The sequence below is a fragment of the Beta vulgaris genome, chromosome 1 (genome assembly GCF_026745355.1).
Source record: "Beta vulgaris subsp. vulgaris cultivar EL10 chromosome 1, EL10.2, whole genome shotgun sequence".
Taxonomy (NCBI): domain Eukaryota; kingdom Viridiplantae; phylum Streptophyta; class Magnoliopsida; order Caryophyllales; family Amaranthaceae; genus Beta; species Beta vulgaris.
This window is the reverse complement of record NC_079202.1, coordinates 4,715,744-4,787,832: the sequence shown is the minus strand read 5'-3', so window position 1 is coordinate 4,787,832 and position 72,089 is coordinate 4,715,744. Positions and strand designations below refer to the sequence as shown.

At 35.3% G+C, this 72,089-nt stretch overlaps 3 protein-coding genes and 2 long non-coding RNA genes across 8 annotated transcripts in view; 4 read left to right on the top strand and 1 right to left on the bottom strand.

Moving 5' to 3' along the window:
• The window catches only part of LOC104905780 (uncharacterized), a 6,995-nt gene extending 242 nt beyond the window's left edge, over positions 1–6,753 (top strand). Inside the window, exons 1-5 of one of the 2 annotated variants that reach the window (XR_007275545.2) lie at positions 1–139; positions 632–849; positions 1,101–1,377; positions 5,854–5,933; positions 6,035–6,750. The exon at positions 1–139 is cut by the window's left edge and continues 242 nt beyond it. This is a non-coding gene — a long non-coding RNA (uncharacterized LOC104905780). Of the gene's footprint in view, positions 850–1,100; positions 1,378–5,853; positions 5,934–6,034 lie in introns of both variants that reach the window. The other variant, XR_007275543.2, reaches the window with a different exon arrangement.
• A 9,208-nt stretch (positions 6,754–15,961) lies between these two features.
• On the top strand, positions 15,962–20,733 carry LOC104905781 (hypothetical protein). Of its 2 annotated transcripts, none has more exons than XM_048647298.2 (6): positions 15,962–16,449; positions 16,892–17,046; positions 17,328–17,437; positions 17,536–17,621; positions 20,091–20,195; positions 20,304–20,733. In XM_048647298.2, the coding sequence occupies exons 1-6, from the start codon at positions 16,340–16,342 to the stop codon at positions 20,428–20,430; spliced, it is 693 nt and encodes a 230-aa protein (XP_048503255.1). In that variant the 5' UTR covers positions 15,962–16,339; the 3' UTR covers positions 20,431–20,733. The 2 variants fall into 2 exon arrangements, with proteins under 2 accessions (XP_048503255.1, XP_010692717.1); XM_010694415.4 differs by having other exon boundaries at positions 15,968–16,449; positions 20,298–20,733.
• Positions 20,734–24,538: 3,805 nt separating this feature from the next.
• Positions 24,539–26,134, bottom strand: LOC130592066 (uncharacterized). The gene is made up of 2 exons (XM_057396203.1): positions 25,900–26,134; positions 24,539–25,810 (listed from the first exon to the last, which is right to left on the bottom strand). Exons 1-2 carry the CDS (start codon positions 25,996–25,998, stop codon positions 25,400–25,402), a joined length of 510 nt encoding a protein of 169 aa, XP_057252186.1. The 5' UTR covers positions 25,999–26,134; the 3' UTR covers positions 24,539–25,399.
• Positions 26,135–52,049: 25,915 nt separating this feature from the next.
• Positions 52,050–52,890, top strand: LOC109136285 (uncharacterized mitochondrial protein AtMg00810-like). Its single transcript, XM_019252234.1, has 3 exons — positions 52,050–52,196; positions 52,323–52,469; positions 52,552–52,890. Exons 1-3 carry the CDS (start codon positions 52,050–52,052, stop codon positions 52,888–52,890), a joined length of 633 nt encoding a protein of 210 aa, XP_019107779.1.
• A 5,200-nt stretch (positions 52,891–58,090) lies between these two features.
• LOC104905782 (uncharacterized) lies at positions 58,091–68,888 on the top strand. 2 transcript variants are annotated; one of them, XR_008969519.1, is made up of 5 exons: positions 58,091–58,282; positions 58,375–58,457; positions 58,548–58,616; positions 67,644–67,708; positions 68,727–68,888. It is a non-coding gene; the product is annotated as an uncharacterized LOC104905782 (long non-coding RNA). The 2 variants fall into 2 exon arrangements; XR_791790.4 differs by lacking the exons at positions 67,644–67,708; positions 68,727–68,888 and having other exon boundaries at positions 58,548–60,175.
• The last annotated feature ends 3,201 nt before the right edge of the window (positions 68,889–72,089 follow it).

Here is a 72,089-nt window from a genome sequence, read left to right as displayed (position 1 = left end):
GACAGAGTTACGAATCACAGCGTCATTAATGGAGGTTCAAGCTCTCAACTTACGAATGGATTATTCAAAGATGGATTTACTCGCTTGTCGACTCGGCGTTTGCGAAGCATTTTCTGAAACGAAGTTGCTTTTGATTCCTGTTAAGTTCTTTGATCCATCGATTTTAGTTTTGTGCTCTTTTCAATCTCTTCATGTCGATTTGCTTTTTCTTGTCATAATTGATGGATTCGATTAAGTCTTGTTTGAAAACTGTTATATGATTTGATGTTCATAGACTTTGAACATAGTCAAAATATAACTATGACAGCAACAAAAACTCCAGTTCATATTGCTACGTAATTGTTAGAAAATAGAATCAAAGTTTGCAAACTTTAATCATAAAATTGAAATCTAACATCTAGAATGGGGGATTACTATATTATGATATTCAGAAAAAGTTGTTGAGTTTGTTAACAGATTAATGGTTCATCAAAACTGCCTCTAGGATCTTAAAAGATGATTTATGATCATATATTTAGAGATGTCCCTATTTAGATTGAGTGAAGAGAAAATTTTGGAAACGACCCAGTTATAGATGACATATTTTTTAGAAATTGACGATTAAAGTTTTGTTGTTTTGGTATCAATGTAGGAAAAGACTATTTCATTTGGGCTGGTCCTACACCAATGGTAAACATCTCAAAGCCTGAGTTAAGTAGAGAGGCCTTAACAGATATACAAGACATTCTGAAACCGCGGTGGAACCCAATTGTCGCGAAGCTATTTTTGGGGTTTGTCAACTATGAAGGAGAAAAATGGGCTAAACATCGTAAAATGATAAACCCTGCCTTTCATATGGAGAAGTTGAAGGTCACTCTCTGAACTCTTTCACTAGGAGTATATTATTTTCCACTGATGTTGAACAGGAAACTATAGTATATGGTCGAATAATTTGGTCTAAATCAATTGAGTTACTCGTTTGACTATGATCAATGTTCCTAATGCTAGGGCCTAGGAGTAATAGATGCTACTGTCCAAGTGTCCATAGTATCTTTAATGTTTGTTACAGCTTATGTTGCCTGCATTCTATGATATTTGTGCGAAAATGATTGATAAAATAGGAGAAGATTGCTGCTGAACATGTTGCCGAGCTAGACATGTGGCCAGACCTTAATGCACTCTCTGCTGATGTGATCTCGAGAGCAGCCTTTGGTAGTAGCTATGAAGAAGGACAAAGAATTTTCGAACTTCTTAAGGAGTAGACAAGGATGGCTCTTGCTATGCTGCAAGCAGTATACATTCTAGGACTCCGGTAGGCAACCACGAGCACGAGAAGAAGTTTTGCAGACATTTCAGAACAGTGTACCAGACTTTGAAGGTCTAAGCCATTTGAAGACAGTAAGTTTGCATCTTATTTATCATTTTGATGTTGACGTACTAAATATGAATCCCATGATATTGGTATTAATCTGGGGAATTAAAAATGTAAGTTTTTGTTTTAGATGAGCATGATTTTATATGAGGTTTTTGTTTTAGATGGGCATTGATAACTTTTCCAATACTCGTTCACCGGGATGAGGACTTTGGGGAGATGATGTTGATAATTTTAGGCCAGAAAGGTTCTCTGAACAGAAGTTGACAAGTTATAGCCATATTGTACATTTATAGCTTTATTTTTCAATGGGGATTAATAGTTTCAAACTCCCCTATTATCAAGATTGAGAAATGGAAGGTAGCAACACCAAACTTGCAAAGGCCGTAACTCATAGCTCCAAACTCCGAATCGAGTGATTTTTGGGTCTAAGTTCAATAACTTTTCGAGATCTACAACTTTTATGCTATAAGTTTGGTCAAATTCCGACTCCAGAATGCAAAAATTGAATATGCACAGTACGGGGTATAAAATCAGAGGAGAGAGAAAAATTTTGTTTGGGGTTTTATTTTGGTTTTGGGGTTTCCTTTAATCTTGATGAAGGAAGATGGAAGATTGACAACAAGGTAAAAATGTGGCATATTTTACCTATTGCCACGAGAGAGATGAGAAATTGAATGGCTTTCTTTTTCTTTTTCTTTTTCAAAATATAACTTAAACCCTATATTCTATTTAGACATTAAAATTTACCTTTTCAAAGATGTTATACAATAGTTTAACATACAATTAAGGTAATAAAATATAATTATTTTTTAATGAAACCTGCTTAAAAATATGGGCTATTACATAGCCAGCTTAGATAGGGCATCGGCCACCATGTTCTCTGTTCTTTGTACCAACTTCACTTCAAAGTGTTGAGTTCAGTCGTCATGCTCTTGACCCTACTTAGGTATTTTTGTATGACAGGCTTTCGAGCTTGGTACTTGCCTTCTGTCTGACTTGACACCAGCATGGTTAAATTTGTTTCTGACACCACTACCGAGGAGCCATGTAATGGAGTATTTTCAGTGCACAAATCAGAAAAATTAAACACATCTTTTACAAATTTCACATGTCTTGATGAATAAATGCGATTAGTGGGAGGATGCAAACAATAGTAGGCACTTTGACTCGGGGAATACCCAACAAAGACACAAGGTAAAGATCGAGGGTCGAGTTTGTGAGATGAATATGGTCTAAGCCACGGGTAACATAGACAATTAAAATTCCAAAGTTTATGATAGTGAGGTGAAATACCAAAAAGCTTGAGATAGGGTGAGTGATTATTGAGGGTAGGGGTGGGAAGTCGATTTATGAGATAGGTGGCAGTAGCAAAGGCATGAGGCCAAAAGTGGAGGGGAAGGTTGGCATGAGTGAGCAAAGTCAGGCCGGTTTCAACTATGTGTCGGTGACGTCTTTCTGCATACCCATTATGTTATGGAGTATATGGGGGAGATGTGAGATGAGATATGCCATGGGAGGAGAGATAAGGGGTAAGTTTTTCCTATTCACCACCATTATAAGAGAAAATGGTTAGGATGGACCGCTTAAAAAATTTCTCAACTAGAGCTCGATAACGTAAGAAAATATCATAGGTGTCTGACTTTTTTTTCATGGGATAAAACCATACATACTTGGTAAAGTGATCTAAAAATATGACATAGTATTTGAGCTTATCATGAGAGTAAATAGGTGAAGTCCAAACATCTGAAAAAATAAGTTCAAGTGGAGCAGTAGACGTGAGAGATGTCATAGAAAATGACAATTTGTTGCTTTTATTCATATTGCATGAATTACAATGAGACAGAAAAATCAGAAATTGCTAAATTGAAACTGGAATTTAATGTCCTAACAATAAATAAAGAAGGATGGCGACGGTGATGCCAATCATACTTGGGTAGTTTGAGAGATGTGTAGACTTGAGGTGGACTTGGATGTCATTTATAAACCCCGGCTCTAGTTGGATCCCGGAGGAGGATGGTTCCCTGCGAAAGCTACTTAACACGAAAACAAGATGATAAGAACTCAATACTAGTATTATTTTCGTGACAAAATTGAGAGATGGAAAGGATATTACGATAGATTGAAGGGACATGCAAGACATTAGAAAAATGAAATTGTGTAGAAGATGTAGAGAGAGAAATAACCAGTATGTTGGATGGGAAGAGTGGAGCCATCACCTATGATAAGTTCTTCTGTGCTATCATATGGAGCATGGAGTAATAAATTGGTGAGATCATTAGTAACATGGTGCGAGGCACCACTGTCCAAAAGCCAAGCAGAAGATGAAGGCGTGCTTGCGGTGGCAACATGAGCTTGTGGCGCATGGAAAGTAGCTGGAGAACTTGGAGGCATGGCACGAGCAAGAGTAGGCACTTGAATGGAGGGAAATTGATTCTTGAAGGTTGGACAATGACTGAGTGAGTGGCCTTGTTGACGACACCATTGACATTTTTCGAGATATGGTCGGGGTGGGCGAGGAGCCTCATCATGGCGAGTAGAAAGTGATGGGTTAGGAGTACGGTGGTTGGTGTTAGCTTTACCACGATATTGAGCAGCATTCACGGTGGCAGGGAATAAGGATGATGATGTTTTGGTGGGAGTGGCCATGAGCTCTTTGGTAATAAGTTTCTCGTGGAGTTCTTCGAAGGATATCGGAGTATCTCGGGCATTCACAGCATCAATTACAGATTTGTATTGCTCATAATCGAGGCCAAGTAAGATTTTGTCAATAATATCTTCATGATCCATGGGTTTTCCCATGGATGCAAGACGATCAGTGCATTGTTTGATAGCTTGCATATAGGAGGTAATGGATTGAGTGGTGTGAGTAATGTGACTGAGATGGTTTTTTATTTGCTTAAAGTGGCCTCTAGAAGGGTTTGCATAGGTGGAGCAAAGAACAGACCATGCTTCATGAGCGGTTGCCGTTTGAGACACAAGAGGAACAAGGTCAGGAGAGAGAGTGCCAACAATAGCGCCAAACACCAAGCGATCTTGGCGAAACCAAGTGAGGGCAGCGGGATTAGCCACGAAAACACCATCGGAGGTGATCCAGGTGGGAGGAGAGGGGTAGCTGCCATCAACAAACTTCCATAGATCGTAGCCTCGTAGAGTTGCTTGAAGATGAGTTTTCCAAGCAATGTAATTTGTAGAAGTTAACTTAATGGAGTTATGAACTTAAATTAAAGTAAAAGGTTTGGAGGGATCAGCATGGTTGGGTATGACAGTGTCGTGTACCATGATGGCTGATGGAGTTATTGGTGATGTGCCAGAAAAAGGAGGTGGTGGGATGGGAGGTGGGACAAAGGATTCTACTCCTCTTTCTTGCACTATTGTTTTGTCATGTTTGTATTAGGGTCTGTTTAGTTTGCCTTAAGTTACCTTATTTTTTTAAAACTTATGAAAAATTTCCACGAACTCAAATCAAATCTCTCAAGAAATTTGGAAACTAAGAATCTTTTTTCGACAAATTCAGGTCAGATACAACAAGCTCATTGTAATTGCAACGAACTAAACAGACTCTTACCCTTGTGCAGCTAATCTTATCTTTACTTTTTGTGTTAATTTACATCTGTACAGGAACAAAATGCAGAAGATCTTGAAAATTGGAATAGGGTATCATGTCTCATACATCAACTCGTTCTTCTTTATCTCTTTGAAATGTCCATCCTTCTTGTGCTTAGTGGCTTTCCTGGCGGATCTAGGGTGTACTTTGGGGTACCCCCATTTTGTTTCTTTGAAAATTTCTTATTCAGTTTGCCTTCAAGTTTATATATGCAATTGAAAATTTGTGGTGAATTACAAACTCAATATTTTTTTTTTGTAAAACTACAGTACTCTATCCGTGTGGGATTCAGGATTTGCTGAGAACATGACTCATCTGACGAGACTCTGAAGTCATACTACCTCTGTTTTTTTTTTTTAGTTGCAACGATTTGACATAAAGTAGAGAGGGAAAATGTCTAATCGTTGCAACTAAAAAAAACAGAGATAGTATTACTCAAGTTTGATGGAAAAAGCTGGCTGGTATTACCAATGCTCTGTCAATTTATTAAAAACCCCATAAACACAGGAGTTATGTGATCCCTTCTCGTTGCAAATTGTAGGAATCAACGTGCAAATTGTGAAATGTTATTTTCAAATATGGTTAAGGTTTTTTAACTATCATATAGCACGAAGTACATAGAACTTGGTGTCTTTGATGGTTTTGAGATGATTAGGAACATTAGATTTTGTCCATTTGACTTCAAAGACAGGTTCCTACAAGTTTGTATATCGGTGAGGTTTGTATTGGGACACAATTGTGCGAGAAGATGACACCACTGTGCTCCCAGTGTACGCTTTACCTATATATTGATTTTATATAGTATACCCAAACAATCTTCTATTCCATATTGTTTCTTTCTTTTGTCTATGAGCTTGTTAGGTTATATAATTTTTGTTGGGTTTATCTTTGGCAGTTCTGGATCCCAGATTACTTCATAATTCACATATTACTTCTTTGCAAATCTTACAAATGAGCAAGTGAAGAAGTTGTCAGGTAATACTTTTCACTCTATATTTTTCGAGACAAGACATTTTTTGCTATCTAGTTTATGGGATTTCAGTGTAACGCTATATGATATATTTTTTATTTTTCAGGTGTGGATGATGTGAAACAAGTTAGTCCAGTGCAAATATATGACACTCCAGAATCCATAGCAGCAGCTATGAGATTTCACTCGTAAGCTAGCTGACAGTATGAATCAATCTATGCTGTTAGAGTGGCATGTCTGTGTTTTGATTTGAATTCTTTGATTATTTTTTTTTGGTGAAAAGATTTTTGGTATTTGACTATGATGGTTTCTCTTGTTTTTTAAAGGAAGTCTGTAGGTTTCTTTATTGAAAGAAAATTTTGTAGGTTCATTACTGTTGAATTTCGAGATTGGGTTGCTTTTTGAGTGAATTGTGTCCTGAACTTGCATTAATTCTAGTAGAAGAGAAAGAAGAGTTTGGGTAAGTTTTGGACGAAATAAGTGAAGTGTGGGTAAGGGGTAATTGTAATTAGGAGATTCAAAAGTGAGTAATCTCAATTGTTCATAAAAGTAACTGCATTTATTCAATCAAGTAATCCTTTTCATTCGTAAGAGTAGATTGTTAAGTTTCTCATTTTCTCGATTAGTCAAACAAGTAATGTCGTTTAATCTATGAGTAGTCTCGTTTAATCTTACAAATAACCCATTAATTCGCAATAGTAACCTTATTTATTTATAGGAGTAACCTCATTTTGATCATACGAGTAACCTCACTTGTTCACAAAAGTAACCGTATTTTATCAAACGAGTATCCATTATTAGTAAGGGTGAATTGATTAGTTTTCCCATTGTCGTTTAGTCATACAAGTAATGTCGATCTATGAAAAATCTCTTTGAATCTTATGGGTAACTTCGTTTACATTATGAGTGACCCCATTTATTCATACTAATAACCTCATTTATTTATATTTTATATAAGTAACTTCATTTAATCAAACCTCATTTATTTATAAGAGTAACCTCATTCTATGATACAATGATGTTACTTAATCATACGAGTAACCCCAACTATTCACAAAAGTAACCTCATTTTTTCATTTGAGCAACCTCACTTAATAAATACTACCGTTTTGTGCACGCGATGCGAGCGATAATATTTTTAGGCCTAATACTAAGTAGTAAAGAAACTGAAAATGCAAGTTAGTATTTAAGTTCACCTCCATTTTGTGAATGAGATTCTTCCATATTCTTTTTATGTTGTTATTCATTTTGTGATTTGAATAGTTTTTTTTTTCTCAAGTCTTATATGCGCATGTTCTTTTATAATAAGTATGATGTTACTAAATATCTTCATGTTCTTTTTTTTGGTTTTATTCATTTTTGTAATTTATAATAGTTTTTTATATGGATTTCAGTAATTTCTCTATGATCCCAAAATTGTAACCGAAAAGTATAATACAATTTCAGTTTTTTTTCCTTGTCTAACTTCTAAATTATGATTTCACAAATTAATATTTAAGAATTTTTCATCATTTTAATTTTTCTCCTTTTCTAAATGTTCACACTTTGAGTTTTAATTATATTTGAAAGGAATTTTAAGTTTTTAATACACAATTTGATTTCGCATGAAATGGGCATTTTTATTTTTTCTTCTTTTCTTAATTTGAACACTTTGAGTTTCAATTATAGGTGAAATGAAATTTCAAATCTTGCATACACAATCTGATTTCGCATGAAATGGTTTTCGCAAATTAATGTAATTTTTTTTTTCTGAAAATGAATTTTTGCAAAAGTTGTTTGCAAAAAGGTTTGATATTGTTTTGTTTTTCAAATTTAATTTTTAGTTTTTGTAAAGTTTCCTGATCGTTTGAGTAGTTTGCGTGATTTTTACAATGTGATTTTCTCAATTCTATGAATGATTTGTAAAGTTTGCTCATATAAGTGATTTCTGAGTGATTGTTGAAAATTAATTTCCGGTGGCTTTGTTTAACCCCCATTTTGGTATTGAGATTCCTTTTGTAATTTAGAAAGGGAAGGGGGTAAAATAGTCAGTTCAAAAGAGGACACCGTTGCTCCCCCCTTCCCTTATGTAATAAAGATAGAGATAATGCCACTATTTAACATATGAGTAACCTCATTTATTCATATGAGTTACCTCATTCGTTTATTATGTAACCTTAATTAATCATACAAGTAATCCCAATTGTTTCCAAATGTAACCTCATTTATTCATATGAATAACCTTAATTAATCATACGAGTAATCCCAATTGTTCTTAAAAGTAACCTCATTTATTCGTACTAGTAATCCAAATTGATGACACAAGTAACCTCCATTTATTAATACGAATAACGTCATTCAATCATTAGGAGTAACCCTATTTAATCATATGAGTAACCCCATTTTGTTTATAAGAGTAACCCCTTCTAATTTTTAGGTATAATCTTCAAATATTATATGAGTAACCCCATTTCTTTTTTCTATAGTAACCTCATATAGTTGGAGTAATTCTTATGAGTAACCTAATATAATCATATGAGTACGCTAATTTAATCTTATTAACAACCTCATGTATTCATATCAATAACCTCATTTATTCATACTAGTAACCCCAATTGTTTACAAAAGTAACCTCATTTATCAATTACTAGTAATCTTATCTATTCATACGAGTAACTCCAATTGTTCACAAAACAACCCTCATTTACCTATATTAGTGGCCTTATTTATTCATACAGGTAAATCATTTGTTCATAAGAGTAACCTTATTTAATCATTCGATGATGCTATATAATCATACGAGTAACCCCAACTATTCACAAAAGTAACCTCATTTATTCATACAAGTAACTTCATTTCTTCATACGAGTAACCTCACTCAATCACACGACGATCGTATCCAATCATACGAGTAACCCCAATTATTCACAAAAGTAAACACATTTATTTCATACGAGTTACCTCACTTAATCATATGACCACCCTTAGTCATGCGAATAACCTCAATTGTTCACAAAAGTAACCCTATTTCTTCATTCATGTAACATCACTTAATCATATGACAACCCTATTTAATCATATGAGTAACCCAATTTTTACAAAAGTAACCTTATTTATTCATACGAGTTGTCTCATTCTTTCACATGAGTAACCTCGTTTAATCATATGACAACCATATTAAATTAATCATATGAGTAACCCCAATTATTCACAAAAGTAATCTCATTTTTTCAAACGAGTAACCTCATTCGTTCATAAGAGTAAACACATCAGTATTCTCTTTTATTATAAAAGTAACCACTTTTATTTATAGGAGTGATACTTATTTATTGTTAAGAGTAACCTTACATTCATAAAAGTAACTTCATTTGCTTAAAAGAGTAACTTCATATGTTCATAAATATTTGTGCACAAGGTTCAATTTCACTCAATATCTTTGGAAAATTCAAGTTGTAGATGAAAATTTGGCTCGATATCTTTCCAACGCTTGGTCAAAAGCTCTATTCCGATGAGAAACGAGTAAGATATGACCTTTTTTTCGATATCTACCCTCCACTGTCGTCAATCGTGGTTGAAGGGGTGGACTTGATAAACCACCAATATCTTCAAGATGCGTGCTAGTTTATGATGAATGGAGTGCCCTTTGTTTGAAACATTGAAAGATGTTAGCTCCCCAATCAATTGCGCACCTTGATTGTTTCAAGTTGGCAATCCTAAGAAGGAAAATTGACTCTAAACAAGGACATGAGGGGTATAGAGTGTTATGAATATCAATAATCACCATTTGAAATTTGAGTCTGAATTATCATATAAAAACTTATTGAAATTGATTGATGTAGATGTAAACATATAAATAGAATAGATTAGTTTATGTAAATATAAGAGTTTCACTTTAAAAAATTACAAAATTGGTTATGCAAATATCTCTATTAGATAAGCCAAGGGGCATCTGCAGTGTCTTCTATGAAAAGACTTTTAAGTTTTAAGGGCATGTTTGACAAAACTGGCGGTTCTAGTAGCTGTTAGCGGTTGTAGTAGCTGTAGCTGTTGGGGGGTAGCTACTAGCTATCTACTAATAGCTGTCAGCGGTCAGCGATTGAATTAGTTGTTTAATTAGAAGTGTTTGGCAAAAGTAGCTGTTGGAATTGTAAAAGACAATAAATGACCTTTATTCTAATATGAAATGAACTAAAACAATTTCATATGTTCGTTCAATAGTTAAATTCAATATTTATTTTTTCAAAGAAGTTACACAAAAAAGAGTATACGATTTTTTAGCTGCTCAAAAAAATGTATAAGTCTAAGAAAATATTCAACCCTCAAAAAAATTATGTTACCAGTTTTAACTAAAATACTTGTAAAATATATTATCTTTAAAATAAATATTTAAATTACATCTCTGCTATTGTAAAACAAACATTGAATTGTCATAAAATAAAACAATTAATAAACAATAAAAAGAAAAAAAGAAAAAATATTGGTTAATAATTCTACCTTATGTTATTATATAGTGTTTATTTGTTAGACCGCTACCTCTAAATCTCAAATGTTACTTGTAGTAACGTTCCACAACCGCTACTCATAATCTACTCCAACTGCTACCCGCTACTAAAACCACTACCTCACTAAACACTCATAATTTTCTTAAGTAGCGTTTCAATCTTGTCCAACCGCTAACCGCTACCTCAAACACTAGTGCCAAACAGGGCCTAACCCTTCATCCAATAAAAATACTTATATTACCTATTAAGATTTAGAGATTTTCCTCAATCATATCCCTTTCTAATTTAAAATATGTATATCAAAAGAAGTTCAAAGTAGCTAGAATAAACTTTCATAAAAATATGTGTAGTGAAAGAAAAAGTTTACGATTGGAGAACAAAATTAGCATAACTAAAACAATTTTCAAATCAATTACAAAATCAATAGCATAAAATTTTAATTTTACGTAAACTTTGAAATGCAATAACAATACCAACATCCATTAACAAGTAATAAAAATACCAAGAAAATAACTTCTTCATCAACTAATTTTTATATTTTGTATTTACACCATACGATATTTAATTAGAACTAATAATGATTGTAAACTACATTCTTCAAAATTACATTTAGATGAAATTTAATAATAATCACCAAAATAATCCACGAACACATCGCGTGCAAAAAACGCTAGTAGACAAATATATCAAGAGGTCAATTTAAATGAGACACAATAATTGGAGTTACTTATTGAAAACGTTAATTTATTACAATACATTCTAGATACCAACACTAGTGGAAAAAAGCCCATTTGATGCGGTCAAAATCGAGCTTACTGATGCGGTTTTGGCCCACATCAGATGGGCCCGCATCAGCTAACAAAAAAACGGATGCATTTAAACATTGCATCAATACAGTAAGAAACTGATGCGATTTTCCAGAATGACCGCATCAGCTTTTGTGTGTATTGAAAAAAAAAAGTTACAGCGTTGTAACCAACGAAATCAACGAACGAACGAAATTCAAAATAGTAACCAACGAAACAAACGAAATTCATAACTCCAACAAACAAAACCAACGAAATCCGAAATTACAAAAGACTAAATTAAAACAAACGAAATTAAAACATATGAACTGCAAAATACGAAATAAAAAGGATAGAAAAAATTACATCCAAAAAACATCTAATAAAAACAAACAAAACCCTAATCACAAAAAAAAACCCAAATAACAAATACTAAATTAAATCAAAACTCTTATAGAAAAGGCCAGATTTAATTGAAACCCTAATTACAAAACTACATTTATATCGAAAGAACCTACGGTGGTCGATGATGAATGGAATGAAATCGAGCAATTTAACTCGAGCAAACTCTTCTTCGCATCTTTTCGCTTCACCTAGCTTCATCATTAGCCGGATTTGTTTCAGGTCTTGATGTTTCAAAGTGAGAAGGGCGGATTAAGTGAGATGGGGAAGACGGGTTGAGTGAGATGTTTCGAACTAAGGAGCGGATTCGTTTCAGATCTATAAACATTGGTGGTTGGTTCGTCGCTGAGTTGGGAGGAGGGCGGATGAGAGAGGTAAGGGGAGGGGGCGGATGAGATAGGGAAGAGAAGGGGGTTTAGGGTTTCAATGAGGAGAGGGGCGGAGGAGAGAGGGAAGAGGAGGAGGTTTAGGATTTTAGTGAGGAGAGGGGTTTGAGAGTTGAGGGAAGAGGAGAGTGGTCTAGGGTTTGAGAGTTGAAGAAAGAGGCGGATTTGAGTGGGCTGGGTTATAAGGGAGTGTGCTGGGTTATAAGGGAGGAACATGGGCCATGCACGCAGGTTACATTTTTTTTAGAAAATATGATGCGGTCCACCAAACCGCATCAGTTTTTTTTTTATTTGATGCGGCCCACAAGAGGACCGCATCAGATTATCCTCCCAGCTTTTCCTCCCATTTTTAATGTTGATTTTCGGATGCGGTTTTACAAAAGCCGAATATGTTACTAAGTGATATATAAGGTTTTTTCCGCTAGTGCAAATCAATGCATGAATTTGAATTCAATTTGATCATAAAAAGGTTAGGTTAAAAGCATGTAGGATTTAAAAAGGGTCGAGGAAAAAGCAGATTGGGTCAAACACATGAATTCAAAATGGGTAATTGATTAGATGTTAATTTCTAACCATAAGCTAATGCGTTCAAAATTAGAAGTTTGTTTAAGGCAACTAGTAGATGTGTTCAAAAATACCTTTATTAGTGGTCGTTTTTGCTGATGTCTTCCCATATTTTGTTGCTTCTATTTGAAATAGAGCTTCAAATCTATTTGCAATTTGAGGAGTCCAAATTAATATGCAATTGTAGGTAAGAAATTAATGAAAAAAGGTTGTTTATGAGCAGATGACAAATTTAACAAATAAATATAAGTGATTTACCTTTTCGCGAACCACAAATTCAACAAATTGAGCTTCGAATCTGAACTTTCGCGGACCTTAACTTGAGGTACTTGATTCTTGGTGTTAATCTCGTTCGTTGTAAATCGTTTTCGAATCTTCTGGCTGAAATTGGTTGAATTTCAGCTCATTGTTCTTCGAGAGAGAGTGAGAGAGGAGAAGAGACAGAAAGTTTCAACCGCCTTCATTCAATGTGTAATTTTTGAAAATAGCGTGGGTTTAGATTTTGGGTTTGGGATTTGTTTTGGAGGTTGGAAGGAGAAGAGAAAACTGACATGTGGATTTTGGTATTGGGTAAAGAGGCCATTGGGCCTATTAGGCTATGCCTAATCTTAAGGTTAAAGTTAGATCATCTCTTGGAAGACAAACAATTTTGCAGGAGAGCGGGATTGCTCCTCTAATTAAATAGTATCAATTTTCCATGCATCTATTATATATACATTCAATACCCCTCAAAAATTATTTACATTCAATTAATCCCAACTAAAGTATATAAGAAAATATTCCTAAACTCAATACAATACTCTCAATATTATCCTAACACCTATTGGAAATTAAATAAGTCATAAGATAATATTTTCTAAGAAAAAAATACTATCTTATATTAGGAAACATCATCAGAATCGCAACGACAGTAAAACGAAATATTATGCTCCTGCAATCGCAACGCCAGTAACACGAACGTTATGATTAGAGAAATAAAATAGCATTAAAATCAAGATCAAATAGATGTATTGATGTGAACGCCAGTCTTTTCAGACCCACCAAATATAACGCTCACGGGAACACGATTTTTGTTGAACCTGTTAAATATCTTCTACGAGAAAACACTATTAATGTCTTGTCACATATATCAATTGAACGGGAACGTCATCCTTTTCGATCCCGCCAACTTCTTTTATCCTTTTTTGAGAACATCATTTTTACTAACTCACCAAATATTTTAACAAACAGGATTACCATTCTTTTTGAACTCGTAATGTTTATATTTTTCTTGAGCCAAATCGTGGACACATTAGGTATTGGCTTTTGTTGAGCAAAGTCGGGTTCACATTAGGTACTGGTTTTTCAAAGCAATATCACGCACACATCACATTAAACCCTTGTCGTATGGTACAAAGAGAACCAATTAACCCTATCTCACGACATGAAGAGAGCAGAAATTCAATATTATTTTTTAAATATTATACCGGTGCGCTCTCATGAGCCATATCAATTTCATTACTTCAATGCTAGCTAGATGATATTGTTAATAAACGTGGCATACATATAACGAGAGTTATGCACAATGTGATACCCGATTGTTTACTGTCTTTAACTGACAGCCTGAATTCCATGTAAGTTCTTCTATTAGATCATGATTTAATAAAATACTTGAAATTCGTCACCCTATTAATATCTTAACAGGGACATATTTGTGTAATAAATTATTTTATAATCCATCGTAAGAAAAATCTTTCAAAACGATGCTGACTTCATATATATATGACTTTTTTTTAGAAAACTAATCTTTTGTAACATGAGATAGGATTCATTGTTTACGTTAAGCGAAGCGAACGTCTGAAACTCGTATCCTTTCTACTCTAAAGATCGAGCTCTTACTAATGTGTGATTATTCATTTCTATTAAACATGGCTATTCATAGAAACACATACATAACTTACATAAACCATACACACTCAATAATTTTTTATTTGAGAGGACCAATACATATGATATGTTTGAGCGTTGAAGTTGCACTACATACCCATCGTTGCAGGATTAGAATCTACTCATTATTCATAACCTTTGTAATTCGATAAGAGTCTCATCTTTTAGAGATAGAAGTCACCTATTTCGTTTACCTTAAATATACAATCATAAACTTTAAACTACGAGCACTCAAGCGTGGTTTTGCCCACTTTCAACTACGAACGAGACTCCTCTAGTTCTAATCATATATTATTAATTTGGTAAAATAATTTGTATATAGACATAGTTATGCAACATATTATCAATATCTCAGAATTTCTTGTAATCTTAATCTTAATCTTAATCTTAATCTTAATCTTAATCTTAATCTTAATATCATATAACTAATATATAAAGTAGAGTCCAAAAGATAGTTCATGAGATTGCGACATTTGGCGTCCTCATTGGACACCATTTGTCGCGGTTATTAACTGATATGTCGAGTTACGAAGTAATAAAAATACATGTATAGAGTTAGTTTAAGTAGATTTAGAGTTGGTTTCACAGTGAAATCGATTATAACTTTTAATATATAGTTTTGAGAATTATAATTTTTGTACCATTGGAAAGTGTTTAAAAACTATTTAAAGATAAGATCCATTTATACTAAATTGAAAAATTTACATTAAAGTAAAGTATAAAAATAAAATTGACTATCCAGTAGTATTAAAGTAACACAAATGCAATTAGAATTAGAAATTCAACGGGCTTTTCTACAAAACCAATTCATGTATTAAAATTATAATATTCAAACTTATTACATTATAGCTTTGGTTGCCGTATGTTGGACAAAAATACGTTCAAATAAGGAATGTGAAATTTCAAAAGTGTACCTCTTCTCCATGAAGAGAACGGGTATTTGTCCGAGTCCCGAATAGTAGTAGAACTTTTCGATAACATAGGAGCTGCTCAAGATCTAATGTATCGATGTAAGTCGATAATAAGGTAATTGAACAATACTCAATTTAAGTTATTTGTCTGTATGTGAAGTGTATTTCGAAAATAAACTTATTGAGCTAAAGTACGTTGTAATTCGCATGAGATCAATGCATCAATGTTACTAATAAGCTTATTCAAGATAACAATACTCCATTTAAATCATCATTAAGCTATAGTTTTTTTTATTTTAAATTTCACATAAAAAAGACACAAGAAAACAAAACAACAACAACAACTACAATAATAATAATAATAATAATAATAATAATAATAATAATAATAATAATAATAATAATAATAATAATAATAATAATAATTTTTTAGGATAATTTATCTCCTTAAGCCAAAATCCAAAACCAACTAATATGCAAAATCTAAACCTTTTGATCATTACAATCAAAGGCACAAGAAAAACAACATAGAAGTATAAATCATTAATACAAATCATAATACAATCTGAACCGTTAGATCAAGTGATCTCTCACCTTCTCCCTCGTTTCTCCTTCAAACCCAAAAACCTACTAAAACTCCCACTCTTTTCCTCTCTTTCTCTGGCTGCTCCTTCCCAAAATTCGACCACCACCACGCAGGCCTTCGCCTCGCCGCTGGCACGCCTCCCTTTGTCGCTGCTTCCGTTGCAGCCCTGCATCGCGCCACCGCTACAGCCACAGCCACAGCCACAGCCACAGCCACAGCCACAGCCACAGCCACAGCCACAGCCACAGCCACAGCCACAGCCACAGCCGTGCCGCTACCGTAGCCTTGCTCTTTTATCTTTCTTTCACGCGTAGCTAGGTTTTCTCTGCCCCAATTGTTTCATCGAATTTCTTAGTGAGTTTGAGGTGTCATGGAAGCTTTGAAGGTTTCAGAGGCTAATTTGGTTGTGTATCTTCACCCTTCAAAGACTAAAGCAGTTCCTGAATCAATCAAGCATGAAATTAGCTCTCTATTATTCAAGTACTCTTCTTTCTCTATTTTGTAATTTAAAATTTCATTTTACTAGGGCTTCATTATTTGTTTAATTTCTTACTACACTCTTCTGTGCTCGCTATTGATTTTTATTTTTGAAAGTACGAGATTGATTTGTTAGTGTAGATGATTTTTGTCAAAAAGTTGGGATTTTTATGACGTTGTGAAGCTTTTCAATCTCTTTGTTTTCTGGGTTTGACAGTGATATTGTGAATTTTATGACCAAATGTCTTGTGGGAAAATTTTCTAGTGTATCATTTGATTGTTTAATTGATAGAGTTTCAGCTCTTTCATGCATTCTGTCTTGATTCTTGGCTGGGTTTGTATTACATGATTTGGCAACATAAACATATTGTCTTGATTGATCAACATTGTGCTGGTCCTTCATTGTGATTATGTTTTGAACATCTTTGTATGATTTTCTTAACAGGTTTGTGGACACGTTTGATGGCGTATTATTGGCTTTTGAGATTGTCGATTATCCAAATAAACATGGAAGAATTTTATCTGGGCTCCAACCTTATGTTGCTGTTAGAATAATGGCCAATCTTTTACTCTTTGCTCCAAAGCCAGATACATTTTTAGGTATGCTGTATTGCTATGGCCTTTAAGTTCAGCTGTCCAAGTAATTATCGTGTTAATTTAGTAGTCTCTCGAGTATTCGTCCTTTTGCAGCAGAAATTGCAAAGTGCTTAGATTCATGTAATGTCAATTTGATTTCCCTTTAAGTTTCCTTCTTTGTTCATACTACCTTCCTAGTTTAATGAAAATGACTTCCAACCAAAACTTTGATTAGGTAAAAGTAAGCACCTGAGTTTCTTTTCTATATATCTTCATATCATTATGCTTGTCTCTGTTTCTTCCAGAAGGTAAAGTCGTGAAGGTTGCACAAGAGTCAATACATGTTGTTGTTCTTGGATTTTCAGCAGCCATTATAACACAGGAAGATATTCGTGATGAATTTAAATATAAAATTGTATGTACCTCTTTATTTTTTTTCTACTTGTTTTATTTGACATCTGTAAGATGTGGATAAATTTCGGTCAACTTACTAAGTTGTTTCCTTTGTTATAGAAAAGTGGGGAAGAAGTGTTTCGGAGCACGTCAAATAAGCGACATATAATTAAAGTCGGAGCCATGATACGCTTCTTAGTCAAGAGGTGAGACACATTATTCTTTCGGTGAATCCAACCATCCTCTTGCAAAAAATGCATACTTGCTTTCAAAGCTGTACCTCTTCAAACATTTCAATATTGGATTTGAGGTTGTGTCAGTAGATGAGTTATAGTACTGAAGTGAGGCAGTTATGAGATGAAGTTATTATTACCTTTTAATCTGGTATTCGTAATCTTTTGTTGCTATGTTGGTCAGTGTACTGTCCTCCCATGTGTTATCCCAACACAAAAAAGAAACAGAAAAATCTCTAAGTCTAGGAGAGTTTAAAGTTGAGCTTACTTATTGACATGTTCAGATGGTTCCATGTTTGGAATTTCATTTTAGAGGTTAAGAATGCAGTTGTTCATAAATTTATATCTTTGGTCATGATATTTCTTCGGGCTAACCTTCCTGACTTTTGGTACTTAGTTAATATGGTTTTCTTCCATTGTTGCATGAAAATTGATATGGATGTGTGTAGTGGTGCGGTAGAGATGGGGAACATGACAACTTAATGAATAGACAAGTATACGTATTCTAAATTTATGTTTAATAGATTGTTCAGTTACGCATAAACTTCTTTTGGTGCCTTAGTTTGCTATGAGTTACAAGATTTGCCTTACATGGTCTCCACTTCAGGCTATAACTTCAATAAAATAGTAAAGCAAACTTTCTCAACGCAACAGTGCTAGTCTGCTACATAACTATCCATATGGTTCTAAGATGTGTCCATAGTGTATTGTTATATACAATGTTACTCCGACAACTTCATTTACCTCAAAAACGGGGTGTCGTGTCGGACAAACCGACACGACACTTTACTTGGATACTTCATTTTAAACTAAAAGCTTGATTTTTTCCTACAAAATAGTCGCGTTGGACACTTGGACACCCGTATCCGAGTAGACACTCAATCCGTGTCTTAGTAACATAGGTTATATATGCTCATAGTGTATTGTCTTCTGTTACTACTTACTACTTACTACTATAAGTAAATTATAAGCTGTGTATTGTGACTTAGAGGGCAAAGCCATTTTCTCTCATTGATATTGAAGTAATAGTCATAGGTTGTGTTACTTTCTTGCCTATTGTATTTAGGCAGAATGGCAGATAAATTTTTTGATATTCGTAGCTAAATGCTTTCTTAGTCCTCAAAAGTGAAGCTCACGTTTCTAGTTCATCGGTTTTAAATGTTACTGCCCCTTTAATTTGTAACAGAACTACTTCACACCAACACACTAGCTTAACAAGGAATTTGATGGTAAAAGTGATACTTTCTGATAAAAGGGAAGTGGCTGTTGGAATGAATCAAAGAGTTGAATTTCTCTAAATGCTCCTTTATATTAATGCATAATTCAAATGACAATTATGTCCATTGTTGAGCCATTTGCATAGTTGATGATTATACTAGATGGTATAGTAGATCAATGTTTGCCTCAAATGATCTAGCAAGGAAAATAATGAAGTCGAATTTGTACTGTATTTTCAACTTTTATATCTGTTTAATCCATCTGTTCTGGCAATTTTCAGTTGTAATTTGTTTTTATTGTGATAATAGTAATTTGTCATGATTGTGAATTGTGATAGTGTTCCGGGGTCATACTACATTTTAAGATTGATATGAAGAGGTTAAGGAACCGTTTGTATTGAAAGATTTATTTCAAATCAAAATAGAATTTCTTTTTGCACAGATTCTGATATATAATTATGAATTTGCCAATTGGGTATGGTATCCTGCTCACCACTTTAAATTGTGCATGTCTCTCCTTCATGATAGGATTGTAAGTCCTATATTGGTTCATATCCCATATGTTTTGAGTCCTTGGGATTATAAAATAGTGTATATATACTTTGAATTTTTTCTGCTTGAGTTCTAGTGAATCCTCCTATTGTGTTTAAAACGATGAATTCTACAAGTAATATAAGTGTTTGAATGGTACCAAAATGCTATGAATCCATATTAGGGGGGTGGTTAATTTATATATCATCTTCATTAGTGAGCATCGGGAATAAGTTAGGTAGTTGTGCTAAGGAAATTACTCGATATATAGGGATATTTGAGAGAGGAAATTATGTTGAAAATTGATTAGAAAATTGGGTGAGCTTTTAAGAGTTCAATGGGAGAGAACAAACCTCTCGAAAGCTTGTAATTATCCTTTTTATGGCTGTAATTTCAGTTAAGTAATCATATCTGCTATTTCTTCCTTATTTTCTACCTATAATGGTGTCCAAGCTATGTTAATTTATAGCACAAAGCTGCCATCCGCCACATGATAGCGACCTAACCAAAGGTTTCTTCTATCCAGTTGCAACTCTTTTGATTTTATATTAATTCCACTGAAAAATTGCATGGGTGTTCCAAATCTTGTAGATGAGCCAATTTGTATGAGTGGATTATGTCTCTTTCAGTCCATTTCTTTGGTGACGGTCTAATGGATGAAATCTCATGTTTGACATTACCTTTACGTTTGTAGTTTTGATGAGGAAGTACTGCACTTATCCGGTTCCTTGATTCCACCGAGTACGGGCAGCATATGTTGGTTGACCAAGAATCTACAAGAAGCTTCCTTAGCTAACAGGTATTTTTGGCTACAAATTTCCTCTTAATCGGGGGAGAGAATTAATTCTATCAGGGGTTGTATGTTCTGGTGCACATAGAATTAATTATACCTGACTTCTAGTTCCAGGAAGCGGAGAGAAGTTGAAGGAAGAAAGGAGGAGCATAGTAGTGGAACAGTTGATAGAGGTGCAGTATCTAATGATTATCATGTCTTGAAGAAATCAAAGAATCGAAGCGTCGATCAAGAGTCCTAAAAGATGCTAGAGTTTGGAGTTTCTTACATTCTCATGATTGTAATGTAAGTTACTTTCATATAGGAATTTTGGCAGTATTTAAGTGCATTCATTTTTCATCTTATGTTGTGGTTAGCAAAATATCCCCTACAACCATTGTAAGTCTTTCTTGGTATAACCAAATCCCTATATATCCGTGAAAATAGTGTAAAAGTGAATTTTATATTGCATAATCCCCAAAAGCCCACCCACCTATTGTTCTGGAGATGTATTGCTACGTGGTACAACTATTGTATGAAAATCTTCCATGTTTTGGTGCTCAAATTTTGTTTTCATTGCCTAAGCAAGTACTTGTCAGTCATGGCTTGTTTTGGACTTGGGGACTGGGGTATTCCCAGGTAGTGCAATTTAAGAGAGGGAACTCTTACATTTATGTTTTGAGTTATTTTTCAGGCTTTTTTTTCTTACCCTAAAATTAGGGTTATTTCTAAGTTAAAGGTGGCAAGGAAGGCATAAGATTTAATTTTCTGTTTATCTCTGCACTTTTTTCCTATATCAAGAGTGGGAGCGAACTGGCTACTCTAAATATTAACATCTAGACCCTGTTATAAACAGCAGAAGGTGTATAACATGAGATCTCTCATTGTACAATAATGTTATCGTATTCTCCAAAGTAGTATAGTTTTTCTAGTTTGTAGTATGTTTTAATTTTGACATTCTCTTCAATTGGCCCTAGGGATGGCAGTGGTGTGGGGATGGGTTTAGGTTTGCCGGGAATAGGGATTAAAATCGTACCCCGCAATGGGTGGTGGAGTGGGTATGAATTTTATGTTATATACTCCCCATCTCCACCTTCTCGCCCCACTTGCCCCATACCCCCCACCCCACATTTTTATTATTAAAATCTTATTTATATACGTATATTATTAATAATTTTTGCAAAATATAAATTTGTGGGTATGAAGCGAGTGCGGGTACTTATGTGGGTGGTGGAGCAGGGATGAAGTTGGTACAACACGGGTACAAAGTGGTGCAGGTATCAATACGGGTGGTGGGATGGTAATGAGTTTAAATTTAAATACGTATCCGTTGAGGCAGGGATGTGTCCAAAATTTTTTCTTACATTGGATGGTAGGGTGGGAATGAGAATTTTATGTGGGTGCGGGTGTGGAGAGACCATCCTCTACACTGCTCCGCTCAATTGCCATCTCTAATTGCCCCATGCCAGTTTGATGCAATTTAGTTTGTGTATTTAGTTATTCCTTTTTCTAGTTACTGTGTCCAAGTTATCAAATAATCTCGGGTAATGACTAATGACTTTCTATATTTTTAATTTTCTTTACTTTTTGTAGGTTAGACCATTTCTATATGCCTTTTAGAGGGAAAAATAGTTTCTTGATTTCAGGGGTGCAATATGTCCATATATATAGTCGTGGATTTCGGGGGTGCAATAGTTGCAACACTCTGGTTTGAAAAATGGTTAGTGGACAATTTTGACCATTTTAAAAATATCAATTAGTAAAAATTTTCTGTCTGGGCATCAGCTGCTGGTGTGACATTGATGTAACTGAACTTCGAAGATTTATGGATCAAGTTCCGAGCTGCGGAGTTGTGTTCAACACAATGGCCTTTGTTGGTTTGTTCGAGTCTTCGACTTGGCCTTCAGCCCTTCACACATGGAAGTATGACTGTATGAGCAGTGAGCTAGTCATTCCTGGACAGAGTGGTAGTGCTTGATCCTCAAAGCTACTCCAGGACACCTATTATCCATATAACCAACAATGCGTCGCCAATTAGAAATCGAGGGAATTGCAATTATCTTGAGCAAAACCAAGTCTTTTGTAGGGTTCGATACTGCCATGTTGTTGTTGAGACTCTTCTTCTTTGGTCGTCTCAATTCATAAAAGGCTATTGAAAAACTTCGTTTGGCCTAACACATGAGTCTATATGTTGGAGGAGAGTTTAACCAAATACAATCTTGGTTAGGTTATGTCGTAAAACCAATTGGTGATAGGTGGAGTAAAGACCCGTAGATTTGGGTATGCAAGATGCCTTATTGCACAGGGTCCCCAAATTAAGAAAAATAAAAGGGCCCCCAAAAACGCTACTAACTATATACTAATTCTAATTCAAGGAAAGTTCCATGCCTGAATCCCGTGCAATACCCAATTCTCATGTAGCTATGCCCCTTCCCCAAAAGTCAAAACCTATTTCTCTCTCTTTAATTGTATTGTAGGTTCCTTGTTGATTGCTATTTCGTCTATTCAAATTATACTTTCCATTTTTATTGCTCTTTTTCGATCAAGTCACATTAATATTTTACCAACTTACCATAATAAATCAATTAACCTAATTACTATTGATTCTTCTTATATATCCATGGAAAATTATATCACCTTTTTTCAATGTCAATTTTTTTTTTCCAAAATTTAATTTGTTCTCTATAAACAATGGTGGAGCGTCCTTGTTGATGCCGGAAAAGTCATGGCTTTTAAGGTTGGTAACGAGGTTCGAACTCAACTCGGTTTTCTGGTTCAACGTGTTTTTGTTTCTTCTTTTCTTCGATGCATTTAGACTGCTTCTCACGTTATTATTGCAATATGGTTCTCTCTCTAAAGTCAAAGGTATGTCGTTATTCATGAACAATCATCATGATGCTCACTATTTGGATTCTTTGTTATTAGTATTACAACTAAATTATGGTATGAAGTTAGTTGAAGGAGTGTTTAGAACTTTGTATTATCTAGCATAATTGAATGGCGGAAATGATTGATTAATGTTGAATGTTGGTTATCATAGAATTGATAACTATAGATGATGAACTTTTTCTAATGGCTTATGTTTAAAATTGATTTATAAGTATGATTATATGTTTTGTTTCATATATGAGTAAAGTTTATAGTTATCTAAATAAATGAGTTTGTAAATTATGATTTTGAATAACATGAATATGTGTTTCGTTTTTAGGCGAGACTTTGGACCTTTTCAAAGGAGAGTTTGGATTTATGTGTATTATTTTTTAAGTCAAATGAATGCACATGATTACATGAGTCTTTAGATTGTAATTTTAATAACATGTACAGGATACTTACGTATTGATTTGGCTTTTGTACTTCATCTCGAAATATAATCGACATTTGATACTATTTTGAAATAAGTGTTTATGAACTCAATATTAAGTATTTGAAATTTGTATGATTATTTTAAGAAAATAAAGGGCCCGATTTGAATTTTAGAACAGGGCCCCTAAAATGTCTGAGACGGCCCTGGTGGAGTACCGTACCAACCTTATATGCTAGTCAATCTCTCTCTATATCTTCAATGTAGAACAACTAGTCCCAACTTCCAATTCACATGTGGTTTATACTCTTAATAGCTATACTCTACTAATTTATCTTGCTAAAGAACATCATAAGTCTTGCCCTTGGCACGACCAGACATGAGAGGCCTAATGGTGGGCCATTGCTTACTTATGGACGCCATTCTCAAATATTGGCTCGAGCCCAACTGACTAACTCGCGTACGATACACTCAAATCCAACAAAAGAAGAAAATAAATATGAACTCTAAATGTGGTTTTATCGACTCGACATCACACAATTTGCACAAACCTGGCTTCATATGTTGTCCTTGGTCTATTAGAAAGTCGACCCAATGTGTCATGTGTCGTCATAACTCGACTCTTGCCGTGCTCTTTTGAACCCACACCCACATCACCCATGACTCCATACCCCCACAAAATATCACCTACCTATCTTCGAGAAACTATTGTGTGTGTGAGGGTCCACCAAATCCTTCCCATTGACCCCTACTCAAAGATCCTACACTTGACCAAATATTTGTTAACATTTAATTTATTAAATTGTCCATAATTTCATTAGTGTACAAGTAGTATGAGTTAGTGTGAGTTCTGTTTTGAAAAGCCTTTACTATAATATCTTGTGAAGACGTTTGTTGAACAATCACACTTGGGGAGATTGCAAAGGAAAATTATTCTCTGCTCTAAACCTCACTCCTTGATCTCAATCTCTTTAGATAAATGAGTCGGCGAGTTTGGGATTCTCTTGTAGTAGGTGTACTGCATTTCCATGATAATATACAGTAAATTAGTATTTTGATTTTGGGTGGGTATAAATAATGAGAATGATTGGAAAAGTTTGGTGCATGTTGTTTTCCAAAAGATACTCCGTACTCACCACTCACCACTCACTCCCATGCATATATCTGTTCTTCAGGGCAATCGCCCCTGGTTTTCCAAGCGTTCTGCGTTCACAAACTGAGCTAAGTTTATTACATGACTTATCCTTTTGGTCTATTAGGTACATTTGAAACATATTCTAATGTTATTAAATAAATGTAGCAAAACTATTTGAATTTTTTCCTTCAATAATGCCAAAAAGGGGATTAATTCCCAAAATGTGCCACAAAAAGTTTTATTTCCCAACGTACCGTCCACGTAGGACGGCACGCGAAAAAAAGTTTTTTTTTTTTTTTTAACGGAGGTAAACCGCTACTCAGAGTAGCGGTTTGCTTCAAACAAAACCGCTACTCCGAGTAGCGGTTCATTCACATAAACCGCTACTCAGAGTAGCGGTTTAAATGTATGAACCGCTACTCAGAGTAGCGGTTTCCTCCCTCGGGTAAACCGCTACTCCAGGTAGCGGTTCATTCATTAAAACCGCTACTCTGAGTAGCGGTTTTGTACCCACTACACAACTCACTACATTGTTTCCCACATAATTGGCCAACTGCCAGAAAGCCAAAAAAATTCCAGCAATCCCAAACAAACATCTAACCTGCAATTCCAGCAATTCCAAACAATTATCCAACCTCCAATTTCAACATTATCCAACCTGCAATTCCAGCACCAAATTCCATTCAACAACACCAAATATAAGCCACACATTGATCACTCATCACCAAGTTCATACACATTCAAATGTATGTAAAAAAAATTTAGTTACAAGTTAGAGTGAGAAAATAATGTTAACTAACTACATAAACAATAAATGAAACTTCTAAAACCCTCTCTTCTTCTTTTGTGAAGGTGTAGATGAGCTAGGTGTGGTTTCATGAGTCTCTGCAATGGCATCAAGAGAAGGGGAGTAGTGTCAGAACGTCGTCGATAGGCCCTCTGAGTGACTGGAGGTGAAAGCAAAGCTGACGTGGTAGATATATGGGCAGCAGACGTAGAAGATGTAGAAGTCGATGTATATCCAGCAGAAGTAGGCACGCCCTGTACGATGTGGCCATGTCCAGCTCGGCCAACAGCATCAACACACAGTCCCCTCATAGTCTGCAATGTCTGCGCATACAAGTCACGCACCATATCTGGAGGCAATGACTCAGAAGCCTCTAGCACAGTACCGCACCTATGAGCAATATCAGATAAAGTATGTGCCTGAATAGAAAGAAAAAAATACATATATATATATACATATATAAGTTGTATAAATAAATAAAAGTGCAACTAAAAATCAGTGAACTTACCAGTACTATATCTGCAGACGCAGGCTGATAATGTGTAGAAGGTGGTCGCCTCGATGGATTCGTCAGGCGTAACCTCGTGATGCGACGAAACCATATCATATACTCGTCAAAGGCATGAGTACGACCACTAAAAGGAGTGCCCTGAACTATGTGTCCCTCGCGCTCATCCCAATGTGCAATGTAAGGTCGATGTCTGAGCGGATAGTTCTTGTTCTTCGACCTCCGATCTATGGCATGAAGGTTGTGCTCGTATCAGAAGGTGCGGGAATCGTCTGCTCGAATCCAAACTGGCGCATAACTCGACCAGGGAAATGGAACTCTACAATGTCGAAACAGATAAGTGGGGCCATTGTGCGCCATACATGTCGATCAGCTCGACATATAGCAGGTAACAACGCCAGTCTCGCATCAGTATATGGCTGCCAAGTCATCTACAAAAAATAGAATCTTACAAATATTAGGCAAAAGAAGAGTCTACCAATGTATATAAGTTAGGCAAGTACGAGCCTATGTACCTGCTCGTCCGTCTGATGGTCAAGTGCATCCCTGTAGTAAGGAAGCCCACCTGCTGTGTGGACCTACTGATGTGTACTCGAAGCCAACTGAAAAGAAATATACGTCATTATCCATGAGAAAAATGAAACTAAAGAATGTCAACAAATGTGAGACATTGAATATTACCTGACAGCTAAGGGGTCAATCCCCGGAACATGCTGGGAGCCTAAAATAGGAACGGCCTCGTCAAACTGTGGAGGTGGGTCCCGCACCCTCGAAATCCGAGGTCTGCCAATGTGTATGTGCTCCCATGCCCAAATCTGTAACAACAACACAGGGCCACCTAACTCCCTCGCACCCCTATGTGATGCTCGACATAGCTGCCGATACAGGTATGCAAGGGTCGCACTACCCCAACTATATGTCCCTGCTACGTCGAGATCAGCTAAAAGCGGGAGATAAAGAACCTGGACTGCATCTCCACTCTTGTCGGCAAAAAGAATGGACCCCATCAATGCAAGAATGTAAGCCCGGGCAAATCGCTGTACAGTCACCTCATCAGCATCATTCGGCAACAAGAAAAAATATTGCCGAAGCCATGTCAATCTCAAAGACGAACCCTGGAGAACTTTGGGCTCGTTCTCCGGTGTGTTGGGCCAAATCCCTAACAACTCGAAAACTAATGCAGCCCAGTTACCCTCGCCTCGACCAGTAACAGGTGCCCCGTGCACTCTAAGTCCAAGGATAACAGCGACATCCTCCAAAGTAATCGTCGCCTCCCCAACAGTCAAATGAAATGTATGGGTCTCCTGCCTCCATCGCTCCACTAATGCCGTCAGAAGTGGGAATAGCTGGAATTAGCATCTGTTCCCATAGCAATCAATAATTTGCCTTTGTATTTCCCGTACAAGTGAGTACCATCTATAGTGATAAGAGGCCGACAATGACGGAATCCGGAAATGGAGGGTTTAAAGGCCCAGAAGACCCTCCTAAAGATGTGCGTAGTAGGATCTTGTGTTGGGATCGTACTCCAGTAAACGACAGTGCCTCGATTGGACTCTTTCAAGGCTTGCAAGTACCTCGGTAACTCTTGATACGACTTCTCCCAATCACCAAAAATATTGCTGATTGCCTTTTGTTTTTCTAACCAAGCTCTCTTATATGTTATTGAAAATTGATATTGGTTCTTCACAAAAGTAAGGATGGACTGAACTTTGAATGAAGGATCAGTCCTAATGAAATCCTCGATAAGATCAGCAACGAAATCTGATGAAATGAGAGGATGGTCTCCACATGTTATGTCTCCTAAACAATTGCTTGCATGTGGACCAACATATCGTACAATTTTGAATGAGAACGACTTAGTCATGATTGCACGCAACCTCCATGGACAGTGACACACTTCCTTTCTAGCACATTCAATGACATACTTTGTGGGCTCTGACTCTAACACCCGAAACATCTGGTTTCTAGAGATCGACCATGCTTTCACAAAATTCTTTAATTGCTGCAATGAGGCGAACTCTTGTCCTATCTCAAATTCAGAAGCCACAGTTAATGAACCAGTGACATTCCAGTCATCCATGAATCTATTAACCTTTGATCAACTTCGTCAACTCTAAGCCAATCTTGTGAAGGAACACCAGCCTTTATTGCCTTGTCAGCTAATTCTCTTGCATCATCATCCTCATCCCTATCAGAATCCACATGCTCCTCCTCGTTTCCCAAAAAATCAACATCATTTTGATGTAGAGTGTCAAGATGGAATGTGGATGGTATATGGGGACGAAGCAGGGAGAAATAAACTCATTCATGTGCTGATTTACATAATGTGGGTCTGACAACATGCTAGTAAATGATTCAAATTGCATATTAGGAGCTGATGTCGGTACCTCCATGCTATCCCTAAAGTCCATTGAAGGTACATAACCCACATTACTTTGCACATTTATCTCTTTGGGAACTTGTTCAATGTACACCTCCATTGCCATGGCTGACGTTTGTGTCACTGAAAGCCACATAGCACTCAGTGACTCGTCATCCTCTAGTGCAATTGGCACATATTTTTCCGGCATCGGATATCTCATAAACAATTTCAGTTCCACATACATACGATCACATCCAACAACGTCATATACCCTATTCAGAATCTCTTGAAACATCATACCGGAATTGATGAACAAAAACTTTTTCCTTCCACCTCTATACACAATATCAACATCATTTTGAGATAATTCACCATTCCAATAAAGGTATAGAGGATATTTAGGTTGTTCCATATTCTACATACAAAAAACATAATGTTTAATTAAGTTATTCTTCTTCTACATATTCAAACAATATGAACACTATTTTTCACCTAGACTAGTAGTATTTACAACATAAACACAACAATTCATGCAAAATCATGACCTTCCTCAAGTTGCTCAAATCCATTTTTAACCAACCAACAACTAAATTATACTAATCAAACAACTAAACAATATGCTAATAACCTTCGAATTATACTAATCACCTTCCAATTATACTAACCTTCCAATTCATACAAAATCAACCATCACAATATGCTAAATTTTTAACCATCAACAACTAATTATACTAATCAAACTAAACAATTTCCATCTAATAGTTACAAACCTAAAATACATAACAAATATGGCATGCTAAGCAAATTAAATAAATAAAAAAACAAAAAAAAAACTCACAAAAATCAGGCTAGACGTAGGCTGCCGGTGGTGGTGCGCCGGTGAGGAGCGTCTGTTGAGAGAAAGTGGTGAGAGCTCCGGTGGCTAAGTCCGGTGAGGTGAGGCGAGGTGCGGCGAGGTGCGGTGCGGCGAGGTGAGGTGCGGCGAGGTGCGAGTGTCGTCGGAAGAGAGAGAGGGAGAAGTGAGTTTGAAAGAAAAAATTTCGAACGTTTGAGAAATTGGGGATTTAGGTCTAATTTGGGGATTTTTATAAACCGCTACTCGGAGTAGCGGTTTTCTTTAATGAACCGCTACTCCGAGTAGCGGTTTACAACGGGTCCAAAAATCTTGTAAACCGCTACTCAAAGTAGCGGTTCATTAAAGAAAACCGCTACTAAGAGTAGCGGTTGATTTTAAATATAACCGCTACTCAGAGTAGCGGTTTTTATGCATTAACCGCTACTCTGAGTAGCGGTTTTACTGCAGTTTTTTTTTTTAAAAAAATTCGCGTGCCGTCCTACGTGGACGGTACGCAGGGAAATAAAATTTTTTGTCACACATTTTGGGAATTAATCCCCTTTTTAGCATTATTCAAGGAAAAGATTCAAAACTATTTAGCCATGCCAATTATAGTGTAGCAATAAAATCAGCAAAGTTGTGGAACGCTAACCTTTAGAGCAATGGGATGCAAGGGCTAACATATCTAGATTAAGGGTGCATTTTCTCCATTGATATTCTCTATAACGTATATGCATGAACTGGAGTTAACTGAATTAATCTAAACTTATTAAAGTTTGATTTATAAGGTGTTAGAAACTGTTTTCATGATTCCTCATAATTTCCTTAGAACCTCCAATTATTAATAAATTCATAAAATTTCTATATTTCATGTATTCAAATAGATTCAATAATACTCTCCCGTTGTCCTCAACTAATTGTTCCGTATATTATGTTGGTTAATTTTTAAATATTTATCCAGTTACCTTAAATGAAAATGTACCCCACTCAACACATGTGATGCATAACCTTCCGCTAACTATGAACTATATCTCTCACACTATCTTTTCACACTCATATGATGTGAGGCTCTCCACTAACTCTATGTCTTACTTTATCAATTTTTATTATTTCCTCCGTATCAAATTAAATGCATCAGTTTCTAAAAACGGATGTTTCAAATTAAATGCAACACTTTCATTCTTTCTATTTTAGTATCATTTTTACCCTTGAAGTTACCAAAATGTCCTTATTAAAAAAGTAAAATACATATTATACTATCCAAATCAAACTAATTACAAAGCTAATCAAAATTAATCTATCGAAATTAGTTTACCCACCACCATTTCTCTCTCCCTCATCCTACCATCACCATTTTTTCCATCCTCAATCATTCTTTCTCTTTCCTCCATCCTCCATCACCATTTTTTGTCCTCCACCACCACCATCATCATCACCATTCTCGTCGACGTCCTTCATACGTCCTCCGCCACCCACTACCATTATCATCACCTTCGTGACACTCCACCTGCCCAAAACCACCGACATCCTCCATTGATCTCCTTTCTCTCACTTCCATCTTCCGTCGATCTCCTTTGTCTCACCGATATCCTCCATCAATCTCCTTTCTCTCACTACCTCCATCTTCCATTGATCTCCTTTATCTCACCGAGATCCTCTATCTATCTCCTTTCTCTCACCACACAATTACCCTACCACCTTCGATTTCCTTTCTCGCTGTTCTCTCACCTCCATATCGTTCTCTCTCCTGCATCTCTCTCTCTTCGAGGTCTTTCTCTCGCCTTCACGTTGTTGTAGAGGTGGAATCGATTTTGATGGTGGGTGGTGGTGGTGGCACGCAATAGGAAGGTGGTTTTTAGTTGATTGGGGTTTCAAATTTCGGGGGGAGCAAGAAGTTGGTTTATTTTGATTTTGAATTTTGGGGGCAGCATCAGGAAGGTGCTTTAATGGTGGTGGTGTGTCGGTGGTGTTGGTGGCAGTAGATGGTGGCGGCAGTACGTGGTGGCATCATTAGGTGGTGATGGTACTTGGTGGTGGTTAATTACTCTAAACACTTGCCCTCAATTTTGTTAATTAACCCTTAAGAAAGTTTGCATAAGAGTCCGTGTCAACCAAATTGTTGCATTTAATTTGATACGGAGGAAATATTAATTTTAATTTATCTATCTAAACAAGCTATATTTCCAATACTATCACTTTTAGTATGCACGCCGAAACCAAACTAGACAATTGATTGAGGACGGAGGGAGTATCCCGCATATTTTTCTTATATATTAGTAATGAAATACTTCCTCCGTTTAGAACTAGTTTCACCATTTTATGTTTTTACATTGGCCAATGCATTATTTCAAACATTAATATCTCTAATTATCAATAAATAAAAAATTATAAAAGTTGATACTAAAATAATATACATTGAGACGAATCTAACAAGATCTCATATGACTATGTTTTTCCTAAAATATAAATTATCAAAAATAATCAAAGTGCAAGATGTGAATAGGAAACACTATACGAATGTTGCAACTATTTTCAAACAGATGAATCACACATAAGTTTTGCGTTTTTTTAATCATCATAAATCATTTGGTAAATTGATTAAATATATGTTTTAGAATAATACTTCCCTTTTTTCCTGTGGGACATTTTGATTTAGGAGAAGTGACCTTTTTTCTCTTATATGACAGGTTGGTCCACCATCTCTTTCTTATTATTATACTTTTTTTTTTCTCTCACACTATCTATTCACACTCATGTGATGTGGGGCTTTCCACTAACTCTATATCTTACTTTATCAATGTTTTATTATTACTTTATCTATCAAACAACCTATACTCACAATAATATTACTCTTATTATATATGAACACCGAAACCAAACAAGACAATGAAATGAGGACGAAGGAAGACCCCACAATATTTTTTGTATCTATGATTATTAGTAATAAATATAGACAATCATATTCGAGTTATTCTGATCATCAAAAAGCAAATGTTGCAACAAGAGGTGGGCATGGGCCGGACTAGTACGTGAGTCGGCCCGACCCGTTGTCCACTACGTGGGTTTCTCACGTACAAAAAATTTTATTTTTGGCCAGGCCCGACACGGCACGAGCCCACCTATATGGTCCGTGGGCTGGCCCGTGGGACAGATGCCACTTCTCTTTGTTTTTTAGTCTAAAACTACCCAGAATTCAAAATAACAACATTAAAACAAGGGTCAGACCAATAGGAGGTACGAGCCCGACCTGCGGGCCCGTGGACAAAATCTAAAAATTTCAATCCCCGCATGGCACGACCCCACTTACGAGTTTGGACTCTGCTTGTCATTGTCCCAAACTCGCGGTTCGAGCCCGTGCACAGACTCGACCCGAGCCATGCCCAGGTCTAGTTGCAACTAACTTAGGAGTGCATTCACTATCACCTGGGTGTAGCATTATATGCCATGTGTATAGTACACCCCACTGATCCAATACTTTTTTTTGTTCATTTGCTCATTTGTAATTGTTGCTCATTTATGATTTTTTCAAGTGAGCAATAAAATAGCTTGAGGTGTAGGTACCATACTAATCATACACCCAAATATATGATTAAAATTGTACTAACATAGAACTTCACGAATTAAATTGAACTTTAAATTTTTCTAATGTACATACATTTTGATTTGGCGGTCACTTAACAACTAAAGAGAACACTATCTTATCAGTCAAGATCGATCGTATCATTGTAGATACTGTACATTATAAGAAATAATTATAGAGTAAATCGATGTGTTCATAAAAGAGGAAAACAACAAAAGGATGCATTACAAGTAACGGAATAAACAGAAAGCGATATGATAAAATAAAAATGATGAAGATTATGCGAAGATTTTGTGCTGCGCAGTATACAGAAGATGATCATGTGGTCTGTCAGGTGGTTCATGATTAGTTAGAAAATTAAAATTTCGATTCGTAAGATTTTCTAAACCAAGAACCAAAAAATATAAGAATAAACGAAGTCTACGTCTACTTAGTATAGGGTCAAGACAAATAAGCTAGAATTATCAAACCCCTGACAAAAAATAATGGGAGGCGATCAATCAATCTTACGAATAGTATGAGCAGGTGCTTTAAGCTTTAGCAATGGAAAGGGGGGATGCATTTGTATAGCTAGACATCATTAAAACTTACACAAACACACTTAATATATGATCGACTAACCTAAATAATTTCATTGGTGCTCGAATTTCGATAATATGATTTAAACCCGAATATGTTTTGATCTGATTTGAGTTATGCAACTTAAAACTTTACATGGTTTAAATAGATTGATTGTTGATGATAAATGAATTGATAGTATACTTGATTGACTATATGATTATATACATGATTTTGACTCGAATTGTGTTAGACCGAAGTACTTATAATAAAGAATGGGACCTAAAGTTAATTAATACCTACATACGATTGTGATGCATCTAATTTGAATATTTACTATTAGGTGCAACTTTTGCTATCTTGATGAAGTTAAAACTTTTGAACTTTAACCACAATTTTTCCAATAATACATGCATGTGTAAAAAAATTATTATCTTTTGGAATCATATTGTATTGGCAAGTACAATATGATCTTATTGATTACAAGTCAATTCATTCAAAATTTCGAGTTAGGATCTTTGGACGATGTAGAGGAAAGAATAACTATACCTCCATATATAAGTGATTTATTGGAATAACGTAACGTATGAATTTGTTTATAATTTTCAAAATCAAAGCTATCAAACATGTTATCAATTAACCTAATAGGTTTGTTGAATACATAGGATGCTTATGTATTAGTTGTTGCTCAACGATTTCCTATTAGTATTTAACACGATATTTTATATAAGTATTAGTAAAAAAAATTATGAAAAGTAGATATTTTGAATATATACAAACAAACATTTATATATTAATTTAACAAGATTTCAAAATATAATTTTATTCTTATGTATAATAATTGATCAAGTAATGTCAAAGTTTTTAACTTTGACAAACAGGGATTACAGATTGAAGATCTTAGACTATCAAAGGGACCATATAAAATGTAAATTTTAGATGAAAATAAATATAAAAGTGTTATTAAGTATTCACCTTTTATAAAGAAAACATGCTCACAAACACTCTAAAACAATTCATATGTAGGTTTCATTTATATTTATTCCATCTATCAGTAAGTTTCTATGCAAGCAAATTCATAGCATTATCAAGAGACAAAATAGAAACTACTACTATTATCCCCTGCACCGTTGTAATTTGCAGGTTTTCAATCAATATCCTCAAATTCAGCGCTCTTTTTGTAGGTAAAGATCAAATAACTCAATGTAGTAGCGTATCCAACTTGTTTTACCTAAGAAATTCATTGCACTTTAATTATCTGACAGCGTCACGATGCATGCATATTAGATCAGTTTATTATGAAAATTATTGTACGTATTAATTATATTTCGTATTTCATGTTGCATGGATTCCTACAGCAAGTTGCTTGGAATAGTATGGTTTGACTACACTGAGAAGCCAAATTGTATTATTCTGATGGAGTATACGCTGCAGCTGCAACAGATATAATAAAACATCATAAAAATTTGTATAATTTTTTTCTTTTGAGATGAAGAATCTCAAAAATTTATTATAATGAACTTTTTTTGTTAACCTGTGAGATGAAATAAAATATCCATGCAAGATCATGCGGAAATATATTCTGACGAGACATGATAAACATCTAACAGGTAGATATGTTAGATACAAGTTTTCGTGTAAAAAACAATGTTTATTGCACGAAAACTTGTGTTAGATACATTTAAATGTTAGAGATTCATCAAACCTCATATTCTTACATTGACTAAACTCAAAATCTCGATATTGAATAGGCCCGATTAAAATTCTCAGACATTATGAAAATAAAACAAAACAAAGTTTGAAATAACTTCATCACCACAACTATATGGAGGAAAGATAAAAAGGGAAGATTAACAGATAATAAACAAGAACTAAGCAGCAAAACAATAATCATAAACAAGATTAAGGAAAGAGAAGAAGAAATAAATAAGAAATTACTGACTTTTAAGCTTGCATAAATGGTGAAAAATGGAGTTCAAAAGCTTCAAACCTCACTTTCTCTCTCCTCAAGTTCTAAAGTTTTTATATCAAAAATCAGATTAATATCTCCCTATAATCTCCCTATTCAATATCTAATCTAAAAATATCTTCAAAAAGGCCCTTTTATACCTCTCACAAATACAAAAGCGCAATCAGCGAAAAAAAATGGGAGCTGGGCTATTCAGAGCTCCCGCTCCATGCATGGAGCGCGAGCTCTGGGCCTGACTTGAGTTTTTTTGCCTCACAGGTTGAAGCTCTCGCTCCATGGGGGTGAAGCGCCAGGTTCAACTTCTTGACATAATTTTTGCTAGGAATCCGGAGCTCCCGCTCCATGTGTGGAGCGCCAGCTCCAATGTCTCGGTAGAATTTGCTGGGAATCCGAAGCTCCCGCTCCAATGTCTCGGCAGAATTTGCTAGGAATTCGGAGCTCCCACTCCATACGTGGAGCGCGAGCTTTGACTATGCTTCTACTCTTCTTTGCAATTTGAAGCTCCCTCTCTCCATCCAAAAGCTCCTTTTTGCCATCCCAAGCTTTGAAAATCTTGATTAGGCCGCTACGGAACCTGAAAGAAGGTAAGAATAAGTCATAGCACAGGGTACCCACAATATTCAAACTTCGCATAAATTGAAAAACTATCTACAACTCCCAAAAAGGACTCAACATGCATGAAGCTAGTGGAGTCACTAACATTGAACAAAGTCAAGATAAACAAGCATGAAAATGGATTAAACATGGGCTTAATTAGGGTGGAAAGAGGTCATTAAAGTGGTCTTAAAAGCAACTTATCAACAATCTCAATGATCATAAAATGATCAATGTGGGTTTTAAATTTTTATATCAATGGGGCATCTATTAAAAAGGTAACATTTAGCATGGAACATCTATCTAGAAAAATTACCTTTAATAAGTACCATTTATCTAAAAAGTTATAAGATCAATGGAGGTATGAGTAAGAAAACATTCATTTTGAAGTAAAAATCGATAATAGAAATGCAACATCTATTTTGAAATGGACCAACTAAAAAAAAGGAATTAATAATCATCTTTTAAGTAGGTAATATGGATCCTAGTGGACTGTCACCTCTTGAAAGTATATTCAGTCAGCTTTGTAAGTTAGACTCGTTGGAGTTAAGGGGGAATGATAACGGAAAGCTCCCTTCCACATAGCCCCTAGTGGGGTTTGATACTTAAGTCATGAGATTAAACCTTTATTACTATGCCAACTCTTACTTGGTTGGAGGAATTAATAAGCATGTGATATAGCAAAACAACCCAAGATGCTTAGTGTAATATATGCTTAGGAAATGAGCTGCCTAGTGAGGGGAAGATTCTAGGGGATATAATTGGCTGCAGTTGAATATGGTGATTAGCTTCCAGTTTGTTGTGACCCATAGGTCGTCGTGACCTAATATGTGAAGTTATTCGGCGCAATGCGAGCATTGCTGTCCTCAAGTGGGGATGTATGTAATACCGTTCATGTCCTTTAAAGGGATTTAGCAGGCTACTTATTCCAACAAGATGCATCTTTCTATAAGGTAGCTCATTTCCTTAGTTACTCCACAACTAAGTGTGCTTGGTTGGGAGTAGTATGGGAATGGGTGACCTCCTAGTAAGTTTCTCAAGGTGCGCATGAGTGATGGCATTATGTACCAGAAGAACTTGTGTTGGATGTTGAGGGTAGTTGGCTCTCGATGCGCATTAGTGACAATAGACTCAACTCTGTATGGCTCGGAGGTTACACTTAGCTTTTCACCAAAAAATGTAAATACTCCCTCTGTCCCTAAAAAAGAGTTCACTTTTTTACATTTATGTATGTCCAAATAGATTTTCATTTTTTTATTTGGTACACGCTTTCCCATAAACAATATGATTTTATCTCTCCTCAATAAACAATTCATGATTAGTGTACCAATTTCAATTTATAATTTTGATTCAATACAATTAAGGTCTCACTTATTATTTTTCCTTAATACTTGTGCCGAAAAGAAATTGAAACTCTATTTAGGGACAAAAAGTACATAGCAAACACAAACTAGCCACGTATACTTTGAGGAAAATATTACCAAGTTTGGCTGGTGTAATTGGTTGGATCCCAATAACTTAGAGGTAGGGATTCCTTTTATCTTTCTCCCCTTTTTTTTAAAGGTAAGGGAAAAGAAGGTTAGGAGACCCTTCGCACGAGGGGAGCTCCTACCTTATCGTTTGCAAGAATATTAGAAAGCTCGAAACTTGTACAATCATCAATAAGAAAAACAGAATTGACTAAATGTCCTACAATTGTGATCCAATCGGCTTCCTTATTAGCTTCCCTATAAACATGCCTGATATCCCACGTGGTGAAGGAGTGGATCAGATAAGCTTGTGAATGTTCTTAAGAAGGTGACACATCTGCCATTGGGGGGGGGGTCCAATAACCCTTAAGGGCTCTAACGACGAGCAGGTTGTCGCCTTCGATGTGAAGATGAGTGATGTTGTTCTGAATAGCCAACTGAATACGGTGGTGGAGGGCCATTACTTCGGCCATGAATACAGAAGTGGTGCCGAGGTTGAAAGCAGCAGCCTTAATAAGAGTACCTTGAGAGTCTCGAATGATGACTCCAACAGCAGCAGGGGAATGACAAACTGAACCATCGAAGTTGAGCTTGAAATGTAGAGGGGTAGGTGACTCCCAAGCGATGAAAATAGATGATAAATAGGATGATGGTGATGGAGGATTGAAAGTAGTGGAGAACGGGGTCCTAGAGGAAAAGTAATGATCTACCACATTCCTAAGGGACCATTTTGAGAATAGGTTTTCAGCTTTGTGTAGGATCCTATGAATATTGAGGGCGCTTTAGCAAAATATAATTTCATTTCTTTCTTTTCAAATGGTCCATATTAAGAAAATAAATTTTCTTAAATTGATTTGTGTTTTCGAAGTTTGGAAAGATTTTCCAAAAAGTGTCATTAGAGAAGGAGGAAGAAAGCCAGAGCTTAAGGTCGGGTAATATCTTTAAGGAAGTAAGGGAGGGGAACTCCCCATAAAAATGGTCTAGGGTCTCCGGGTGGGAGTTGCAGAGAGCACAAAGGTTGATAAAAATGATTTTCCTATTGGCCAGGGTAGCACGAATACCAAGGTTATTATGGTAATTTACCATAAGAAATTTTTAATTTTGGAAGGATGTCCAAATTCCAAATTCAATTGAAATTGTCATTTAGGGATATTAGGAGGGAGATTATGTCCGAGCTGAATTCACCAGAAGAGCTAGGACCCTAGATAGGTTCATCTGGAGCGAGGTTGGACCGGTAAGGGAATGCCTTTGATCAATTTAATGATTGATTCAGGGACCTTTAAACGGAGTTTCTCAAAGTCCCATGTTCGGTTGGGGTAACAAATTTTTTAAATAGAGTAGAGGAGTCCACTTAGTTTCCTTTTAAATTTAATAAAGAGAGGAGGTTAACCTCAGAACACCAGTTATGTTTCCAAAAGAGGATTATACACCCATCACCAAATTTTTATCTTATTTCTTTTAGAAGAAGGGGTCGTTGAAGCATGATTTTTTTTCCATATGGTAGAATCTTTTGTTTGACATTTGTAATTGAAAAAAGAATAATTTTTTTAGGTATTTTTCAGAACAAATTTGACCCAGAAATTAGATGGTTCAGTAAGAATTTTTCAACCTAATTTGGCTAAGAAAGCCTTGTTAAGGGGAAGAGTTTTTCTGATGTCCAAGCCACCCTGGGGTTTAAGAGTGCAAATTATATCCCAGGCTATGAGAAGTACTGCATTTTATCCTTGGATTGTCTCCAAAACATTTCCTACGAGTAGTATCAATTGATTTTGCCAGATCTTGATGGATTATATTCTAAGCACAAGCATAAGCCGGGATGACCTCAAGTTTGCTTTGAACTAGGGTAAGACATACTGCTTTGGAGAGGAAACCTTATTCCGATTGGTTGATTATTTGATTTGCTTTCTGCAAAAAGGATTGTAGCCTGATTTAGTAGGTTGATAGAAACTAAAGAAAATCCTAAGGTACCGACCACGGGACGAGTTGGGGATCATGATAAAATGACTTACCAAAGCCGATTTCCTATTTGTGGGGACCAACTTGGAGAGACGATGTACAATTTATAAAGTTGATCACTTGACCTGAGAGGTCACAAAAGTTGTCTAGAATGTTTTTGAGGTTCCTACAAGCGGTGGTGGAGGCTTTACAAAAAATAAGACTATATCATGAGCGAATATGAGTGCAGGAATATTGTTGGATCTGGAATGTAGTTTGAAACCAATTATATCCGAGTTTCTCTCTTGACCTTTAATAGTCAGTTGACGGACAAGAACTTTCATACATAGAATGAATAGATAAGGTGACAACGGATCACCCTACCGGAGTCATCGGGAGGGGCGACACCATGGGGACGGTTGGCCATTAACTTTGATGGAGTGTAAGACGTTAGTTACACATTCTTTGATCCATTGAATCCATGTGTCAGGGAAACCAAAAGTATGAAGAGTCTGCCATAGGAAATCCCATTCAATTGTATCATAGGCTTTCTGATCTCTATATTAAGTTTCAAAGCACACCAATCAGTTTTATTTTTAGACTTTTGAAAAGTATTGAGTGCTTCTTGTGTGATTAAGAGATTATCATGAATTGAGTGATCTTTGGTGAAGGCATTTTGTGGTGGACTGACTTTTGATCTCTTTGGAGGATCAGACTTAGTCTATTTACCAGTATCTTGGAAATGGCTTTATAAATTATATTGATTAAGCTAATAGGGAGAAAATGGTCACGGGTTTCTGGAGCTTCTCTTTTAGGAATGAGAGTAATTAGAGTATGGTTCCACTAGGGAGGTAACTTTCCGTGATAGAAGAAGCTCTTAATGGCCGTGACCACTTCTAAGTGGAGGATTGGCCAATAAGTTTGGTAGAACTTAGCCCAAACCTAACACAACCTGGCACTTTTAGGGGGTTGATATCCATAATGGCATTTTTGATTTCTTCAGATAAAACTGGGGTGAGTGAAAAGTTGCAATCTTCATTCGAGACAATTTTAGGTAAGAAAGATAGATCAAGTGTACGCTGTGAACTATGATTACTTCGGAATCTGTTTTTAAAAGTCAAAAAGGACCTGAGTGAGATTATGGTGTGAGTACGCCCATTGTACTAAGTCATTTTTTAGTCTAAAAATGGTTGAATGGGTTATGGTTGCTCTCATTTTATTGTGAAAGAAACGAGATTCTTATCACCTTGAGTTAGCCAAGTCTTTCTTGCAACTTGACCCCAAATTTTCTAGGTGAAAAGGAGTTTCTCCCATTTGGCTATAAGGCGATTGATATGATCTAAAAGAATGTTATTACGCGGTTGGAGACAAAGTTTGTGATGCAACTCTTTTATTTTGTCATCATTTTGAAGTAATATGTTGGCAGTGTGTTTATAATGGTTTCTAGACCATACTTTGAATCCAGTTTTAATTCACATAAGTTTTTGTTGAATGCGGAGGAATCTCGATCCTTAAATTGGTAACAACCAGTTTTTATATAAGATGTAATGTGCAGCCTTGTCCAAAACCCAAAAGTTTTGTAAAGTTCCCATAGAAGATAGAACTTTTTTTGAAATCATTATAAAAAGTTGTACTACAGATGGCTTTGTCAATTCTTTTAACAAAAGAGGTGTTCTCATGAGTTCCTTTCCAATAGAATGATTTTTGAAGACATGGGACATCAATTGCTAAAATTTTATCCCTGAAGAATAGTAGTTGTTGTAGCTATGAGTTTTTGAGGGTTGTATCCCCTAATTTATCTTGAGGAGAGAGCATTTAGTTGAAATCACCAACAATTAACCAAGAGTGACGTAATTGAAGGGAGTAATTAATTAAGTCCGACGAAAAGACATCCTTGTTAGCATTTTGAGCTGGACAATAGATACAAATGATGGAGTACAATTTGTTATTGGGTTTAAAGATAATATCTAGGTGTGCAAAATGATAATTAAGCACTTGATTATGAATTGCAATATTTCGTTGTTCCAATAAACCCAAATTCTCCCTCCTCGGTTGATTTGGTCGATGACTAATTTGTTATGAAAGTGCAAAGATTTTAAGATACGTTGGCTATTTAGCGAGTTAGTGCAAGTTTCTAAAATAAAAATGATGTTCAGTTTGTATTTATCTTTTATATAAATTAATTCGGTAAGAGCCTGGGGTTTTTCTGCCCTTGTATATTCCAGCATAAGACTTTCATTTAAAAAACCTTGTTTTGCAAAAATTGTTAGTTTGGAAGGGACCAGAAGGGGGACGCCTTTTTGGGCTCTTGAAAGACCTGAAACAAGAAACAAACTGGCTAGGGGAAGAAAACTACCCCTCTTAAAAAGCGAGTGGAAGACACTCGGTTCATTAAGGCGAATAAGGCCTAGTCCATATTTGGATTAAAGCCAAAAAATAATGGGAACAACCCATTAAGGTGAGGTCGAAAGTGGCAGCTTGGGGCAGGCCAAAATGGGCCCTCGTTGGAGTTGATGCAGGCTAGCAGAATAAGATTCACAAAAAACAAGGGACCTGAAAGATGAAGTGTACTATCAAGTAATAAATATGTCGATGGAGTAGGAGAAGGTTCAAAAAGCAAAATTTGGTAAAAAAAAAACACCAGCATAGCATTTGTAGCAAAAGACAATTAAGTAGATCAAAATATATAACTACATAATCATAAGCACATGGATTACATAGGTAGGAGTTAATAAACATGATAAGTACTTAAAACAGAAATAGAAATAACTAGGAGAAAGTAAACTAACACTAGTGTAAAAAACAGCTTTTGCTACTTATCAAATGCTTTGGTTGATTAATCAACCCGAGCATTTGTGATACAAATGCTCGTGTGGATTAGTCAACCGGAGCATTTGGTATCAATTGCTCCGGTTGACTAATCAACACAAGCATTTGTGATAAAAATGCTCGGGTTGATCAACGGAGCATTTGGATGTTAGGCGCGAGTTTTTTTCTAATGTTATCAAATATTACACACAGCCGTCCCAAATTAAAGTACGAACTCCTCTCCCTAATAACTCCTAAGTCGCCTCTCCCTCCCAAAGTCCCAAGTCCTTCGCATCCTCCACCACTCAGCCGTCCTCCGTCGTTCCTTCCTCCGCCGGATTTCAACTGGAACTCACTCTTGGTCCTCTCCTTGGAATTCATGTCCAGGTATTTTCGTTCGAAATTTATTGCTGTCTTTTAGGATTTTTTTGGTTTTCTAGATTTGGATATTTTGTTAGGGTTTTTTTATATTTCGTTTAGGGTTTTATTTGAGTCAAAAACTCTATCTCTTACCTCGATTTCCTATCCGGCCACCGCAGCGAGCCACTTTTGTTTCGGTGCTGCTGTTCCGAAGCATGCCAAAACATGGATGTAGTTTCTCAGCCTTCGAACGTTTCAAAGCATCGTCTCTCCGTAATGAGTTCGATACCTGCAACATTCTTCTTTATCAGCTTAAGGTATTTCTTCTACTTTCCACCTTTTTTCACGCTTCAAAACCCTATATCCTTCCATTTCTTTCGTTATTTTTGCGACTTCAGAAAATTATTTTAGTTTTTCGATCGAAATGATTTCCTAGTTTTTACCGTTTATGATGCTTTCTGTTTGTTCAGTTTCATCTATTATTTCATATAACTTTAATACTATTGGACAAGCTCATATATGCATACTCCATATGCTTATGGGCTATGGCTTTTAGATTCTCTCAAGACACTATTTCAAAAGCTTAAAGGGTGAGGAAAAGTGAAACAACGAAGCAGCAAGCTAAGCACAAACTTGTTCCTGTGTCATTGTTCCTGTTTTGTTGTCTGTTCCAGTGATTAAGTTTTTAAAATTCAAAAAATAGGGAAGGAAATTAGAATATTCATAAACCAAGTTAACTCCATTTGTGTTGTAAAATTCTATATACTCCATATGTATGTTCACATGTTTTAGTTGTTTGGTAATTGATCTTTTAGTTGCTTGATACCTTTCCACTTTACAAGATTATTAGAATACGAGTATTGTTAGAGGTGACTGGCTATCTGCTGCTTCTCATAAATAAGGATACCCTGGGAAGTTCTATTGTCCAAGGATGAATAGCATGAATAAACCTGCATATGCTGCTATCTATTCACATTCACCTACAAAACCAGTTCTTATATTTGTTTCATCCCGGCGACAAACAAGGCTAACAGCTTTGGACCTAATTCAGGTATGGAGTATGCTCAAACAGGTTCTTTTTTTTCCTATTTCTCCTTGTTTTGAGTGTATTGCTGCGTATATATTCCTGATTATTTTGTGTAGCTTAGTATGCCGCATATGATGAGCATCCGAGGAAGTTCCTGAGTATATCTGAAGAAGAGTTGCAAATGATTCTTTCCCAGATCACAGATCAGAACCTGAGGCATTTTGCAATTTGGTATTGGTTTGCACCATGCTGGATTGAATGACAAGGATCGATCTGCAGTTGAAGAATTGTTTGGAAACAACAAAATTCAGGTCTGTAAGCTCAAAAGCTTTATTTCATGTGTTTGCAAAATTCTAGTATACTTATTTCGACATGGAACTCGTCCACCTTGCTTTCTCTTTCGATGGTTACCTTGTAGCTTTTCTGAGTTCCATAATGGAGATTTCTATGCTTATTGAATTTAAACATTTTGATAGGTATTGGTGTCAACTAGCACGTTGGCCTGGGGCGTGAACCTTCCTGCACATCTTGTTATTATCAAGGTTAGAAGATATTTCTTTACATTTCCAATCGTATTGTTCGTAAAACTGCCATTACTATTGCGGGAGGGTGTTTGAGGATAACGTAGAGTTTTCTAGATGATAGATTGTCATATATGATGTTATGATTGGTTGCAAACTGGAGCTTTATGTTCTCTTTAGATAATTGAAAATGGGGTAGCCCACCTAAATGATTGGTTGCAAACTGAAGCTCTATGTTCTCTTTAGATAATTGAAATGGGGTAGCCATAATCCCTGCATTGTTACTTCCAAAGATAAATCATCATTAAGCACTCATTTGTATGACTATAAAATAGTCAGGTAATAGATAATATTTGTTCAATAAAAGTGATTTTTAGCAGGTTGAAGAAATGGTTGCTTATGCAATTTAAGGATCTAGAAGTTTAAAATCTTAGCATGACAAGTCACCATCTGTTCAGTTCAGTTTTCTCACATGAGAACATTAAGGGACAAATTCGAGGACTTGATATCAGATGCAAACTTCTCTACTGACGCTAATGAGCCGAGATCCAACTCCATAACATCAATTTTAGCAGTAGGAATTTCTGCAAGTATTTTCTGTTTGAGATTTTTGCCAGCATCCACATTTCTCACAGCCATAACAACATGAGCACCGCGCATGGCAAGTATTTATTCTGTCAAAGCAAATTCCTTCACTATAAGAAAACCGATGGGCCTCTGAAGAAACATTTGACAATCCTTCCTTCTCTATTGCTGACAGTTACTCAAAGGTCAGTTGGAAAAGTGTATAGTTAATCATGGTAATGGATACAGTCAATGCTAGCACTTTGTAAATTAGTATTGTCATATTGTTATGCTTAAGCTCATGTTGCCTGTTTGGCACCTTTGTATCTTAGTCATTATTTTGAATTTGAACTGTTAGCATGAGCCTCAGGGCTTTAACCTTTCTTGCAGTAGCTTAAAGAGAGGAAATGACTAGTTTTGCACGATGTGCAAAAAAAAAATATACAGTTGTTTTTTGTTTCTTCTTTCTAGGTAGCCGTTTTAATTTTTATTAGAAGCACTGTATTTCAAGCCATCATAACCCATAGTAGACCATTGTTCAACCTCTATTTACATTTGGTATTATGGCCAATATACATGTTAGGTTAGTGGTTTGAACATCACTCAAAACATATTGGGAAATATGAAGGAAAATTAACTAGAAAACACACTCAAAACCATCCTTGAATTAACTAGAAAACACACTCAAAACCATCTTGTGAGTGCAGTCACTGGAGAGAACAAAATGCGGATATTATGTGTTGGTCATGGTGGAGGAAGTTTACCATTATTTTTAGCTTCTAAAATTCAAGGTAGCAGGAATATTTCCGTCTTATCTTTGTCCTTGGAATATATTTTGGATTTTTTTTTCTTCTTGAAATGTTCAGACCCCTATGCATTAATATCATATGCACCTACGCATAGACGCCTATAGCTAAGTCCGTGTTTACCTACATGCAAAAGCTGGAATTTGTTGTATTGTATGAGTCATTGGTGCTGGTGAAAAAGTCTTTCTTTGTTCCTATCGCTCAAAAGCTACATTATTTGTATTTCCCTACATGCGAAATCTGGGTTTTATTGTATTTTATAAGCCATTGGTGCTGCCGAAAACGTCTATCAATGTTCCTATGTAATGAGCTCATATTGCTCTGGCACATTAAAGAAGAAGATTAAGAACTAAACTCATATTGGATTGATAATGTGGAAATTGACAGTAAAAATGGAGATAGTAACAAGCTTTTGAGAGTCTTGTTTCTCTCCCAAAACTAAAATACTAAACTCTACAATATTTTCTTCATAATTTCTTCTTTCCTAATCTCCTCTACTTATAGTAGACCTCCCTACTATCTCCTCTAACTAACTAGTTGCCTTCCTCCTGGAGCTAACAAAATAACTAGGGTATATTACCAAAAGTACCCCTGCCCCCTTAGGTTAGGCTAGTCTAATACAATATAATGCACAAATATGATCTAGTGTAGCGAGTCTTGGTTTTTCTTTGCATATTCAATAATCTAAATTTTAGTGTATTATCCTGAGAATTGTCTAACATGTTTTATTAACACTTGCTGCTTTCTTTTTCAATAGGGCAAAATCAGATGTTGCAGAAAACATATGATGGAGGCTCTGGTAAATTCAAAGATTGCATAAGTGAGGCATATGACTGGAAAAGCAGGTCTTGTTTTATCCATTGCACATTGGTGAATATGTGTGTTTGTGTGCGTTTGGTGTGTGTGTTTGTGAATTAGTCATTGGTGAATATATCATTTTTCTCGAGTAACTAAATGGATTTTATTGTCCATGCATTAGATGGTCTAGGAAATGCACTTTATGAACTTGTTTCTTGTGTAAACGATGGGGTAAAGGATACAAATACATCCTTACAGCAATATCTATCCTTTTTTCCTGAAGGAGTTTTTCTATTCTGTGAAACCTCTATTTGTATTATAGTTGCTTTTGTCATCTCTCGATTATGTAATTTAGCACTATAGTATTCACCCTTCATCGCTCTACCTTGTACTGTAAGCCTTGACTGGAATTCTGGAACTGAACATGCTTGTGAAGGATTGATTTGTGTATTCTATAAGGAGTTTGATGTTCTTCCACTATCTGCTTGAGGTTCTATATTTGGATCACATACCTTTAATATATAATTTTGAAGTTATTATGCATTCAATTATCTATTTACAAATACTTCATATATCTTTGTGTACTGCTGGTGGGCTGCGTTAGTGTAATAGTATAGGATGCTAGCTGCATGCATGCTGCCATGCTGGCAGTAGGTGGAACTTTTTTTTACCATTTAAAATACACAAATGCTCCGGTTGTTTGGAAAAACCGAAGCATTTGTGCGCACAAATGCTCCGGTTTTCCTTAAAAACCGGAGCATTTGTGGTATTTTACTCCTCTAAAAAAGCTCAAATGCTCCGGTTTTTGACATAACCGGAGCATTTGAGGAAATAAATGCTCCAGTTATCAACCGGAGCATTTGTAAAATGCTCAAATGCTCGTATGACGTTTGCTACGGGTCAAATACGGAGCATTTGAGGGGTTTTTAACCGGAGCAATTGAGCTTTTTTCCACTAGTGTAAAAAAGTACATAAAATAGGAACATAATAACGTAAACTAAAAGTCCTCATAAGTAACCTAAAAAACTTAGTCCTTAATAGCATGATTAATGATTAGAAGGAGAGAAGGAGTCCTCATAGGTGTCTCTTTTCTGACACTTGAGACAATCTGGTGAGAGCATCACTTCCCCATTAACTGAAGGGGTGGAAGGTTGCCCCTGGTTATCGGTCATGTCTGTATCAAAGCGAACATTAGGATGATGATGAATGACCCTCAAATCTTGGATAAATGCGTCATCAATGTCATCAGTTAAGGGGTCGACATTAAGGATCTCGGAATAATGAATGCGCTGAAATTAAGGGATTTAAACTTTAGCCTATAAAAACTAGAGCAAGAAGACAATACAAATTAAGGTTTGAACAGGATCATTCTTCTTACCTTAAAAAAGAACTTCCAGGGGAATATCTCCCAGCAGGGGCAGATCCAGCGTGGGTTCAACTGAACCCACGAAGATCTAGAGAAAGATAACGAAAATTCGAAATATAAAAACCGCTTATAATAATCCTGCACCGCATTGTATCAACGTTCTGATGCTTGGTTCAATGGTCTATTGAATTGGGCCGCGAATATTCAGCCATTTGAAGAGTCACGATTTGACTCGCACCGAACGCCTTTTCTTTCCTTCTTCCCTATTTTTCTGTTCGTTTTCTTCCTTCTTTTAAATTGCTGGCATAATTTGGACCAATCGGAACTAACATTTACTAAAAATTTTGTTTCTTTATGTAAACTTTTATCCTTTTTGATTCAAAGAGCTCTACTGTTTAATTTTGTTTTAGTTTTATGTTTTATGCAACATTTTCTTCATTTTATTTTGGGAAATAATTACCCGAAACAATCCCAAATTCCTAACTTTTACCAATCTTCTTATAATAATTCCAATTTTTTATTAATTTGGAAAACACCCTAACTTGGAACTATCTTATCGAAATGATATGAATTCCCCATATACTATATACCGAAAATGTATTAGAGACGTTATGAGAACCATTCCAAAAGTTGACAAATAAAATTGGATTAATCACATCAAATTTTTCTTTTCTAATCGTCTTTACATACCAAACTAAAGTATGATTGTAATTCGCTACATTATTACTTTTGTATTTTTTTGCCTTCATATTTTTAGTTTACAAATAGTTAATACCTATGTACTTTGATTTATATTTCTTCCAAAAAAATTGAGGATTTTTTTTTTTGATAATTTAGAATAGACTTTTATTAATTCATATAAAGGATAAAAAACCTCAAAAAAAACTCAACCTAGGTATTCCTCCTCCTCAGAAGAAAACTTTTATAGTGATTACTCGCATCAAGAGGAGAGGAGGTTTCCATCCTTGATAAAAGAAACACATACCACAATACATTGTTTCATCACAAGAACCATGCACGTATAAAAAGAAAAATACACCTGCTAAGACACATCAATAAAAGGCATTGATGCTCCATATGCAGACCATTACATTATACCACATCTAACATACAGAGAATCAAAGAAACCGCCATATGACTCCATTGCATCTAAAAAAGTTGAGGATTTAATTGTTCTTTTGTACATATATATTTTTTAATTCTCAAATAAATGTTATATAATGGCTAATGTATAAAAAAAAAATTAATTTTATATATCTCAAATTTATTCGAAATACTTCGAACCTATGTAGATCAAATTCAATCCGCCACTACTCCAGAATCGACTTTACTTATTTTCCATTTACGCTAGGTGGAGGATGACCCATGTGGAAAACATCCCCCTTGGGATTAAAATCGCAGTAGCACTGTCAAGTGTCAACAGACATACTAACCAAGTTCCGCGCACTTGATTGGTTTCTCTTCAAATACATTAAAGCCTAAAGACCAATAATGTTTTAGATAATTATGATAGATATTATTGTACATATTGAGATGATTTTGTAATCCCCTAATTTAGGAATAGCTTAATTAGTTCCTAATGTATATCCTAGTATTACGTTGATAGTTTGTATATTAACATACCGTGTCAATGAAATGGGGAAAGGAATTATATTCTTATATGGTATCAGATTTTAGGGTTTCTCTTTCCTTCTTTTCTCTTCTTCCGCTGCCCTAGTTTCTTTCTTTTTTATTTTTTCATCAATGGACGACGCCAAGCTTCATCCGGCCTTGATGGTTTCTAATATCAAAAGCAGTATTCCTCTCATTCTTGAGATGGACACGGATCACTATTCGGCTTGGGCCAATTATTCAAACTCCATGCACGATCCCACCACGTGCTTGCCCATATTTTTCCCACGGGCAAGGAGACTGCCCCTTCAACTGATGCTGAGAAACAGTTGTGGTCCATGGACTATTGTCCTTCAATGGATGTACGCGACTATCTCCACTGACTTATTACATACAATCATCGAAGATGATCTCTCGGCCAAGGCCGCATGGGATCGGCTTCGTGATTTGTTTCAAGACAAAAAAAACTCAAGAGTGGTGGCTCTTGAACATGACTTTTCTCACGTCAAGATGCGTGACTTTTCTAGTGCGTCCGCCTACTCTCAATGCCTCAAGACTTTATCTGACCAACTCAAGAGCGTCGGGGCTCCGGTCACCGACAGTCTTCTTGTTCTTCAACTTGTGGCTGGCCTCACAGAGGCACAAAAATGTGGGGACCATTATTCGTCAAAGCAAGCCTCTCTCCTCATTTTCGGAAGCTCGTTCTATGTTATGTCTTGAGGAGAAAGCCTTGGCTGAGATGTCCAATGACTCGCCAGCAGCCATGGTCGCTGCTTCTCAGCGAGATGCTTCTGTCTCTCCTCCTAGTGAGCCTTCGGGTCACTCTCACACTCATAGGGAGAGAAATAATAACCACAGAACTCGTGGTTCTAACGACGGGAAGAAAAATGGTGGAGCCCGTGGGTCTGGCAGTGGCGGCAGCAACCGTCGCGAGGGTGGTCGTGGCTCCGGTGGTGCCCAGCCGACGCAGGTACAATAGTAGTGGCCCAATTCTTGGGCGTGGGGATGGATGCCACAATGGTCTTCTCCCCCGTGTCCTTATCCCACAACCCAGTGGGTCGCCCCAATTTAGGCCCACGCTCAAATGGTATTTTGGGTCAGCATCCTCCCCAAGCTTATGCAGCCGGTCAAAACTTTCCAGCAGCAAGTCCAGTTTCTCAATTTGCTCCAACGGATATTGAGTCTGCATTGCACACCATGACTTTGACTCCACCTAATTGAAATTGGTACATGGATACTGGTGCTACGTCTCCTATGACATCCACTAACGGTAATCTCTCGTCTTATTTTAATTTAAGCAATCATAATTCTGGTATTATTGTTGTAGTGGTCATAAAATTCCAATTTGTGGTTATGATAATGCTACTTTGTCATCTCCGAAACCTCCCTTGTCCTTAAATAATGTCCTAAATGCTCCCAAACTTATTAAAAACTTAATATTTGCTCGTAAGTTTACTACTGATAATTCTGTCACTGTTGAATTTGATCCGTATGGGTTTTATGTGAAGGAATTTCATACGGGAATGACATTAATGAGATGTAACAGTCAGGGTGATATTTATCCATTATCTCCCTCCACCACTCCATCCACTAATCCATCTGCATTTGCTGCTGTTTCTTCACCATTGTGGCATGCTCGTTTAGGCCATCCCGGGGCTTCTATTTTTGATTTTCTCAAAAACAATAAATGCATTGAATGTAATAGTCCTAGCTCATCTACTATTTGTCATTCTTGCGTTCTTGGTAAACATATTAAAATGCCTTTTGCTAGTTCTACTTCTGCCACTTTGTTACCCATTTGACATTGTTCATAGTGATTTGTGGACATCCCCTATTTTGAGTTTTATGGGACATCGATATTATGTTCTTTTCTTGGATGATTTTATGAATTATTTGTGGACTTTTCCTTTGGCTAGAAAATTTGATGTTTACCTAAATTTTTAGCCTTTAGAACCCACATTCATACTCAATTTGAACGTGCTATCAAAAATATCCAATGTGATAATGGGCGGGAATATGATAATGGTCAATTTGGTAAATTTTGTGAGTCAAATGGGATGTCTTTCCGTCTTTCTTATCCTCATACCTCTTCTCAGAATGGGAAAGCTGAAAGAAAAATTCGTTCGATTAACATTCTCATTCGGACTCTTCTTACTCATGCTTCTATTCCTCCATCTTTTTGGCACCATGCCTTGCAAATGGCCACATATCTTCTTAATATCCTACCAAGCAAGTTACTGAGTCACAAATCCCTTCTAGAAGCTCTCTACCACCGCAAACCTTCCTATTCTCATCTACGGGTCTTTGGGTGCTTATGTTATCCCCTCTTTCCATCCACTACCATTCATAAATTACAACCACGGTCTACTCCTTGTGTGTTTTTGGGTTATCCATCCAACCATCATGGCTACAGATGTTTTGATTTATCGTCTAATATAATCATCATTTGACATCATGTGTTGTTTGATGAGTCACAATTTCCTTTCTCTAAAATTCACACACCTACTAACATCACTTATTATTTCCTTGATGATGGAATTTCTCCATACCTCATTCATCACCTCTCTCACTGCCCACAAGAGCAGTCCAGCCACTCAGCTTTCTCTTGGTAGTCCGCATGATGTGGGCCTACGCTCCACTCCTTCTCTTCTTGGGTCATCTGCCTCATCCGTTCCACTCTCCTTTGGACCGCACTTAGCTGACCGTCCTCCCCTCCTCTGGCCCAGCCAACCACACTCCCTAAAAATCCTCCCCCGGCCCAGCTGCCAACACATGCTCAGTCCCTCACTTTGGCCCCATGGCCCAGCTCCAGCCCACCTACTTCTCCACCTTCGGTCCAACAACCAGCCCAACCACACGTGGTTACTCGTAGCCAGCGTGGGGTTTTTAAACCCAAACGACTTTTTAACTTACATACCACTGTTTCTAAATCTCCCCTCCCTCGGAAACCATTGGATGCATTACGTAACCCGAATCGGAAATCGGCCATGGATGACGAATATGATGCTCTTATTAAAAATAGGACGTGGGAGTTAGTTCCTCGTCCACCTAATGTGAATGTTATTCGTTCTATGTGGATTTTTGCTCATAAAGAAAAAGCTAATGGTGATTTTGAGAGGCATAAAGCCCGTATTGTAGGTGATGGAAAAACATAGCAGGTTGGCATTGATTGTGGTGAGACATTCAGTCCGATTGTAAAGCCGGCCACTATCCGCACTATTTTGAGTCTTTCTCTCTCTAAACATTGGCCTATTCATCAGCTTGATGTTAAAAATGCATTTCTTTATGGGGATATTAAGGAGACTGTGTATATGCATCAGCCCATAGGTTATCGGGATCTAACTCATCCGGACTGTGTGCTTGTTGCGCAAGTCCTTATATGGCCTCAAACAAGCTCCGAGATCTTGGTATAAACGCTTTGCTGATTTTGTCTCTTCTATTGGTTTTTCTAACAGCAGGTCTGATAATTCATTGTTTATTTACTGCAAGGATAAAGATATGGCCTATTTGTTACTGTATGTGGATGATATTATTCTCGCTGCTTCTTCAGATGATCTCCGCTGTTCCATTATGACCCTTCTTGGTTCGAAGTTTGTTATGAAGGATTTAGGTCCTTTAAATTATTTTCTTGGAATTGCTGTGACTCGTCACAAGGGTGGCATGTTTCTTTCACAACGTAAATATGCTGAGGAAATTTTTGATCGTGCCGGAATGTCCTCCTACAAGCCATCATCCACCCCGGTTGACACCAAACCAAAAGTCAGTACCTCCACTGGTGAGCTTTATGCTGATCCCACTTATTTCAGGAGCCTTGCTGGTGCTCTGTAGTATCTTACATTCACTCGCCTGAATATCTCCTATGCTGTTCAACAGATATGTCTTCATATGCATGCTCCTCGTGATACCCATATGCTTGCTCTCAAACGGATCATTCTCTATCTCTAGGGTACCGTACCCTTGATCATGGTTCGCATCTCGATCCTTCTTCAGTCACAAATTTGATATCTTATACTAATGCTGATTGGGGGGGTGGGGGGTTGTCCTGATACTCACCGGTCCACATCTGGATATTGTGTATTCTTGGGTGATAACTTGATCTCTTGGTCCTCCAAACGACAACCTACTCTCTCTCACTCTAGTGCGAAAGCTGAATATCGAGGGGTGGCTAATGTCATTTCTGAGTCATGTTGGATACGCAATCTTATCTTAGAACTCCTATGTCATGTCTCTAAAGCTACATTGGTCTACTGTGACAATGTAAGTGCCATCTATCTCTCTGGGAATCCAGTTCAGCACCAGCGCACCAAACACATTGAGATGGACATCCATTTTGTTCGCGAAAGGGTGGCACGTGGTCAGATTCGTGTTCTTCATGTTCCATCCCGATATCAGATAGCCGATATCTTCACCAAAGGTCTGCCACAAGTTCTCTTCGATGATTTTCGGGACAGTCTAAGCATTCATCCTCCTCCCGCTTTGACTGCGGAGGTGTGATAGATATTGTACATATTAAGATGATTTTGTAATCCCCTAATTTAGGAATAGCTTAATTATAATGTATAGCCTAGTATTACGTTGATAGTTTGTATATTAACTTACCGTGTCTATTCTTATAAATTAGATATATAACCCTTAGAGTAAGTCTGTTCATTATTATTATTACTATTATTTTTTAAAAGATTAGTTGATTTACGTTTGATATACTTACAGAGATGACGAGCATTATTGCGTACAATGAACACCCTCGCTTAGTTTTCCTAAGCACCATTTGACAATATAGAGAGATGATACACATAAACTCGGTGTATGTGGGCCACACATACACTTAATGTATGTGTTACTACTAAAATGTATATCTTTTATATGTGTTACTACTAAAATGTATACCGTTATTAAAAAAAATTACAAACTTACAATCATTTGAACCTATTTTGTTATTAACGATATTTGAATTTACATAATACATAGACGATTGAAATACTATAATTTGAATTGAATTTTATTTCATGGTAGGGATGAAAATATAACATTATTTTTCTACAAATAAATCAAATAATTAAAAACGGCTGAAAATTTTAGTAGAAATCAATAGTATAAAAATGATGAAGATTGAAAAAAAATTATAATTCTTTTTTTTAGTTTTAAAAAAAGGATTCACACCAATCTAAATGAAGAAAATTTCATAAAATAGATTTTTTAAACAAAGATAAAGAAAAATTATTAAAAACAAAATTATCTGCCGAAACATTGTAAGTTTGTAATATTTTTTTAGTAATAATATATATTTTAATAGTAACACATACATAAAGTATAAATTTTAGTAGTAAGACTAGTAACACGTACACGGTACACCCAGTATATGTGTAGCCCATATAATATATGTATATCATTTGCGGACAATATATTAAATCACTTACCAACAAAATTTACCAAATCTTTCTTTCTAACGATTTGTTTATTCTCAACTTCCCCAACCCCCATAATGATGAAAAAAATTAACCAGGCTTTTCGTTTTTAGTAGGTTTCTTTCTATATAATTTAGAATACTTAATCTCTTTTGCCTTTTCCTACGTCATTTGCTAGCTTTAACAAAGGATAATCACTCTTGGACGGCTATTAAAGAAAAAAAAAGGGGATCTTAACTGCCAAAAATTAAGCCTAATGAAGTAGATAGATTCTGTTGCATGTCACTTAAAAATTGTGCTCAGTGCTCTTTCCCGGTGAAAAAGCTACTAATATTCTCAAATTGAACTTGCCAGGCTGACAGATGACAAATGCCATATTCTTTATTTACGCCGAAAATTTCAAGGGTGACTATCCAAAAAAGAAAGAGTTACAATTTTTAACGAAAAGCTACAATGGATCGAGGACCATTATACAACAAGATTTTTATATGTTCACAAAAAAAAAACAAGATTTTTATATCATAGAAGTTATAATATTTGATAATAAAAATTCTAATATATACAATAAAAACTAAAAAGTAACATTATTTATAAATATATGTTTTAGAATAATATTCCCTTTTTTCACTTTCGGGCACCACTCATCAATCAAATTTTGACTCTATTCTCTCACCATTGTATGAGAAAAAAACATCGTCAATTTAGATCCATCCATCTTAATCTGAGGATTGGAAATATCAACTTTTTATAATTATCTTTACATATATACACAATTTGAGATATTATTAATCAAATAAACATGTTGGAATACGTGAAAAATCAAATGGTGCAACATTTCAAGGCACACTTGACGATGTGTAACCTAATTTCCTATAAGTGAAAAGTTATAAAAAATTGATATTTTGAAACCAGATGTCGAGTTGAATCTAACAATATCTCACATAACTATATTTACCCTAATGTAAAAATTATAAAATAGGACATATTGCCATTTAGAAGTTCTTTTTTATTTTAATTAGGATCATTAATCCTTTTTCCTTATACGCCCTCCGTTTCATTTTATTTGTTACACTTTGACATTTTACACTATTCACAAATTGCACTTTGACCCTCGTTTGTGATTTATACGTGAATAAAACATAGTCATGTGGGATCTTGTTAGATTCTTCTTAGTATGTATTTTATTAATATGTAATTTTTATAATTTTTACAAATACAAAACTAAAGATATATGTCCTCAAAGTTTTGCATTGACATGCGTGAAAAGTGTAAGCGTGTGGATTAAAATGAAACGAAGGGAGTAATAGGTTATTTCACCATCTCTTTTTTACTGCTCAGTTTTCTCTCTACCTTTTTAAAATTTTCTTTACTTTTACTCTCATTATCTTTACCATTTGTACATTATCTTTAGTTCATGTACAAAAAATAAATGTCCAAATTAAAAATTAAGTTTGTAATTGCTATTTTTATTGTATCTTTTGTTAAAAAAGAGTCACAAAGACTAAAAGACTTCACCATTTTCAGAGGATGAGACTTCTTACTTTTTAATTCCTATATTCCCGTGAATAACGGGTTAACAATCAAAATCAAATCTTAATACCACAAGCTCCATTCATTGAAATTAATTGAATCTGAACCAATTATATATTTATATAAGATTTGTCCCAAATTATTTTTAACTTTCTTTTTTTCGAGAAACTACCTTATAAAAAAATTATTGTCACGAACTACCTTCCTTTTACCATTTTGTTGTTGACAACTACCTTATGCTGGTTTTCGACGTTGACTTTTGTTTTTTTCGGTTTTTAAATGTCACGTTATATCACTTGACCTCTTCAAACCCTTTTTTATTTTTCCCACCCTAATTCCCCCATTTTTCTGTATGCGCACGCTCTCTTTATCATATCTATGTGACATTTTGTACCACCAATCTACCATCAAATTCCTCTTTTATTTTAACTAAAATTGAAACAATCACCCTCCTCAATTTGCATAGGGGTAATTTTGCTTTTTCCCATAGTTTTGAACTGAAAAAATAAAAGTCAATGTCGAAAATCGGCATAAGTCAACTATCAACAATAAAATAGTAAAAATAAGATAGTTTAGGACAACAATTTTTTTATAAGATAATTTTTCGTAAAAACATAAAAGTTAAAAGTAGTGTGGGAAAAAAAATCTTAATTATGGTTAATGTTACCTTTCATGCCTTCCAACCCAAAACGATCCGTACTTGGAAAAGTAGAGACAGAAGCACTGGGAGTCTGGGACCGTGCATGAGGCCCCTCTTTAGTACAACTAAGCAACGTCTTCGTACCTAGACGGCTTACTTCCTCAGTACCGCTACCTTTTTTCTGCCATTCGTTGCAAGTCAAAAGTTAATAAGATTAGATTAGATTATGCTTTAAGGTAGACCAAGAAAAAAAGAAGATTAAAGTAAAACTTTAAGGGTCCCATAATAAACATTCTCAGCTGTCCATCACCTTCTATTTTTCTTTGTTTCTTTTTTCTTTGATTGTTTTAGTTGTCATTTGTCAACAAACATTTCTAAAATGATTGCACAACGAAACTAGCCATGGCTAAAATTCTAGAAACTAGAATTGCAACATGCCATTGATTGTACTATATTTAATTACCGTATAAGTTGTTATATTTTTGGATCCTGCTATTTACCATTTATATTTATTTAAAATTATATATTTTTATACGTATTATGCATTTTATAATCTCAAAATTCTAAAAAATTTAAGAAATCGAACCATATTTTTGGTTCCACCATGATGGAACTGAGTATTTTTTCGGAACCAAAATTTATGTTCAATTTCATGTGAACAATGAATTTTTTTTTAAGAAAAAAACTGTGAAAAAGTAGAGGAAGAAGAGGAAGGAGGGAGACTGGCGGGTGGGGGAGGCTGCGTGTGGGAGTGGCTTGGGTTGCAAGTGGACATTGCGCGGCCTAATGCAGTGCTAGCCTGATTTAGGGAAACCGACTAAGGCATATGAGGTGCGGGGTGGTGGGGGGTTGCGTGGGGGGCATTGGGCTCTGGCGAAGAGCGAACAGCAGGGGAAAGGAGTAAGGAGGAGGGAGAAGGAGGGAGAAGGAGTAAGGAGAAGAAGGGAGAAGGAGAAGGAGGAAGAAAGGATGTAACAACCAGTAAATGACGCAAATTTAGTTTATGATTAAGTAACTTAAGTTACAAAGTTAGAGTTTGATCCTACGAGATTAATACGTATGATAAGTTGTGTGTAGCAATGTGATGTGAATATTATGTGCCTATGTGTAATGATTGCATAAAAGTGATAATAAATATGAGCAAAATTCTGAATTAATGATAAGTAACCAACTAGGGTATACTAAGTGGGTATTAGGATCCAATATGTTTTTATTTAAGGATTTGTAATCATACAAAATGGTGGGAGGATGAGTATTCAAGAAGTGATTATAAAGCACTCCAATGGGAACAATGGACTTTGGAATTTCTTTTAATTTATGGAGACCTAAGTTAATCAAGGGGAGCTATGTCCAGAATGTTTAGAGTGAGAAAATCACCTTGTGGGGGCCTTAAACCACTAGCATATAATATAATACTAATTAAGGATTAGGTTAGGACAAAAGAACAGAAAATTATAGTGTTGGATCAGGTGTGAAGAAAGACTCCCAAATAAACTTGTTGGTGGATAGATCACGTGAATCAAATACAACCAACGCACCCTCACATGTCTCCCTAAACATCATAAAAATTTCACCACAATCCTTCAAGAAAAACCTACTGCCCAGAAGTCTTCTTCCTTCCCCTGCTTATCTCACTAGACCTGCGGTAATACATGGGTCTGGTTTTAGCTTCGTTTTCTCCAATTTTTCTCTCTTAAATATTGAATACAAGGCCTAATTCCTATTCTATATATGTAGGTGCATACTGGGAAGGAAAGAATTCGAGCTTTAATTGCAAAGAAGTTCAAGAAACAGGGCCATCCTCTTCAGTTAAGGAAATAGTAAGTATATTGAATATTTTGGGTTAATTAAGGTACCCCCGTTAGGTATTTTCTTATAAAATTTTGTGTGAATATAACTTTGTCGTTTAGGGTCATAAGGAAGTCAGAACCACACCTTAAGGAGAAGAATAAGTCGAGTTACATTCTTTGGAGATGAAGGTAACCAAAATCAATCCCCTTTGAGAACTAGTCTAGTGTAGATTTGTGGAGAAATCATTAAGAACGATTTTGAGGATGAATTTCTTTGGTTTACATTATTATTAGCTACTGTATATTGATGTTAAACAGGTGTGACCATTTCATGTTAAGGAACCAAGTGGAAGTGATGTTCTTTTTATATATTAGGAACTAGTTAAGTGTGTTTAATCGATTTTTCATAAGAAATTTGTGTGTACTTGTATTTTGAGTATTTTGAATGATGCTGGCTTGGTTGGGGCAGTAGCTTAGATGGTGATTAAGAGGTTGCATGTATATGTGTTAATAGTTAAAAAGTTTCTTGTTTTGGTAGTTGAATTCTTAAACTAAATGGGTCATAAAATCACTTTTATTCCATGTTTTCAATAAGGAAAGGCCTATTAAGTTATGAGAGGAATGTTTTGAAATTTGTTACAAGGAATTCTTGATATTGGAATACTGTATTTCATTAGTGGATATTGTTAAAAGTTGCTTCCTCATTCCTTAACACCCCAAATGTGGGAAAAAAGACTTTAAAACCATGTTTTAAGGACGAACTATGTTTGATTCCCTAGAAAGTTTTTGAAGAAAGATATTTCTTCTAGTAATTGAAAATTTATAGTATGTTGGAGACTTAACAACTTATATTCTCAAAGGTTAATTCCAAGTTAAGGGTTTGTTCAAACTAAATGTTCTTTTAGGAAGTCCAAAATCTCCTTTAATTTTTACTCACGTTACTCTAAGTCACTAGGGGAAAAAAAAGGAAAGGCTGCGGAGGAAGAGTTGCGCTTTTTCTAAAAGCGCAGCCCTACTAGTGAAGGGTTGCGCTTTTGAAGAAAAGCGCAACCCTTCACTTAGTATGGCTGCGCTTTTCTTCAAAAGCGCAGCCCTTCTTACTTCAGAAGGGCTGCACTTTTCCTAAAAGCGCAGCCCTACTAAGTGAAGGACTGCGCTTTTATAAAAAGCGCAGCCCTTCTGACTAAGTAGGGCTGCGCTTTGAAGAAAAGCGCAGCCTTTCTTAAAAAAATTTGAAATAAAAAAATCGCGGGCTTTGAAATATTAGCGGGCTTCAGATATATTATCCCTCATTCTCTCTCCTCTCTCACGTCCCTCATCCATTTTCCTCCTTCTCTCCCCTCTCTCACAACCCTCCTCCCTTTCCTCCTTCTCTCTCATCCTCTCTTCTCTCTCAAAAATTCCCAGAAAATGCGACAAACGCGACGAAAAGCCTGAAATGATTTGCACGAATCATGCCGACGGAGTCCGATTGCCTATTGTGATACCTTTTCGGAAGCGGAACGGGCCAACGAGTCAAACTCACCGCTATGCCGTGATGTTTACGCTTTTTAAGCCATTCGAGTTCGTTTAAGCCTCCAAATAGCCATTTTAAGTTTTTCCGAATTTTTTTTCCTTAATTATGTATTAGGGTTTTGTTTTATGTATTTAAACATTATTAGGTTAATGTTTGGAGGTAGTTCTTGTATTTTCAGATCTATAATGTTCTTGTATATACTTCTCTTTGTTTTGATTAATATTCTTGTATACTTCTCTTTGTTTTGATTAATGTTCTTGCATTGTATACTTCTCTTTGTTTTGATTAATGTTCTTGTATACTTCTCTTTGTTTTGATTTAATGTTCTTGTATACTTCTTTTTGTTTTGATTAATGTTCTTGTATTTTCATCTTCGTTTTGATTAATGTTCTTGCATTGTATACTTCTCTTTGTTTTCATTTTCGTTTCGTTCTTTTTTTTATTTTGGGTTTATTTTCGTTTAGTTTATCTTCTCTTCTGTATAATTTCAGAAAATGTGAGATAATGAGTAAAAAATGTAAAAAAAAAACAAAAATTTTTTTTTTTTTGGGGTAGGAAGGGCTGCGCTTTTTAGGTAAAAGCACAGCCTTCTAGCCATGAAGGGCTGCGCTTTTACCTAAAAAGCGCAACCCTTCTAGCTATGAAGGGTTGCGCTTTTACCTAAAAAGTGCAGCCCTTCACAGTGAAGGGCTACGCTTTTCTAGCGCAACCCTACTTAAAATGTGAAGGGCTGCTATTGAAATGACTGCTGTCAAAAAGCGCAGCCTACATGCCTTTTTCAGCGCAGCCCTTCTTCATTTTTCCACTAGTGAATTTCTCTCTATAAGTTGAATTGCATTATTAATATGTTTTTGCGAGTTTATTTTGCACCTCAAAAATCATGTAACTATTGTCCTAAGTCCTTTCCAACCATTCTTACCAATGTTTAAAAGATTTTACCATTTGAAACGGGACATTTACGAACTATTTTAGCAATTGTGATTATGATTGGTGGTTTTTGAATCATTTTTGCGTAGAGAAGAGGAGTGAGTGTATAATGTGTGAGGACATGTCTTATAAAAGCTTGCAAGCGAATAAGATAGTGGGAGTTTAGGCTCCAAAATGTGTGGAGGTCTGCACCTTGGTGCACCCTAATATTAATATGAAATGTTATTAATTTTATCTCAATGTAAATTATATTCAAAACATTCAATTTTAGAAAAATTGTACGAATCAATAAAGTAATAAGATAGTCAAATATATTAAACATTAATAAAAAGAACACGAATGTTACCGTGGAATTGTTAAAAAAGTTAGAGTTTATATTGTTTGCCTTTTCTTTTTTCATAATTCAAACCCAGAAAAATATTAAAAAGTAATCTAAAAGGCCAAAGCGATTACACAATTTTGTAATCCAAAACCCAGACTCTAACTGACAAACTGATGTAGAGGATGGCGTGATAAATTTAAAAAGCAATATATGACTTAATTTAGGAAGACATGTCATAAAAATATAATCAACTAACTATTAATTCAGTGGGTATCTTATACAAAATGTAAGCTAAAATAAATCCAAATTTCATGAGTTAGGAAACCTATATTCAACCGAACTCTGACCATTAATGTCAATATATGTCAATAATCGTAGTGGATATGGGAAAGGGTCCATTTTTTCTTAGTTCGTCCAAAGGTCATCAAAGGGACAGACCTACTAATACTACATGAAAATGCACCTTAATATGAAATAAATGATGTTAGAATATGCATTTATCAAATTCCCCCAAGCTAAATATTTTTTTGTCGTGAAGCAAACCAAACCAATTCACATGGGAAAAGTTGAGTTGATCAAATCAGCTCAGCCTGGCCTGGCCCGAATTTTAGCCGGTTTGGGTTGATTCTTTTGGCCCGTGGTAGGGCCTGACCTGTTGTTTTTGCTTTGGTATGGGCTTTGGGAAAGCCAAAAATGACTTTTTAGTCTAATTTTTGCCTCAACCCGATTTTGGCCTGAAAAGCCTGAAATTGCAGGCTTTAGGCAAAAAAAAATTGTCTGGAATTTTGGTTAGCCTGACCAATGGGCAATTTTTTTAAGACACGAACCTAACCCATCCCATGATCACCTCTAGGGAAAAGTAAGATGAACTTCTAAACAAGACTTATATATATCTTCAACCATTCAATCTAAAAGATATGAAATTCTGGCATATGAAAGATATTACAATTATGAGATTAAACTAAGATAGACCATAAACCAAACCTCATTTGAATTCATGTAACTGCTACATGACTCACCACGGCAAACCACAAACGCCCCCCCAAGCTAAACTCAATTAAACTTGGTGAACCTCACTTTTGTCAAGCACACTCTCTCTCATATGTTTATGGGTTATGAAATTTCCACTCAAACATATATCAAGTCGACTCGAATGAAATATTTTTATTTAAACTTGACTATCGTCTCATTCTCCACTTAAAATTGACAAAAGCATGCATGCGTACAGATCATGAGGACTTACAACAGGTTATATCTTGGCTAAGGTAAGGGTAGGAAAAATATTTGGGAATGTGGTGCTAAAAGCCAACTCGTAGAGGAAATAATATTTTAACATCTATTGTCATTAGATGTAAATGCCACAAAAACTTCTACTAGAATTTCAAAAACACATTACCAATAAATCAACATAACACCCATCCTTATAAGCTCCAACAAATTTCATTCACGTTTTATTCAATATTTTTTTTCACTTCTTTCCTTTTTTTTTCATTTTTTCATAATTATTTTTGACAACTTCTCTTCACCATTCCTTTCATTTCGTACTTCCACACTATTATTTTAAGAATTTTTTCTTTCAACATATATTCTTCCAATAAATTACCGCAAAACCACAAACACAAGCTCAAAGCATGAACTTTAATGCTACTCCACTTAGTAAGGCTTTGGTAGAGAAATTTTAAAAGGCCAGAGGCATGTTTCTCAGGCCCCCGACTGACTAATTCTACCATAGAGGTCAACGATAAATAATAAAAACCCCCACCGAACATAGCTTGCAACTTTCGTTGTATTGTGCTCTCCAAAGATCAACTCTTCTCAAAATCTAAAAAAAAAGGTGATAAGTTGGAATTCAATTCGAACTACGGATTCTTGTGGTTCCGGAAGATCTACAGGAGAACCAGGAACATAAATCTTTCCCCCCTTTTCCACCCGACTCCTTGGCCTTAAGAATGTTGGTTTTAAGGTTTTAAGAATGAGTAATTGCCCTTTTCCGACCCTTACTGCCCAACCCGATTGGGACCAGATAACTAATGTGTTCCACTTATTGAATTATAGAGGGTTCTATGGTCGCCCGTGTCCCCTAGATGCCAAAGGTGTCCTTGGGGTGATCTTGTAGTTCCTACAGGGTGGAGACGTTGGGGTCGTCCAAGGATTTTCCTTCCTTTGTGCCGCATTTCGCTCAAAGGATTGAAAGGAGATAGTGCATCAAGCTTATGCCATGCACAAATACAATAAAAATGCAAAAACTAAACCAAGATGTCCCTACTACAAATAAAATAATAAATCCTAACTCACTTTTGTAGGAATCACGATTGCACCTAGCATGTGCAATAAATTCCTTTAAACCCCCTAGGGTTTCCCTAGTGGACGAATAAGGTCTCATGAAGGTTTTCAGAAGGCATACTCACAAAGCCCAAATATGCAAATATGAAGGAAAAAAACTACGACTAACCTAAATGGAAATATATACAAGTCATGACCCAAAGAGTATATCCTCCCCCAAGCTAAATAAAACATTGTTCTTAATGTGACAAAGAACAATAGGGAGGGAAGGGAAAGGGAAACATCCACAACCACATGATAGGATCAACTTCCTCAATCACACAATAAAGTTAAACCAAAATATATATGGCAAAAAGAGAGATGATTCTCAAAAACTTGAATAGGGGCAAAGGAAAGAGTATACCAAAAATGTTGTGAGTGAAAACACAGAGTTGAACCTCCTAACACATCATAACATCAAGAACCAATGAAATTAGTTTCATTGAATAATATTATGACCTCGACCCCTGGATGACAAATTGCACAAAACTAGAAGTTAGTGATTAAATGAAAAATTAAAATTTCCTAAATCTGAAAGTAAATAGTAAAAAAAAAGTTAGAAAAATTGGGTTGCCTCCCTGGAATAGCTCATCAAAGTCCTTGGTAGTTTGTCAAATGCATCTGCATACATCTCACAGAAAAGCAAATAATATACAAAAGAAAATGTAAAATAAATTAGTTTAAAACTCTACAAAACCTGTAAAAAGGAAAATCAAGAAAAAGTTGTATTCACAAGAGAAGAAAAAGTAAAAATTACTAGTCTTTTTACATGACCAAACATGTTGGGAAGAAACCGATTGTACATAAATTTCATGATCATAAGTCATTGAAAGAGGGATAAATAAGTAATGATGAAGGATATGATATAGGAAAAGAAGGAATGAGGTCAAGTTTTTGAGAGAAATGAACATGTGACTCAAAAACAGTAGGTGTAACCAACAAGACTCATGAATCACTTCATTCCCATCGATAGAATTTTTTAAGAAAGGGTTTTTAAACAAGAGTTCTTCCTCCTTCAAAACCTCCATCACATTCGTCCTTTTTTCAATCTTATCATCATCCGAATAGTTTTCTTTTATTATCTTTACTTCATCATCATCATCATAAATATACTGTTGGAGAGGAGTATTTTGAGTAGAATAATCAATCAAATTCATATTGGGGTAAGGGGTTGAAATCATTCACTAAAATCATATCACAAGATAAAATTTCATGAGAAGTAGAGAATAGATTATACTAGGGTTCAACTTAACCATTGTTGAAAGGAACTACTCAAGCATAATTGAAATAAATAAAAAAAAACTAGAAAACAATAGTCAAACTTCATAATAGAAAACAAAGAGAAAAGAAGAAGAACATAAGTAGTTGAATTGATGGAAGAAAGGTAGAGTCTTGGAGATTAATGAAGATGTACAAGTTTCTCTCTCTAACCTCTGTCTAGAATCCCTGAAAAGTGTATACAACAAACTCTCCCTCCTGTTATCAAACCAATGAAAGAGTATTTATATCTTCCTAAAATGACAAAAGAGCGACATAACAAAACGCACTACGGAGCAGATCAACACGGGCATGTCAATAATAACATGAGCGTGTTGACCTGCTACTATATTAAAATCCTACTACATACAGGTTATTGTCTCGAAGAAAGCAGAGTAACACGGACGTGTCAACAGTGACACAAACGTGTTGTCCTGTAAATGTCAGATTCTTCAACTTAACTTTGAACAACTATTACTTTTGATCCAGAGCTTTTTCTCGTACATGTAATATATCATTGCAAAATCTATTGAAGTCTAATTTCCAATCCGATTTGAATTACCTCATTATCAATTTTCTGTCAAACGTTATGGGCAAAGTGGTGAAGATATGCCATATTTCGCAGAAGTACACAAAGTTGTTTGTATCTTCTTCAATTTCAATCAGTTCTGGGCACGTGATATGTCGTTTCAAAGAAAATACAAGTGTCTTAATCATCATATCTTCAAAAAGGAGTCTAAAGTACCTGTGATTAAATTGAAAGACCAAACAACCTACGAAAGCACTGTACCTTATAAAGGGATTTAAATATGCATAAATGCAATGTAAATGTGCTAATACTACATGAAAATGTGCCTTCTTAATATGAAACTAAATGATATTAGAATATCCATTTCACACTGCTATGCCCATTTCACTAAGAACGGGGGAATGGGGTACGAACGGCAGCGGAACAGGAGGTTGTGACCTGGCTTGAGTGCGAGGATGATGATTCATTCATGGAATAGAACAGTCTAAAAGAAGGAGGACGAATCATCATTAGTCAAGGTTTTAGAGGAACTGTTATATGGTTTTGGCACAACATTGCAAACATGCCACATTGACCGCCATAATTTGTTCCTTGATGCTGCAATCTATTATTTGGATCTACCTTCACAATTTTTTATTGGGTTGATTGAAACTGGGAATCTCAGTTGGAATTGAGAAAGAGAAAGGAAGTCTTTTTAGGAGAAGAAAGACAAAGGAAGTTGAAAGAGAAGAAAAAGAGAGAGAAAATAAAAGAGAGGCACAAGCTGTGAGTAAAGTAAAAGGGAAAAGGAGAAGAAAATAATATTGTAATCAAGATTCCGATACTCGGACAGAATCTTCAATCTCCGACCACATTTATGCTAAGTGTTGCACCTCGCAGTAATTAAGGTTATGCTACAAAGTGCACCCACCAAAGTCTATGTTGTTTAGTGCACTTAGGCCATAGTTCGTGTTATTCTAGTCAAATGACCTTATAATAAAATAATATTTGATAACCATACTACAACTTATCACAATAAACTATGTGTTCCAATAAGTATTCACATCTTCTTGGGACGTAGAGGTACTAACTTAAGGCTTTGAGCGAGAATATTTGGCTCATATACAAATTGGATTTAAATTAATGTATATATGCAAAATATAAATTTTTAGTGTATAATTATTAGTTTTAACTAAATATAAAAAAATTAGACTATAATAGTATGTATAATCCCCCGTAATTTTATGGATTTTATAAATATATTTTAGTATTTATATATTTATATTTAAACATAATTTAGTTTTAAATGATTTAATTATTTAAAGAAGGTTGACTATTTTGAAAGTTAAAAGACATTATTTTAAGGATTTAAGGAAGTTAAAAATATTTTATTTAGGCATGTTTTATTTGAAATGCTAATTTGATTTGGAAAAGAAGTTTAAATGGGCTTGAGGAACCCAAAATTCTAAGTAGATTAGGAAAATGATTTATATTGATGTTAGGAGTTCTAATTCATTAATCCTATTCATCATCAAATTCTATTTGAACCCGATCTCCTTTTCTTAAGCCCAAAAGGAAAAGCCTCTTTATAAATATCTTAGACCCAATTATTTTTTACCATACAAGAATTTATTTTCTCTCTCCTCCCTCATACCAGCCGACTTTCTCTCTCTCTCACATGATTTTGGTTTTCTCCCAAGTTTCTTTCTTATTCAATCTAAATAATGTTTCTTCTTCGACAAGAAATGTCACCACACCTCCATAATGACAATTTTCCTTCTTGCGCCACTGCTGCAACGTGATATTCTGTTCAGTGCCCCTTCCTTCTTCTTCGTTCTTTGATTTGTTGGTTAGTTTCTTTTCTTCTTCCTCAAATTTCCATTAAAGATCATGTTTTTATGCTTTATTTTAATATTAATCATGACTATTAACTTTAAATTACTATTTTAATGATTAATCTTGATTCATATATATTATGTATTAAAAGAATAAAATTTTAGATTTGATTATTATTTTCAAATTGAGTTTTTAATGTTCTTTACATGGATTTTTACGGTGTTAATTATTGGAAAATCATAGTAACATGTTATAAACTATGAGATTGTTTTAAATTATGAATTTAAGCATGTTTATGTATGTTAAAGAGAGATTTATAATTTTATAAGTTGCTGGAATTTTAGAAAGGGCTTTTATAATGGAGTTTTAAGGATTTTAATTACTAGTATGGTAGTACTATGCTAGATATTAAAAGTAATTGAAGTTTTAATAGTAAAAACAACTTTTAAATATTTTAAAGGGGATTTAAAGTATTTTAAAGTTGTTGTATTTATTTATATTGATTCTGGTTTATATTGATTATTTTAGGCGGACAATATTCAGTAGGTGACTTTTAAGGGATTAAAGGTGGCCTATCAACTGGTTTACACAAGGTACGTACATACCTGTGTGTTATGTGATATAGTATCATGACATAAGAAGAAAAAGTTGTAGTATCATACTATCATGTATAGGAACTTTATAGGTTCATATGTGATTTCTAGTATGATTGAATTTTACATGTTTTATGCCTCTGTGCAAGCATGTTGATATTGAGATCTGATTGTGAGTTAAAGATTATCATGTTTGTATGAGATTAATAATATTATTGAGATTGAATTATGTTTATTCATGTGTTTCATTACATTATTATTTTCACTATTTTGTAAGGATTGTGGGCCTTATTTGGTAAATTGACAAGTTATTCCTTTGAAAGGTAATATTGATTGTTGGCTAGGTTCAACAAGTAATAAAGATTAAAATTAAAGAAAGTAATCTTGGATTGTAAGTTGTGTGATCACTTATTAAATCCTAAGATAAAAGAAAAGTTCAGTTGTGAATGTCTGATTTGATATTTCTGTGTTACTTGTGTGTGTGTTATAACAAGTAATGAATTGTATATCACGTAAAGTGTAACTTGGATAGTAATAGACTTTAGACTGGTGCACGTCTAGAGTTGGACAATCAGGAGTTGGAGTACATGCTGGTAGCCCATGGCTTTTCTAGGAGATGGATTGATCACTATCCCTATTATTTTTCAAAGGTTCCTCGATATCTCAGGTCATTCTGGAATACGGAGTCGCGCCGGTATTTCGTCTTCCTAGGTGAAGGCAAGTTTAGATAAGACAACTCGGTCTAATAACTATTACATTAAAGCAATAAAAAGATGTTTAAAGCTTAGTTCAGTAGAAGTTATCTGCAGAATGTTACATTATTATATTATTATTTATCCCTGCATGTTATTTATTAGTATCATGTTAGGATTGTTTATGTAATACTATGTAGTACTCAGCTTTGCTGATTACGTGCTTGTTTGTGATTGTTGATCATGACTTTACCTTATTATTGATCATGTGATGAATCATTTTGGTGAGCAGATTCTGTAGAGCATTGATATTTACATGTTTGCAGATGTTGCATTATTGGGATTTCGGGAATGAAGAGTATTTTATTTACTGCCTTAGTAGGAACATAGTATAATAAGTTTGGTTTGAGTAGACATTTATAGAGTATTTTGGTTTTAAATAATTATTTACTTATATTTTTATTATATTAAAGTATGAAGTTTAGTTATATGTTTTTCGCCGTAAAATTTGAATAAGCCGATACGTTATCACACGGGCGCGCGACAATGCTTGGGTAATTCTCTATATTTTATATTGAAAAGGTAAATCTGAAAAGGGAGAATTATCGGGTGTTACAGTAAGAGCTTTACATTTTCAGTTTTCAATACTCATTTTCAAACTAAACTATTATTTTTGCCCGGACAATGGCTCGAGTTAGTTACAATTATCATATATATTATTATTCATAAATTTCATAGTCAATACTATTATTAACTTTTCTTTATCTTTTGTCTAGTGCGAAATTGAAAAATGGATGTTATCACTTGATTAGTTGCTTCTAAAAAAAACTCTACGGATTTGAAGATAAATATTTTTAATGGGAATTGCGGTGCGAAAATGTAATTATGTTCATAAAAGTTGTAGAAATCAGAGGTATTTGTCTATATATGTCTTTATAGTTACATATAATTATAAGGAGAGTGTCATGTAAGTTGTAACAACAGTTGTAGAAAACTTTATTATATTTTACTTTGAAAAACTGCACATTGAAGTTATTTATGTGTCACGTAGCACATACATAGGAGAGTGTCATGTAAGTTGTAACAACCGTTTTTTTAGTAGGAATGTCTTTTAGTATATTTGTATAGTTATTACTTGAAAATTTGTTAGTGACTCAATGAAGTAAGAAGAATGCTGGAAAAAAAATCCGAAAGGTGTAAAAACTTTAAAGAATAGAAGGGTTTTAGGGTATCCTTAAATTGTTAATTTCCATTTTTACGGTGCAAAAGTTGAAATATTTACTAATGATAGTACTTAGTAGTACTCACTTTCACAATACATGAAAGAGAGAGTGTGTAAGAACGAGAGAGACACAATTATTAAAATTGTATTCTACGCAGATTACATTAGAAATTTTGCTCAATCTAATTATCGATCGTATACGAGAGATTGAAATAATATCAGATTTTGGAAAAAAGGGTGTTGCTATGACATATTAGTGATAATGATATATCATGTGGGCGTCTATATCCTGCAATTATCGTGTTCCCCAGTGAATTATCAACTTCTGTGTATACATCATTTGATTAAAGGAGGAGGTTTGTCTTTAGTTCGTCCATTCAATATTAGGAAATGAGAACTGCGGAGATTAAGGAACAATTAGCAAACATTAACAGCATATTTCTGACTTAACAAAACAAGGAAAAGAAGTGTAATTTGCATTAGGGATAAAAACAGAAGAAATTATCGAAAGGGACAGATTTATGTGGATTTTTTGTGTAGGGTGGAGGAGCCAATACATATAAATTCCTGTGTCGTCTGTTACAAATTTTTGTTTGGATTTAAAAACTTTTGACATTTACGAGATTTGCACAATAAATGAGTTGATCCTTAAATCCTAGCAAGTGGGACACTTAAATGGGGGCACATCGGATTGAAGGACACCAATTAAGGACATAGGGGATGTACCATGAAAAACACACGTGGGACCATTAAGGTATGAAGGGGAACTTATTTGGTGTAATTTAACTAATCCATTATTTAAAGGCAATGACCTTAATTATAGGAAGCAAAAAAAATGCCTATACCCATTTTTGCTTAGGAATAAACTATCATCCTTTACCAAAATATATGAGAATATATAATTATAAGGTGATGATTACTTTGACCTATAATTATTGTCTTCTCAATTATGTTTTCACAAGTCATCACATGAATTTAGTAATAATGGATCTAGGTAGTCTAATATTCAATATATTTGGACTTGTTTTCACAAAAACTAAGTTAACATAAGTTTCAATAAACTCTAAATATAAGTTCAACAAATTAACATGAATTACAATGAGTTCAGTTGAGTTATAAGTTAAAATATGTTTACTTAAGTTAAAACAAGTTAGGATTCTTAATTTTCTTAAGATAAAGTACCTTAATTATGAACCTTTTTGTGAGATAGTACCTTGAATAGTTAAGAGAAGTCATGAAAATGCCAAAGTGAGAAATGAAGAAGGAAGTAATAATAGCACAATATATATATATATATATATATATATATTATATATATATATATATATATATATATTCAGTTCTTATTGGTTTTTCCTCCTTTCTTCATAATCATTGAGATATTTCAAAGCGTTCTACCTGTCACGAATATTACCTTATTTGGACAGCTTGAAATCATAGATGTATACCAAAGAGCAAGAGAGAGATGTACTAGAAAGTAAGAAGGAATCCCAAAGTAAGATAGAAGTTTCATAAAGTAAGAGAAATAGTGCAAAAAGTTGTGGGATAGTACCTTGAATAGTCAGCGCACCATTCTCCCTCAAAGAGATTAATGAAGCGGTTGCCTCTTTGTCATGCTCAAAAAGCACAACACCTTGACGGATTTAGTTTCAGGTTTACTAAAAGTTTGTGGGATGTGTTTAATCAGGACATTTATGAAACGGTGAATGAATTTTGGTTCTCCTCCCTACAGGATATACCGACCAATCAACATGGTCGATTGCCTTTACAAGATAATTGTGAAACTGCTAGCTAGAAGACTTTAAAAGGTTATGGACTACTTGATTAGCCCTTTCTAATATTCCTTTGTTGCGGGAAGACAAATACTTGACAGTGTTTTTTATTGTGGGTGAAATAATCAAATCTGGTAAGCGGAACAATATTTCTGCAGTAGTGATGAAAGTCGATTTTTCACAAGGCTTTCGATGGCATTTCCTGGTCCTTCCTTGATTGGTCTTTGGAACAAATGTGTTTCTCGACGAAATGGAGATTGTGGATTTCCTCTTGTATTTCTTCAGCGCGTGCTTCTGCGCTAGTAAATGGGTCTCTAATGAGCCCTTTCAATCTTCAAAGAGGACTCCGCCAGGGTGATCCTCTATACCCCTTCCTATTAGATTTGGTAACGAAATCTCTACTTTTGCTAATCAATAAAGTTATAAACTTGATTATGTGGGAAGGAATCAGTCTATACCTATTGTTGCGCCCTTAATTGCCGTGCGGCCAAAATCGTCGCAATAGGCCACTTAATGACCGTTACATTAGCATTTATTCTACTACTGCAAGGATGGTAAAATGATAACCCACCTCCAATATGTTGATGACACGATTTTCTTTTACCCTCCAAACATGAATTACCTCATGAACATAAAAAAGACCCTTATTTGTTTTCACCTTGCTACCGGGCTTCAAGTTAATTTCCACAAGACCT

Bases quoted from the DNA above. Each gene is read 5' to 3' on its own strand.
- LOC104905781 (XM_010694415.4), top strand. From the start codon at position 16,340: ATGGAAGCTTTGAAGGTTTCAGAGGCTAATTTGGTTGTGTATCTTCAC. The intron at 17,047-17,327 runs GTATGCTGTATT...TGTTTCTTCCAG, and splicing joins AAAGCCAGATACATTTTTAG to AAGGTAAAGTCGTGAAGGTT. The intron at 17,438-17,535 runs GTATGTACCTCT...CCTTTGTTATAG, and splicing joins ATGAATTTAAATATAAAATT to AAAAGTGGGGAAGAAGTGTT.
- LOC130592066 (XM_057396203.1), bottom strand. From the start codon at position 25,998: ATGATATGGTTTCGTCGCATCACGAGGTTACGCCTGACGAATCCATCG. The intron at 25,811-25,899 runs GTAAGTTCACTG...CTTTCTATTCAG, and splicing joins CGTCTGCAGATATAGTACTG to GCACATACTTTATCTGATAT.
- LOC109136285 (XM_019252234.1), top strand. From the start codon at position 52,050: ATGGATGACGAATATGATGCTCTTATTAAAAATAGGACGTGGGAGTTA. The intron at 52,197-52,322 runs GTAGGTGATGGA...CCTATTCATCAG, and splicing joins AGAGGCATAAAGCCCGTATT to CTTGATGTTAAAAATGCATT. The intron at 52,470-52,551 runs GTATAAACGCTT...ATTTACTGCAAG, and splicing joins AAACAAGCTCCGAGATCTTG to GATAAAGATATGGCCTATTT.